This window comes from Borostomias antarcticus (genome assembly GCF_949987555.1).
Source record: "Borostomias antarcticus genome assembly, chromosome: 19".
NCBI lineage: Eukaryota > Metazoa > Chordata > Actinopteri > Stomiiformes > Stomiidae > Borostomias > Borostomias antarcticus.
This window is the reverse complement of record NC_140252.1, coordinates 4,412,207-4,484,295: the sequence shown is the minus strand read 5'-3', so window position 1 is coordinate 4,484,295 and position 72,089 is coordinate 4,412,207. Positions and strand designations below refer to the sequence as shown.

At 44.1% G+C, this 72,089-nt stretch overlaps 4 protein-coding genes across 4 annotated transcripts; 1 reads left to right on the top strand and 3 right to left on the bottom strand.

Annotated features, from left to right (window-relative positions):
• Positions 1-23,110: 23,110 nt before the first annotated feature.
• Positions 23,111-45,424, top strand: dzip1 (DAZ interacting zinc finger protein 1). Its single transcript, XM_084453584.1, has 18 exons — positions 23,111-23,169; positions 23,472-24,065; positions 27,828-27,912; positions 29,130-29,245; positions 29,557-29,718; positions 30,134-30,250; positions 30,355-30,417; positions 31,445-31,573; positions 32,445-32,490; positions 32,589-32,639; positions 32,921-32,977; positions 34,009-34,190; positions 37,051-37,255; positions 38,641-38,782; positions 41,211-41,611; positions 42,011-42,132; positions 42,445-42,616; positions 45,058-45,424. The coding sequence occupies exons 2-18, from the start codon at positions 23,598-23,600 to the stop codon at positions 45,123-45,125; spliced, it is 2,586 nt and encodes an 861-aa protein (XP_084309710.1). The 5' UTR covers positions 23,111-23,169; positions 23,472-23,597; the 3' UTR covers positions 45,126-45,424.
• Positions 45,425-46,200: 776 nt separating this feature from the next.
• On the bottom strand, positions 46,201-52,003 carry LOC311321394 (claudin-10-like; the record flags this gene model as incomplete). The annotated part of the gene is made up of 5 exons (XM_084453370.1): positions 46,201-46,375; positions 46,483-46,590; positions 46,700-46,781; positions 47,177-47,338; positions 51,772-52,003. The coding sequence occupies 5 exons, from the start codon at positions 52,001-52,003 to the stop codon at positions 46,201-46,203; spliced, it is 759 nt and encodes a 252-aa protein (XP_084309496.1).
• Positions 52,004-60,458: 8,455 nt separating this feature from the next.
• cldn10e (claudin 10e) lies at positions 60,459-62,761 on the bottom strand (the record flags this gene model as incomplete). The annotated part of the gene is made up of 5 exons (XM_084453583.1): positions 60,459-60,837; positions 60,970-61,080; positions 61,906-61,987; positions 62,086-62,247; positions 62,530-62,761. The coding sequence occupies 5 exons, from the start codon at positions 62,759-62,761 to the stop codon at positions 60,459-60,461; spliced, it is 966 nt and encodes a 321-aa protein (XP_084309709.1).
• A 4,342-nt stretch (positions 62,762-67,103) lies between these two features.
• cldn10a (claudin 10a) lies at positions 67,104-68,663 on the bottom strand (the record flags this gene model as incomplete). Its single annotated transcript, XM_084453479.1, has 3 exons — positions 67,104-67,189; positions 67,479-67,640; positions 68,444-68,663. The coding sequence occupies 3 exons, from the start codon at positions 68,661-68,663 to the stop codon at positions 67,104-67,106; spliced, it is 468 nt and encodes a 155-aa protein (XP_084309605.1).
• Between the last annotated feature and the right edge of the window lie 3,426 nt (positions 68,664-72,089).

Below are 72,089 nucleotides of genomic sequence, written 5' to 3'. Positions count from 1 at the left end.
GGGTGGTATCCTCCCCACTGGCAACATAAAGGACGCCTGTCTCACAATCTGCGGAAAAAAGACAAGAGAAGAGAAAGAAAAAAATAAGGAATTTTTGTGCAAGAGGGTATAGTAGCCTGTATTGTAAAAGAAAGATAAAGATAAAGATACCCAACAAATGTTCACGTGAAACACGTCACTTTATTTGCACTTACTGTATAAACTTGTTATTTAAAATAAAGATAATAGTGAAATATCATCAGTTCAGGGTAAATCTGACAGTAGTACTATCATCAGTTCAGATACATGATATGGACAGTATAATATACTGAATCAGGCTTCTGAATTGCATCTAGAACATTAAGTAATAATCATGGTAAAATTTCAGCAAATTCAACTCTTCACTTGACAACTTTCAATAAATAGAATTGAAAGGCCCGTAAAATATTTTGGGCTTTTGTACATTACCATGTGTATTATATGGTTTATCATTCATATTAATATAGTGTGATTAAATTATGATTTAACTGCAATTCAATATAAAATAAGATATATTTCAACTATTATTATTGTTAGAAGAACAATTAAAGAAAATATTAGTTGCGCAGAGAGGTGACAGCTGAAGATACAGATACATTACATTTACTGGTGAACATTTACTGGTCATGCAATGTCTTTTTAACATCTTTGCTTGTACTGTACCTAAAACCTTTAACTTTCAATTTCAATTCCTCACTTTCAACTCTTCATTTTCAATTCCCATCCATGATCCAAATCCATACCCATGATCGACCCATCCAATAAAGTTCCTATCTGTACCTGGATATTTACTGATAGAGTAAGATAGTTAGATCTGTGCTTTAGATTCAAGATCATTTTTATTGGCCATGTATATGGTTCACACATACTAGGAATTTGACTAGGGTTAAGGCATACGCTGTTGCCGACGAGAGAGGACAGAGTGCAGGACAGGACAGGGAAAAGACGTGACCGTGAAAATACGGTACAAAAAACTGTGAAAATACAAAAAACTGCAAATACTAAATACAGTGCAAACAAAATACAGTGCAATATACAAAATACGATATACTGTTAAAAAGGAGGCTTAAATGCAATATTTAACCCTTTTCTAAACCAACTGATACAATAACAAATATTTGTAAAATATAAAGATTTGACATAATGTGAGCAAAAGGGGAAACGCATTTTAAGTCACAGTGTGTGATGTATGAATTACCTGCTGAAACGGTGATGAATCCATGAAGGACCAGGACTACTAACGTAATATGCCAGAACATGTTCTCAGACCCACATCCTCAGTGAGAATGTCTTCTTTCTTAGTACTGAAATGGTACTCTGTTGTGTTTGTGCGTGCGTGTATACATGTGTGTGTGTGTGAGTGTGTACATGTGTGTGTGTGTGCGTGTGTGTGAGTGTGCATGTGTCAAGAGGAAATGATTCAACCAACCGCGTACCAACTTCTCCAGCAGAGGAGGACTACTAAGAAGCAGCATCAGCATAAGCGCTATGTTCAGAGCATGTGTTGAAAAAGCAGACATGTCACTACAGAGTTTCATGTAAGTGAACTCATAACCTTCATCTGGACATGCTCAATAAATCTAACCCTAACCCTAATGTGACTGAAATGATAACCTTCACCTGAACTCAGTAAAGTGAATGTTGGTGGTAGTGTTCCAGGTTGAGTTCAATTTGACACAACAAATGTTGGATATGCTGCTAGGAGGGTCCAAATACGTCAGCATGGAGCCCAGTTCCGTATTAGGCTGATGTGTGACACCCCACGGCACCCCTCTAACCCCTTACCCAACCTCCATACTCTACCTCTATAGCTGACCAAGCTCTATAGCAGCACTGAAAGAAAGACAGGGTAATGACATTTTGACTCTACTACTTTAACCCTATCAGCACTCCAGACCCATATTCCTGTAATGTACGAGTGCAGAACTGTAGGGCAATGGTGACATCTAGTGTATAATCCTGCACCTGATGTGTGATCAGTGCACAGCTATGGTGACTGAGTGTATAGTCCTGGACTAATGTGTGATCAGAAATATAGAGCTATGGTGACTGAGTGTATAGTCCTGGACTAATTTGTGATCAGTGCAATGTTATGGAGGGGCTGTTTTGATCCCCTATAAACACACTTTCCTGCAATCTGCCAGTCCATTTGACATACCTGTATCTTCACACACAGGTTTGAAGCTGTCGCTCGTCTCCCTGCTGACCTTGTTGACTGCCGAGCATGTCAAGGATTCCACCCCTTTCAGTTGGTTCAGAGAGATGGTTTGCTCTGTTTCTCCCCGTAGAATGTTGTTTAGCCTCCATTCGAAGGTCATTGTTTGTGTTGTGGCCACTGTGCAGTTGAATGTGAACGAGCTGGACTTTTGGGGACATGCCAACGTCACCTTAGGCTTGGAGACCTTATCTGTGGAGACACAGCAGCTTGTCAGTGGCAGCATATACTACTTCCCATTTTATCTGTTTCAACTGCATAGGTAACCGAACCAGACAAAGGGCGGCTGATGTGTGGTACACTTAGGGGTGCAACAATATATCGTGATACAGAAACGTCACAATACATATCGTCAAGGTGAAAACAATATTGTGATATGTTTATTGTATATCAGTGAACACTGGCTTCACAACGCTGGTAACAAACATGGCTTTTGTCTCTAGGCCTATCCATGATATTATAACAGTTAAGCTCTAAATTCACAAAGTGTATTGGAGCCAGGGGCGGCGCATGCACTTGGCATACAAGGCAATTGCCTAGGGCGCCGAGGCACTAGGGGCGCACAAATCTCCGCTAGCACCCCCCCCCCCCTCAACAAATCCACCGACATTCAGAATTGAATTGTCTGCTAGCATCCCCCCCCCCCCCCCCCCCAGCTCAACAACTTGTCGGGGGCGCACTGTCATTATTTTGCCTAGAGCGGCCAATCACCTTCCGCTGGGCCTGATTGGAGTAGAAATGTGGAGAAATGCACTATTGGTGTGAACTGCAGCGCTACTGCAACGCTTCACACCTGCCCTTAGTGTATCATATCGTATTGTTATTGTCAACACAATATCGTGTATCGTATCGTGAGATTAGTGTGTCGTTACACCCCTAGGTACACTGCACGTCCGTTCACTCTTTTTAGGCTGAATACAGAACAAAGGGTCTATATGCTTAGAAGCTACTTACCAATCACAGACAGACGGCAGGACCACTCTTTGATGGTTTGGCCATCTTTGTTGAACACCTCTGCTCTGTACTCCCCTGCCTGCGCTGATGTCAAAGCTCTGAGCTTTAGAGACCCCATAGTCGTGATGTCTTCACGCTGGCCTGGATTGACCCTGCCTGCCTTACTTTTCAGTATAACCTCTGAGTTGTGCTTCCACACTACTTCATGCGGATTGAAGACGTTTAGGGGAAGGGTGGTATCCTCCCCACTGGCAACATAAAGGACGCCTGTCTCACAATCTGCGGAAAAAAGACAAGAGAAGAGAAAGAAAAAAATAAGGAATTTTTGTGCAAGAGGGTATAGTAGCCTGTATTGTAAAAGAAAGATAAAGATAAAGATACCCAACAAATGTTCACGTGAAACACGTCACTTTATTTGCACTTACTGTATAAACTTGTTATTTAAAATAAAGATAATAGTGAAATATCATCAGTTCAGGGTAAATCTGACAGTAGTACTATCATCAGTTCAGATACATGATATGGACAGTATAATATACTGAATCAGGCTTCTGAATTGCATCTAGAACATTAAGTAATAATCATGGTAAAATTTCAGCAAATTCAACTCTTCACTTGACAACTTTCAATAAATAGAATTGAAAGGCCCGTAAAATATTTTGGGCTTTTGTACATTACCATGTGTATTATATGGTTTATCATTCATATTAATATAGTGTGATTAAATTATGATTTAACTGCAATTCAATATAAAATAAGATATATTTCAACTATTATTATTGTTAGAAGAACAATTAAAGAAAATATTAGTTGCGCAGAGAGGTGACAGCTGAAGATACAGATACATTACATTTACTGGTGAACATTTACTGGTCATGCAATGTCTTTTTAACATCTTTGCTTGTACTGTACCTAAAACCTTTAACTTTCAATTTCAATTCCTCACTTTCAACTCTTCATTTTCAATTCCCATCCATGATCCAAATCCATACCCATGATCGACCCATCCAATAAAGTTCCTATCTGTACCTGGATATTTACTGATAGAGTAAGATAGTTAGATCTGTGCTTTAGATTCAAGATCATTTTTATTGGCCATGTATATGGTTCACACATACTAGGAATTTGACTAGGGTTAAGGCATACGCTGTTGCCGACGAGAGAGGACAGAGTGCAGGACAGGACAGGGAAAAGACGTGACCGTGAAAATACGGTACAAAAAACTGTGAAAATACAAAAAACTGCAAATACTAAATACAGTGCAAACAAAATACAGTGCAATATACAAAATACGATATACTGTAAAAAAGGAGGCTTAAATGCAATATTTAACCCTTTTCTAAACCAACTGATACAATAACAAATATTTGTAAAATATAAAGATTTGACATAATGTGAGCAAAAGGGGAAACGCATTTTAAGTCACAGTGTGTGATGTATGAATTACCTGCTGAAACGGTGATGAATCCATGAAGGACCAGGACTACTAACGTAATATGCCAGAACATGTTCTCAGACCCACATCCTCAGTGAGAATGTCTTCTTTCTTAGTACTGAAATGGTACTCTGTTGTGTTTGTGCGTGCGTGTATACATGTGTGTGTGTGTGAGTGTGTACATGTGTGTGTGCGTGTGTGTGAGTGTGCATGTGTCAAGAGGAAATGATTCAACCAACCGCGTACCAACTTCTCCAGCAGAGGAGGACTACTAAGAAGCAGCATCAGCATAAGCGCTATGTTCAGAGCATGTGTTGAAAAAGCAGACATGTCACTACAGAGTTTCATGCAAGTGAACTCATAACCTTCATCTGGACATGCTCAATAAATCTAACCCTAACCCTAATGTGACTGAAATGATAACCTTCATCTGAACTCAGTAAAGTGAATGTTGGTGGTAGTGTTCCAGGTTGAGTTCAATTTGACACAACAAATGTTGGATATGCTGCTAGGAGGGTCCAAATACGTCAGCATGGAGCCCAGTTCCGTATTAGGCTGATGTGTGACACCCCACGGCACCCCTCTAACCCCTAACCCAACCTCCATACTGTACCTCTATAGCTGACCAAGCTCTATAGCAGAACTGAAAGAAAGACAGGGTAATGACATTTTGACTCTTCTACTTTAACCCTAAAGTGCCCAGCAGGGCGTTTATTGCTGAATATGGGTCAGCACTCCAGACCCATATTCCTGTAATGTACGAGTGCAGAACTGTAGGGCAATGGTGACATCTAGTGTATAATCCTGCACCTAATGTGTGATCAGTACACAGCTATGGTGACTGAGTGTATAGTCCTGGACTAATGTGTGATCAGAAATATAGAGCTATGGTGACTGCTAGTGTATAGTCCTGGACTAATGTGTGATCAGAAATATAGAGCTATGGTGACTGCTAGTGTATAGTCCTGGACTAATGTGTGATCAGAAATATAGAGCTATGGTGACTGCTAGTGTATAGTCCTGGACTAATTTGTGATCAGTGTAGGGCTATCATCTAGTGTATAGTCCTGAATTAATGTGTGATCAGTGCAATGTTATGGAGGGGCTGTTTTGATCCCCTATAACCACACTTTCCTGCAATCTAGAGAGATCTGAAAATACTGTAGATAAGGTAGCCTATATTGACCTATGGAAAACAATGCAGTCATCCAGTGGATATATGTCATATCACGGTTCCAGCGGGTAAAACGGTAATCATGGGTTTCAAATGTAGTCCTAGAGCTGCCATATTGGGGACCAACACAGGTGTTTCAATGTATCTGACTGGCTCTACTGCATGCATAGAATCCTATGCAGTAGAACTAATTCATTCATTTTAAACACCTGTGTTGGTCCCCAATATGGCAGGTCTAGGAATACATTTGAAATCCATGAATAGAGGATATGCATTGACGTCACTCTCCCACTGGAACACGCCCCCTCAGTCGCAGTGAGTGGCAAAACATCCCGCAGCATGGCTGCCTCTGGTAAGGGAAACGATGAAATCGTGACTATTCCACACGATTATCTGCTCAAATTAAAGGCAGTTGGACTTGACAGTGACCCATACAGCTTACCAAAGAACCAGTGGTCCATGGACATTAACATTTGGCCACAAATCGAGTTTCCTGATATTTATATGTACGCCTACTTGATTTCTATGCCAGGGAAATACACGAAGCAAAGCCTGAAGGTATACAAAAGTCTAGATGCTTGGTCGTACTTCAAGGTGGGATTTGTTGGCAAAATTAAAATGACTAGGACACCGATGGACATTCTGGTTGGATGTGGACAGTGAAAATACAAACGAACTATTTACAAACTTGTTTTTTTTGTTGCATAACATTTGCATTATAATTTTTTTTGTGCCCAAGTAGCCTACATCAGCCATGTGATGATGGGCATGGAAAAAAAATCTAATTATTTACTTATTTACAAACTTATTTTTTTGTTGCTGTATAACATTACTGTAGCTTTTTTCTTTTAAACAACGTAGGTCTGTAAACATAAAGAATAACGGAAAAATAATATAAGCCTAATTAAGCCTACAGGGCTTAATTAAAACTTAACCTAACTTCACCAGTATCTAGGTAAACTAGCCGTTTCGGACAATATGATTGGTTGTTGCGGGAGGGATCCCAGCGTGTGGTGTTAGCGCAGCAGATAATTGCATATTTCAAGAGAATCGTTCAAATGGTGATGCAAGCATGAAATTTGGCACAAATACTCTCTAAGGGCCACTCTTTTGGAAAAGGGCGTTAGCCACTCAAAAATTCAAGATGCCGACCATTTTTCAAGATGGCCGCCATTTCTGTTGAATGTTCATTATGTCAATCATTCAAAAGGGGTCTGTCCCAATTCAAGGGTTGCATCCTACCTAGGCCGGATTTGAAGGCTGCTACATCACAGCGGGGCGACAAGTGCTGTCCCAATTGATTCAGCCTACGAAGAGTCCTCTGAATGCAGCCCACAAATGCGGCCTACTTTTGACGAATTTGAAGGATACAACTGATGGATCCTTCGCGGCCTGCCTTTGCAGCCTCCCTCCCAGAATGCGTTTCGGTCCGGATGAATTCCTGTACCAGCCGCCATTGCTCGGATTTTAAAACGTTTTTAAACCACTTTGATGTTAATATTATTACGTTTTAATACAATTTCATGCCTGATAGTACCACCATAGAATCCCAATATGTGGAAACTTTATCCAAATTACGCCTGCATCTACGAGTTTAGATAGATGATTTAGATAGGCATTTGCTGTGGTGTTTCCATAACAACCTGCCGTCAGCATTAGGACAGGTCGCGCTACCGGCACGCGGCACGCTTGGCACGCGCTTGGGACCAGAAATTCAGACAGCGTTTCTCCTATACCCTACTCACTGAGTCCCTGGACTGCCGAGTGTTCTGTTTTATGGAGACCCAGCTCATCAGCCGAATGTCTCCAGCCGGTGCTGCTCCATGGAGAGGGCAAACGAGATGAGTGGCAGGGTTGCCATGGCGATGGTGAATGGCCTGTAGACTCCATTCACCACCTGGCCACGCTGTCCATGGTGCTGAACTGCCCAGCAGGGTTTCCGGGTCTCTGGGGCTGGTCGGAGTGCCGTTGCGGCAGCGGTTTGTGGCCCTGTGGCAGCCTCACGCCCACCCACGGCAGGGAGGGTGCCACAGCATGGTGTGGCAACCCAGCGTCATCCAGAAGCAGAGAGTCCTGCTGACTGGGGATGGAAAAAGCTTGGTGAACAATGGTGGGTCTTCTGGACAGCGAATACACCAGTTGCACAAAGTTGTCAACAACTAGCCAAGTGTGGCTGCAAAGAAGAGTGCTGTGGAAGGTGCAAATGTTTCAGATTGGGTTTCACCTGCACAGCACTGTGCAATTGCAAATGTGAATAGAAAAGTAAGCATGTAGCCTTTGAGAACCTTGTGGTCCATGAATCTCCTGATGCTGTACATTGAGGCAGCTTGATGTACAAGTACAGCTCCCTGGACATGACGCCCCCAATACAACCCTTGATGCTGAGTGCCAAGCAGGGAGGCACTGGGTACCATTTTTAACAGTCTTTGGTATGACTTGGCCGGGGATTGAACTCAGAACCTCTCAATCTCAGGGTGGACACTCTAACCACAAGGCTGTTGACCTGATACAAATGACAGAATACACTATTAAAGTAACATCCCTAATATATTCTTTGACCACAAAGATCTGGATTCTGACAAACATTGACTTATTTGAAATTTACACAGACAAAATGAACATTCGACAAAAATGACGGCCATCTTGGAAAGGGTCCGCCTCTTGAATTTTTACTGGCCATCCACTGTTTCCAATAGAGTGGCCCTTAAAGAGTATTTGTGGCAAATTTTATGCTTGAATCATCATTTGAACACAGTGACTAGAGCAGGGGTGGCCAACCCGCGGCTCGCGAGCCGCATGCGGCTCTTTGCCCGTCAATGTGCGGCTCCTCCATCCATTCCCAAAAAAGTTGGCTTGCGGCTCTTCCATCCTTTCATTAAAAAAATTAATTAATCAATTCCATAAGAACGTTTCTCTCTCTCTAGTTTCGCTGTGCATTTCTTCCAGCCCATTTTAGTTTATTGCAGATTTGTCATAAAATCATGATTCGTTTCGCTAGGTCGCGAGGAAGTCGCGTGAGAACCACTTCAGACCAATCATATAGGTAGCAAATCACCTTGGTAACAAAATTATTGTAAACAAAATAATTTGCTTTGCGTGGGTCATTCTCTTCTACGACAAAAGCTAACGTAGCCTAGGCTACTGTACACAACCAAAGAATGGCTGGAAACAAATGCGCAGCGAAAAGAAAATATGAAGACGAACACAGGACATTTTTTACCCGAGTGGGGAGAGTAATTTTTTCTTCATAGAACGTAATGGTAAACCATTCTGTCTGATATGCCAGACATCATTGGGACATTTCAAAGCCTCAAATCTCCAGCCCAGTCTAGTCCAGCCCAACCCAGCCCAGTCCAACCTAACCCAGCCCAGTCCAGTACAGTCCAGCCCAGCCTAACCCAGCCCAGTCCAGCCTAACCCATCCCAGTTCAGTCCAGCCTAACCCAGCCCAGCCCAGTCCAGCCTAACCCAGCCCAGTCCAGCCTAACCCATCCCAGTCCAGTCCAGCCTAACCCAGCCCAGTCCAGCCTAAAGGTTGAGAAACGCTGGTATATATGGTGTGGCTCTGGGTGGTACCACAGTAATTTTTGAGGCTCTTAGTCTCTGACTGGTTGGCCACCCCTGGACTAGAGCATACCACAGGAATGGCAGCCATCTTGGAAATGGTCGCCATCTTGAATTTTTTACTGGACATTGCCTATTTCCAAAAGAGTGGCCCTTAGAGAGTATTTTCGCCAAAAGTTATGCTTGCATCACCATTTCAACGATTGACATAAGCAACACTCGAACTTAATGGCAGCCATCTTGAAAAATTGTCACCATCTTGAATTTTTTTTTTTTTCCAAGAGTGGCCCTTAGAGAGTATTTGTGCCAAATTTCATGCTTGCATCACCATGTGAACGTTTTTTTTCAGTTATCCGCTGCAATATGTGTGTGTGGGCGAGCGAGGTAGAGAGGACGTAAAGGCATCAAAAAAGGTTTTCTCTCGTTGTGACTCGTGAGCTGAGCTCGCTTCCTTGTCAACACAATAATTCCCCAAATGACCCGAAAAAGTAGCTAGATTTGTCGCTAGTCGCTTTTCATGAAATAAGTCGCCAGGGGGGTCTGGAAAGTCGCTAAATCTAGCGACAAAGTCGCTAAGTTGGCATCACTGGCTCGGAGAGACATGTTCACATGCAGCAGCGTTGATGTTTGCAGTTGTTGCATATCATTGCCATGCCAGTGACTTAAGCCAGCACAGACAAAGAAAATCCGCTGCACTGAACTGTCAGCTATAGATATGACCTGCCCCAGAACGCAGTGTAGAAAGGTTTTGCATCCAGTGGACAAGAATGTGGTTAGGGAAGCTACACCAAAGAAGTCAGGGCCCTGTGATGCTACACCTAAACCTACAGAAAATGAAATAGCAGACTTTCTGGACAAACTCAAGCAAGCAAACCCAAGAGCAGCCGTGCTCTGTATAGCTCCAAAACACTCCCAAGACTTTGTCCCTACAGCTCTGAAAGATGGCTATCCTAAACCATTAGGACAACTTTATGAAACTGACAGTCTTGGTTTGACCTACACAGAGCTTCTTGTCAAATCTGAAAAGGTTTTTGAGGATTTGTTGATCACAGATGCTCAGTGTGAGCTTGTTGAACAGCAGACAAAGGGACAGGCTTCATCAAAGATGTGGTACACCTACAGATGTGGCAGAATAACTGCTTCCAAGTTTGGTGCAGTTATAAAGAGCAATGATAATCAGCCCCCCAAATCACTTGTGAACACCATATGCTACCCAGAGTCAACAAAGTTTACAACTGCAGCAACAAGGTATTACACATTCATTTTAATATTCAAGGCAAATTCTGAAATTTCAAAGTTGTTGTTCACTCAGAAGGATGGAGCTAAGTTAAGGAGTTAGTCCATGGGTCAAATAATATTATGGATATGTAGCCCATATTTATGCACCAAACTTAACTACATGTTTTAATAAATATTTTCAGGTGGGGCATTCAGCAGGAGACCATGGCAAAGGAGGCATACATCGAGACCATGTCATCAAAACACCTCAATTTTGATGTAGCCCCCACCGGACTCTACATATCATCACAGTACCCTCATCTCGGCGCATCACCAGATGGGAAGGTGTCTTGTGACTGTTGTGGCTCTGGGTGCTTGGAAATCAAATGCCCCTACTTCGCAAAAAAATAAGACACTGTTAGAACTGTCAAAAGAAAAATACTTTTACTTGGTTGCATCCTCAACATCAGATGTGACTCTGGAACTTAACAGACAACACTATTACTTTCAAGTACAGTGCCAGATTCATGTTACAAAATCACCATTCTGTGACTTTTGTGTGTGGACACCTTCAGAATTATATATTGACAGAATAACCCCAGATTCAAATTTTGATGGTTTACACGAAATGCAGTGCTGAATGTAACATCTGATCTGTAGGCCATGTTATTTGAATAACATTTTACATTAACTATTATTCCTTCCATCAATCTGAAGGCACTATGGTTTCACATAGAGCACAACATTTTAACACAATCGTGTCAATAAGGCTGTCCTCCACTTTGCCATTTTGTTCCACTCTAATGAGGCATACAGGCAGAGTTGAACACTGTATATTTCTGCCTAAACATTCCAATCACTCTTTCAACATGGATTCTCACATGAGAAATTTCTCGAGCAGATTCAATCTCTTTGCGGGTAAGCTGTTTATTCCCACATGTGAATGGAGGTATTACTAATTCTGCACAAAATAAGCCAACACTATCCTCTACCGTGAAACCCCTGTCAGCCAGTACCAAGTCCCCTGGCAGCAGCTTGTCAAGGAACCCACTATGTTCGGTCAGGTGTTTGTCTGCCACACGTCCACCCCAGGCCTTTGATACATACGAGATGCTACATTGAGGGGTGATTGAAATAAGAAACTTTATAGTGTTGTGTTGCTTGTAGTTGCTCCATGTTTGAGCTCGAGCTTGTAAATCTGAAGGACACTCTATGAACACCTCAAAGCAGTCAATTATGCTTACACATTTCTTTAAAAAGTGTGTGCAAAAACACATTGGTAAGCTGCGTCTTAGGTCTTCTTTTTCCGGCCATAATATTAGGGGATGATACGGTGGCCCTGAAGTGTCACAACACAGCGCATCAAAAAAGTGACAAAGCATCAAAAAAGTGGCAACAATTTGTACAGATAGTATCTACTTAAGCATAGTATACCATTGATTAATATTTGAGTTTAAACTGATGGATATTCTATTTTGAATTTAGTACTGATATTGCCAATCGCTGGTTACCCTGTTGAAACTGTGTAAATGATTGATCGACATGTAGGGCGCGCCTGTTGTAGGTTCCCCATTTCACAGCAGAAAGTTACCAAGTTCCTATTTCACTGGAAACCACCTGACAGCCCGGACGGGGAGGTGAAGGGGGGTCATGACATGAAGTAATCTTAACTGGAAATCATGTGATATGTTGTTGACTTGTACCTTATAAGCTTGTGATGTATGGTTTAAGGCCCCATGGGGCCGTCTCAGTCAGGAAGAGAGGCCAGCCTCTCTGACCCTGACCCCGAGACGGCCACAATCCCACATGACAGATGGTCGCCCCAAATGATGAGAAAACCGCAGGTAGTTAAAAGTCTATTTAAAATGTACACAATACAGTTCAGACAAATGAAAACTGTACAAAGCTTTTATTACAATATTTCCAAGTGGTCAAGTCAAAAATATTCTTCAATTCATTAAAATATCACAAAAGTAAAAAAATGTTAAAATGTGAAACGCACGGTAGGTTACAAGCTTCGTCAGGAACATTCAAATATCACAAATGTTAAAGGAGTAGTAAAGGGAAAATTAATGTTTAGCCCTGCTTTATTGTTACTTTTGATCATATACAATGGTTCAGATCAAAACGTTGACAAAACTAGCACTTTTGAGAAAGTCTGATAATTGCTTTACCACCGTTTTAGTCATACAATGGATGTGGGTGGGCACCGTGAAAAATCATCCAAAAAACATGTTAAACTCTCAATTTCAAAGACAAGAAACTCACCAACGTGTTAGTTGGCGTTCTGACATATAATTCGCCATAAAGTAAGATTCTAGTTCATCTGGAAAGGCTTTTTAAAATATTTAGCATAGAACTATTTAGTCGCAGCACATACATGTGTAAACGTCCGCAAACTAGGCAGCCTAGCAACATAAACAATAACAATAGCTACCGTAAGTAGTTCCGCTTCCTGAATCCCCTCTGCGGATTGATCTACACATCTAGAACGGTCGCTTCAATACAAGTCAATGGATTTCATAAAATGATCAATAAAACCCTACAGGATTCATACTTTGCGGCGAATTTGATGTCAGAACACCAACGGACACCAATTACCCCCTCGGTGAGCTTCTTGTCTTTGAAATCGAGAGTTTAACATGTTTTTGAAAGATTTTTCAAGGTGCCCACCCACATCCATTGTATGACCAAAACGGTGGTAGAGCAATTATCAGACTTTATCAAAAGTGCTAGTTTTGTCAACGTTTTGATCTGAACCATTGTATATGATCATAAGTACCCTTAAAACAGGGCTAAACATGCATTTTCTCTTTACTACTCCTTTAAAAACATTAAACATTTCAAAAGTTAAAGTGTAATGCACATTACATGCTTCAAGAACAAACATGTCACAAAGGTCCATTTTCGTGTCCTTATCATATCATCATTGGTTTTGTCAATGTATGAGAAAGAGAAGGAGGGTTAAGCACAGCGGTCCATGAAGCCTACTCTGACCATACAGTACATTTCCATCTCCGTTTGCATTACATGGCTGGTGCGCATTCCCCTTGTTATGCTTAAATTATGCTAGCCAGCAAGTTCACAAGCAGGACTGGCTTTATCCAAAGTGACTGTAATACCACTCTACTCACTACTACTAATAGCACGAGTGCACCTCCTTTCTAAACAAATTCCCTACATTCTTTCGATTGGGAATTAGGGAAATTATCAGATTAGAAATTCATTAGAAATTAGAAAATCATTATTTTTGATCATTGACTTAACAAATCAATTCGTTGTTCAATTATCATACAGATCTGATAATAGGCCTAAATCATGTTTGCCCATATCTGCGGTTAGGTTTAAAATAGTAAGCCTATTTATCTCTTGAAGGTGACAGAGTGACAACATATGGGACGGGGACAGCCTATTTATTCACAAGTAGGCCTACAAACCTCTGCGTCATTACTGAAACCTGTTCAATACGTCTCGTCATATTCAAGTCTCGTTATAATATGGGAGCTATAGCCTAACGTAAGGGAATGGATGAAGGACTTAAAACGAACTGATTATAAGGACTATATATTGGAACATTTGGCCTGAATTAGATTATTGAATTAATAATATTATTAAAAAAGAAAAGGGCAGATGCCCGGAAATTCAGGAATGTGACATGGACCCCTACTCAACAGTAGCAGGCTATTTGGTAGTAGTACTAGTGCACTACTGATACACGTTTGGCTTTGTTTTGTGTATCTATTTTGATGGGTGTATAGAGTCTTTTTTTGCAAATACAAAAACAAAAACACAACATTGACCAACGGCATCTTATTTCAAAATATTGTGCCTGTATCATTGTATTGCCTCTGTGTCTGAAATGAATGAATGAATAAAGCTGGTCAATTCACCCTGACAAGAATAGCCAGGCGAAGGACAGAAATTAAACCACTAAGGTTACTGCTGGACTTAAAACAATTGTGCTTGCCTCGTTCCATATGAGAACACTCCTGTGTCTAATTTGTACAGTAGATCAGCCTGTGTCCACATAGTTGTTAGCTAACTGGTACAGTAGTTAGCTAGCTAGCTGACCCCTGACGTCTGACCCCTGTGTCACGTGGATGGTGTTTGTGTACGTTGCATGTCTAGCCTACAATAGAGTGCCTAAGCGGAAGCAGGAAAAGACGTCCCATGGATGGGACCTTAATTCGGAAAAAATATGTACGGTAGTCAATGGCGATAAACAAATAATTTCTTGATTTCTTGATGTATAATGTGATACTGATTCTGGTGGCCTAACTTACATACAAACTTAAGTTCAATATATTACAGAAAAGGTCATTCGTAATCCTACCAACATGACAGTTTGAAATACAACTGAGAAAGATGTACTGCATGTTACCTATAGTTTTTTAACTTTCTTTTTTCCTGGCAAGATAGTCGGCTCTTGCTGCAGGGTCTGCATTGACCCGCTGCCTGTAGCGAGCAGTCTTCTGTTTGCTTGTTTGTGGTGCCATCTAGAAAATAGGTTAAACTAGTTAAACATGACTAATACATGTACAATTACCTAAATGGAATGTCATGCTATACAGTTTTAAAATTTCTCTCATGAGATTGTACAATAATCAAAAAGAAACGTTCATTCCTAAATAGGAATGGAAAATGACTGAAATTTAGAAAAATATATCTTAAAGTATACAAAGAGTAATGCTAAAACAAAGAACCTTATGTATAAATCATGAATACAATATAAATATATAGAAACTACAAATACAGGACATATATCTATCATGTAAAACACTCAGCAGTGGTCGCCCCACATGATACTCGGTCACCCCAGATGATATTTTCAAGTTCAGTCAAATATTACAGGCTAACAGTTAGCTACAGAAACCAAACTCGCTACTTCTTACCACATGTCACTATCAAATTTATCATCAAAATATAGATTTGCAGATAAAAGTTATTATTCACAGTTTTGGGGCGGTCGTCCCACATGATATCCAAAAGTGGCAAGTACATTACAGCAGTTATAAAAGAGATGTATTTGCAAATGTGAGAGAGACTTACTAACCTGCCAGTTGTTTGTCTGGGTCTCTCACATGTGGCTGGCTGATGCACTATCTGTCCTTGAGGTGGTTTCAAAATAAAAGTCCCACAATTGTGTTTTCTTGATGGTCACCCCCGATGATATTTCATAAAGTGAACATATTCGGACAACATTCGTTTGTATATTATGATTGAAATATATGTTCAAATTCTTCATAATTTTGTCAATGAATGCAAAACATGTTTGAAATTATGCCAAATAGGGCAAGGGATATATTTAAATCAATTTAAAGTGATTTTAAACCGGTTGTCCAAATAGAAGTCAAGGCTGGACGGTCGCCCCACATGATGTTTTGACTCTTCAGATAGCAGAAAAATGACCAATAACTAAAATGTTTGGAGAGGTTAGAGTGGGTATGTATATGGGGAAGGTATTAGAAATACATGTTATCTTTTTAAGTATTTTGATGTTTTTTTAAGGTAAAAAATTCAGTTGGACAGAAAAAGTAGGCGTCACGTCATTGACCCCAAGTATTCAGTTGGCATAATTTTAACGGTAGCCATGGCGCTTCGTCGAGAGATAATTTTAGGAGGATCATGAAGAAAATGCTATTTTGCCACGGCAGCGCGTTTTGCTCGATAGGCTACACCCCTTAGACAATTTTGGCCATGTCGACTAAATCCCTGAAACAGTAACGTTATACAGTTAAGAATTATATGACCTATAGACCTACATTTTGCGGCTATAAAAGGTGACTACAGTTGATTGGACATTATAGTTAACGTTAGGCCTCTCTGATTTTATTAGCCTTATAGCCTACCTTTCGTTTCGGTAATGTTAGTTTTTGAAGCAGTTGCTACGTTGTTGTAGTAAGCTTTTATGTTGACCGTTAATTAGTGTTCAAAGACATGGGGCATGAGACATGTTATCGATAACCGTTTATAGTGTTCAAATAGCTATACTGTCACGAGACATATTTGTACACAATCATGACAGTTACACGTACAGCCCGAACTTGTAGCCTATAGCTAACGTTAACATGTTACTGTACATTAAAATGACTATAACGTTAGCCTACACAGCGATTGATTAGGCTAGCCTACTTGAATTTCCGAAAGGATCACATCGTTATTGTGGTTAATTATAATGCAAACCGGACGAGTATGCTATCGTCCACTCGATACAAGTAGGTTAATCAATAGGCTATAATAAACCATAGCCTTTTAAGACCATTTGGTAAATAGGGGAAAAGAATTATCAAACGTATCGTCTTTTTGTTGCTTCACACAAACGGAGCAACTGCAATGTTGACAGCGCAGCCTGCCTGAGCCGGGTGGCGATGATTGGCTAAGACAGCGAAAACGTAATATTCTGCGACAATATTTTGGTTAGTGTGGACTTTATGCCAGTGTAACTAACATGAAACTTACGTCTCTGTGGTGCAACCAAAGATAAGCACAACTTTAAGATCAAACTAACTTGTTTGAACATAGGGTTTAGTATGGACTTTAGGACGGAACTTATGCCGCGTTCCAGATAGGATTTTGAGCCTGTAAGTTCCGACTTCAAGTCACGACTCACAACTTCATAGCGTTCCAGGCAAACTGTCTGAGTGCGTGGAATTCTGGATAAATGTAAACAAGCCAATATGGCAAAAGCTTGAGATTTGGTGACAGAGCTGACAAGCTAAACATTGTATGCCTAATTTCACTATGCTAGGAAATTGTACGTTACGTAATTGTATTTATTGACATCATCGACTTTTTGGTGTTTGCATGGTCAAGTTCAGGTTTACCTTAACGTTAGCTAGATAGCGCTAGCTAGCACTAGCTATATCTTGTCCTCAACATATTTGGGCATCAATACATATACATAGCACATTGTAGTGCATAATTGTTTGTATTATTTTGACTACAACGTACAAATTTACTTTACGTTGCCCTAAAGTTATCCTTGTCGCTGGGCCATGGATGTATTAATAGAACTGGATACAGCCACTCCATTCACCGACCGCTATCACAAGTGAAGCCCTATTGAACCGCGCCATCTTGGCAAATTTGTAGTCATTTGACTGTTTCCGGTGCCTTTTGTACTTGCGCAGTTGTGCTTTTCTGGCCTTCCGTTGCCTTTTGTACTTGCGCAGTTGTGCATTTCTGGCCTACGCGCGTCCACGAACAGGTTCACGTTTATGTGAAATGTAGATGCACGTTCCCGGCTCTCCCCGCTTTGGGTTAGCAAAGAAAACTGGCTTGCATATTAACCTGTTTCAAATATATCCATTGGAGACATTACTTTTTTACCCAGGCATCTTAGTTTTAACAGGTTAATTATAGCTGAAGATGTTTTGTTTGCTAGAAGATGGTACTCATTCCGTTCGCGATAACGTTATTGCAGCCAGGCTAAATTCCTCCACGGAGCCAGTGACAAGCGAGTTGAAGAGCCAGGCGAGTTAACCCGCTGAGTTCGTGGCTATTTCACATTCGCCCTTGATCAATCCCAATACCGTTCCATGGTAATAATGAATCAATCGTTCAGATCGGCAGTGCTGCATGCATTTTACAACATCATTGTTATGCTTTATCATCAGTTGATAAAGCATAAAACAGCAGTGTTTCCCACAGGATTTTGGGCCGCTATGGGGGTGGACCTCCAAGCCTCTAGGGGTGTCCGGGGGCATGCCCCCCCCCCCGGGAGAACATTTTTAACATTGTTAATTTAAATGCATCAATTTGGCGCACTTTGAGAGCAAAATCAAGAAGCCATAGCAATTTAATCATCGGACCACATTTGGTTATGAAAGGGGATGGCAAAGAAGTAGTCACAAAATCATGGTAAACGAGACGGGACTTTAATAAATACAAATCAATATTAAATAACATCCAGTGTCGTGCCCAGTCTTTTTAAAAATGAAAATACAGGTAACACCATGACAAACAGCACAATGTGCAAAGACCACATTTCCATCTACTGTGCAAAAGACTTTAATGCAACATACTGCGGGACATGAGCCTTTAAAAAATGTCAGTTCTGAAAAAGATAAATCTGGGGGGGAAATGTGCCAGTGGAAGCTGAAATGACTGCAGTTGCTCAAAAGAGCCAGCTGACCATCATCTAATAGAGATCCCTCAGAGATGGCAATCATGCAGTCTGAACGAGGCTTCCCCTCTGACACCAACAGCTGCCACACACCAGGGCAGAGGGCCTGGACATCTCACCCTCTCTCCCTCCCTCCTACTATGTAATGAGCCTCTGGCACTAACAGTGTGTGTGTGTGTGTGTGAGAGAGAGAGAGAGAGAGAGACTGCTGGCTGGAGAGGAAGCTCTCCTGCTTGAGAGTCAGTCAGCCCCTCCTTCTCTCTCTGTCCCTCTCCTGCCACTGGCTCTGCTGGCTGCTGGCTGCGGCTGCTGGCTGGAGAGGAGGCTCTCCTGCCTGGAGAAGCCGTCTCTCCTGTTGTAAATAAACATTTCACTGTTAGTCAATCCACTTTGTTTTTTGACAAAAGCTTATGAATAATAATTATTCATTGGCAATATGTTTGGCTATTGACTTGGCATCTATTGCTACGTTATCCTAGCTAGCAAGCCAACGTTACTGCAGGGTTGTTTTTTTTTTGCGTTACGTTTACCTCAGGCTCCGCAGCAGTTTCTTCATCTGCTTCTACTCTCACTTTCTTCTTGAAGAATGTATATATTGGTCTGGTACTCATGACCTGAACGTCAAGAGTACAAACATATTAGCTAAGCTTAAGACAGTCCCGTTTTTCAATGACACTGGCCTGACTAACGTTACATGCAAACCGATCTAGCTAACGTTAGCTAGTGCTAGCCTAACTTTAGCTAGGTAACGTTGCTGGTAGCTAATTAACAGTCTAGCCCTTTTCAGTCCTGTTGTCGCATGCTCGCTCATGCCAGACAACAGTCCTTTCCCGCGAAGCTTCAAAGAGACCGCCACCACCACAGAATGGTAAATGGTAAATGGACTGCACTTATATAGCGCTTTTCCACCTTAGCGGCACTCAAAGCGCTTTACAATGGCCTCTCATTCACCCATTCACACACACACTCACACACCAAGGGCGGTAGCTGCCATGCAAGGTGCTAACCTGCTCATTGGGAGCAATTTTGGGGTTAGGTGTCTTGCTCAAGGACACTTCGACATGTGGACAGTCGGAGCTGGGATTCGAACCACTGACCCTTCGATCATTGAACGACCCGCTCTACCAACTGAGCTACAGCCGCCCACAGAAGAAGACTACCTCGGAAAAATAAATTCACTCGGACAGAATGCGTCTAAATAAGTTATTTAATGGTAGCGCCGAGGCTTCAAAACCCAGCATTTGTTTAAATAGACCCTTTTGCTTAGGTAAGTGAAGTTTCATGTTTATCTGACACTTGTAAATATGAGCGCCTCTCCTAAATAGGCCGACACCTATTTATTTTGACGGCGAAGTGAATGGAGCAGGAAAGGACTGTTGTCTGGCATGAGCGAGCATGCGACAACAGGACTGAGAAGGGCTAATTAACAGTCTAGCTTCGCGTTAAATAGACTGGTAAATGAATGTTGCAGCATAGCCCAAATTATGTTTGGACAAGTAGACAACTACAGTGGATATTCAATATGGATTGTATTGTATATTGTATATTAACTTACCTCAAACAACTGTATCGCAACTCCGTGTGGAATTCCAGCGTGAATCAATGCAGCTGTGTGCAATTCACTTCCAACAAGTGTGATTGGCACGCAACCTACCTATTTCAATCCACGCGATTTGCGGGGGAGGGGGAGTAGCCCAGCAGAGTACCATTAGCACAGCGCAAACAGCGTTCAAGTTTTTATTTCTTTCTTTATGAGTAGTCAAAACTTTTGATAACCTAAATTTTGCAGCTATGGCGGGACAAATTCATCCATGGCGGGCCGCCATGGATGAATTAACGTATGGGAAACACTGAAGCAGTGTTAGCTTTTATTAACATGATGGCAAGCCAGCAACGCAGACACAAGTTCAAGTTCCACAAATAAAGGTAGCCTAATTCTAACAACGGGGTTCCGGCTAAAAGTCTTTTAATACAATTGACTGTTTAATCAAATGTGTTAATGAAAATGACCACAAAAAAGAAGAGTAGTCAACACATACCGCTCAAAAAAGGCTTAATACATACAACAAACTGATTAGGCTAATCAATTGTTAATGAAAATGACCACAACACAACATCCTGTGCATAGTTGAAATGGTAGTGGGATACGGTGATAAACTGGAGTGATCATTTGACAGCAATTATTAGCCTTTCCCAGAAATGGACAGAAACAGGATATTTTTAGAATAACAGGAATTTATTCACATACAATGGAAAGGAGTTGATATGTAGGCATAAAGATGAAACGATACACTGCCATTCAACAATCCACAATAATTAGCCTACATGGTTAAGTTTGGGTGTTTTCAGTCAAGGTTGACGTTGACCGCTTCTAGCTTCTATATCCCCTTACGAAATTGGACTATAGTATTACTATAGTATACTATAAGAATTGTATAGTGTTCTATAGTAAGTTTGTATTGTGCTATAGTATTTTTCACCAGCTATAGTATTACTATAGTTTTTTCTGTAGTGCTATTTTATCAGCTATATATAGCTATATAGTAGCCCTATAATATTTCAATAGTAATACTATATATTTAGATCTTTGTAGTGTTCCTATATTATTTTCAATAGTATAACTATAGTATACTATATAGTGTTTCTGTAGTTATTTTTTTAGAACAAACACATTCCTATAGTATCACTATAGCGATGTTATAGCCCTGTTTTAAGGTTACTTATGATCATATACAATGGTTCAGATCCACATCAAATAATTAGACTACAAAACATCAACTGTGAAAAAGGTTACCTTATTTTACACGAATTTCACGCTAAATGTGGGAAAAAGTGACATACGGAAATTGTTCAATTTGTGTTAGTGCTAAATCTGGTAAAACTGATCTTTTATTTTAGAGATGCAAGGGTTTACATTCGGCGCCTCATAGAGAAGGGCTATGGAATGACTGCGTGATATCAGGTTGCAGATAGATCGTTAGATATAAAGAATGCGCAGAACAAACCATAGCGGACCAACGGGCACTGTGTGCACTAACAGCTACAAATAATTCAGGCTAAAGCACCTGTTGTAAAACACTTTATAATGACTTTCAGTATGCGATTTAAAGGTCGACCGCCAATTGCGAAACAAGAAACAACTTCAGCCTCGTCGAAAACGTGAACTCCGAGTCACACAAGCATAATTCTCTCTCACTATAATAGGCTAATCAAAACAGGGGATGCCTCACGCCTCGGGTTCCGCTCTGGCTAGTAAATCAATCACACCGATATCCCCATAGATATGGATATCCCCCCCTCGGGTCTCCCTGCCGCCCCCCCAGCCTCCCCGAGCCCCCCCGGCCCCCCAGCCTCCCCGGCCCCCCCGGCCTCCCCGGCCCCCCCAGCCCCCCCAGCCTCCCCCGGCCCCCCAGCCCCCCCCCGGCACCCCCAGCCCCCCCCGGCCCCCGGTTGGAGGGCCTCGGATGAGTGGAGCTGGAATGTGCTCCAGCTACGTCACCACTGGTCTGCGTTCGACTCCAAACCCAGCAGCCCTCAGATCAGCTCAGCTCCGCTCCCGAAAGTAAACTTACCGTACTTTTAAACGTGGTAAGTTCTCAAATTAATCATGATATACTTTGCTGTGGGTCTTAACGTTACCCCAAAGAATCGACATTTTGCGATAACGTTAGTTAGCCAGGCTAAAGCCCAAGTTACTCGACCCTCAAAGGGTTGCAGCCCTAAGGTAAACTTGCAACCATGTTGCCCGTTATCCCGGGATAACACTGTTGAACTAGTCTAGCTTTCCCTAAACACGATGTGAGCTTCAAGTTAACTAGTTAGCAAGTTTTGATAGATACGAACAAACTTGGTTATAACGCGAATTTACGTCGGATTGCTAGCTAACAGTTTTCCAGCCCAAATCCCACTTCATTCCTGGCTTTCTTTGTTCGGCGTGTCGTGCAGAACTGAACCCGTCTCAACCTGAACCCGTCTCAACTAGCCTAACTCCGCTCTGGCGCTGAGCAGGGAGGAACACGCTAGATAACGTTACCTTACCTTGTTCATCTATTTCTGCAGTACTTCTTTGCCCCCCACAGACCCCAGTCTATCTGAAGGAAAGATAGCTATAGGCTAACGTTAGTGCTGCAGCCTGAGTTATATCTCCGTTGCAGGTCTAGTAGATGGTAGGTGTATAATAGGTATATTTGACACTTATTCAGCTACAATAACCATATTTATAACGTGCTGCACCTACAGTCACAGTGTTTTATAACGTGCTGCACCTCCAATAACAGTTTTTTTCTAATAGTAACAGTGTTTTCTCTCCAGGGAGGCCAGGTCTGTGTCTCCATGGTGACGGGAGGACGCAGCTGGAAGGGGCGGTGCTAGTCCAGCGGTAGAGAGACTCGTCCTTGACTCCGTACAGGCTGCTCACATCCGAGATGGTAAGACGAACAAGGCTTCAACGACGGCAACATTAAACGGTAGATAACCGTTGCGTGTGGTGGTTGTTGATTACGGTTGCAGGTGAATGTGTAGAGGAATCCTTGCTGTTATTACCCTAGTGTAGTGCTGTTATTACCCTAGTGTAGTGCTGTTATTACCCTAGTGTAGTGCTGTTATTACCCTAGTGTAGTGCTGTTACCTCCCTGTTCCTCCGCTTCGTGTTCTGTGATGTGTTTTGTGCGCTGCAGGCATGCAGCAGCACGCTCTGTGTTTTATCGGAGATGATTTTGTGTCGTTATTTTGATAGAATAACTCAGTATTCATGTCTGGTCTTTTTCAGCCATTCTACAACAATGTGTATTATCCTTGGCCGGAGCCCCGAGGGAGCCAGTCGTCAGCTTGCGCCCCCTCCTTACTGAGCTCCCCCCTCAGCCAGCGAGCCACCAGCGGACAGGGGGGAGCGGCCATGTCTACTTCCTCCTCCTCCGCCGCCGCCGTCCCTCCCTTCGCGTTCCGTGCACGGCGTGAGAGCGTGGACTGGCGGCGCGTGGCGGCGGTGGATGTGGAGCTGGTGGCCAGCGAGCTGGACTTCCACACGCTGCAGGAGCACGTCCAGGCCGTGGCCTTCTGCAGCGTGGAGGGCGAGCGCTGCGGCCGCTGCCAGGGGCCCGTGGACCCGGCGCTGCTCAAGCTCTTCCGGCTGGCCCAGCTCACCGTGGAGTACCTGCTGCACACCCAGGACTACCTGGCCGCCGGCCTGGGGGCGTCGGAGGAGCGGCTGTCGGCCGCGGCCCGCGACAGGGACCAGCTGCTGGCCCGGGAGCAGAGGCAGGCGGAGGAGGTCAAGGCTCTGAGCGCGGAGCTGAAACAGAGGAAGAGGATGATGAAGAGCCAGCAGAACATGCTGGCCGCGCGCCTCAGCGGCTGCCATAAGGTACTGAACGCTCGCCTGCTCCAGGGGGTCTGTAGCCATTTGCTTTGTGTTCCAGGCTGTCAGCCCCCCCACCACCCCCCCTTCCTCTTGCTATCACACCTCCTGATCCCCCCTTTGTTTTATTGTCTGTGTCCCAAGCTGTGTGTGGAGCAGCAGCTCTGCTCAGTTGTCATTAGGTGTTAAGGACGTAACGGGAAGAGGTCATTCACTTTCCTACATTCATGTTGTCCCAGTAGACATAGAATATGGCCAATTTACTGGGATGGCGAATTCAATCATTATCAGCCTTGCTTGCTTGTGGACCCCAGCAGATGGTGTCAGCTGGTGATAGCCTAATTGTTTTTTTTTAATCCACTTACAAAAGAGTGGCAAGCGTGGCCCTCAAGATGACTGATCCCCACCTCCCCCATCCTCATAAATATTCCCCCTTCTAGACAAGTGCCATTTTCTTTGCTGCACGGCAGTATGTAAGGTTTTCGTAAGTGTAAACATTTTGCTGTATTGCTCTGATAAATCGAGAGGGATGTGTGTTTGTCTTTGTATAATGCTGTTTGGCTACAGCAGTTACATTAATGATAAAAACCCCAAAACCATGAGGCTGAAGCAGGCTGAATTGGCCCTGGTTTCTAGGTCCTACCGTACCTAGCTAGTAGCAGGCTAATAGTGCAGAATGTTACTGCAGGTTTAACCTTAGTTTTCTATCATCTGGACACATATGGTAAATGGACTGCACTTACATAGTGCTTTTCTCCAATGGCCTCTCATTCACCCATTCACCAACACATTCACACACCAATGCCGGCAGCTACCATGCAAGATGCCAGCCTGCTCATTGGGAGCAATTTGGGGTTCAGTGTCTTGCCCAAGGAATGAATGAATGAATGAATGAATGAATGAAAGTTTATTTTCGTGTCATGTCCGAGGACCTATCCCTTACAGGATTATAAGACACCTTAAACAATAAACAAAAGTTACTATCACATACACTTCTCACGGGTTGCAAGCTACGCGTACATTACACCAGACAATAACAGAAAATAAATAAATAAAAAATAAGTCTTTCGTCAGAATCCAAAATAAGTGCATCACATATAAGTTCTCTTTGTTTATCCCAAGCTTTCTCTAAATATTCTGCAAGTGCAAATACCCTATGATCAAAAATCTATTTTAGTCTCTGCATCACTCAACCACATCAAATCAATATTTTTACATCTCTCAAATAATTTTTGACGCAACTTATGATATAAGGGGCAATAAAACACAAAATGGAACTCATTCTCAAAGTCAATATTACAGTAAACACAAATCCGCTCTTCCTCGGTAACCCCCGGTAACGTCCAGTTTCAAGGTGCAGAGGCAAGATCCCAGAGCGGAGTTGGGCACATAATGATCTTTGTCTTTTGGATAATGGAGCACAAACATTCTGGAGGATGAGGATGTACTGGCTGACCAGGCCTATGCTGTTCACCTGACTGAGAACCCTTGTTGCTAGGTGAGAGATCTGTGCTGGCGGAGGCGTCGATGCCCTCTGAAGCTCAGTTGTTGACAGAACAACATGTGACCAGGAATGGGTAACGTCATGTTGGTTGTTTCGTAGGTAAACATGTTTAAGAGAAAAATACTTTTATATTAGTTTTATAAAACTAGATATTAGTTATCCCCAGTCTACCTCTCAGAATTGTTCACACTAGCTGACCTGTATAGGCTCTTTACTGCAGAGCATAAATATATACCCAAATAAGCCAAATAATGATCCGTTTGAGATAACCCTAACCATACAGACTTTCTCTCTTTTTTCTCACTAGGGTTGCAAATTTCAAGGAATTTCATTAATCCATAACTGTTAACCTTAACAAACGATAGTCGATTAACTGATAAGAACGTCCCACGCTGGACTGCGCTTTGCTCGCTTAATTTTTTTGTCTTCTTCCGCTGTGTCGTTTAAATTTCCCGGCATCCCAATTAGTCTTCACTACATGGCGTGGCGCCCTCATGTGCAGTCAAACCCTAAATCATGATTACATTTCACGCCCCCGTTGATAACGTTCAGTTATCAACGTTAAGTTCTGTTCCATTAACAAGCAATTAATCGAGTAACCAAATCTTACTCGAGTAAATTCTTATTGGCAATTAATTGATAGTCGATTAACTATTAACATCCCTATTTCTGACACTTCAGGACAAGTGAAAAGATGCCAAAACGATCCCACACAGCACACTTCTGTCTTACAGTGACCGACATAATTAAATTTCACTGATGATTTCCAAAGTTATTCCAGACCAGCAATGCAATTATGTCAAACAAGGAGTTCCTTATTGTATGTTTGAGGCAGAGAGAGAAGAACATGACAGGCTGAAAGCAGTGAGCACTGAAAAACAAGCAGCCGCAGCTCCAGAGTGGGGTTCTCTGTTCTCTCTCTCTCTGTCTGTCACTCTGTCTCTCTTTCTGGCACTCTGTTTGTCACTCTGTCTGTCTCTCTGTCTGTCACTCTGTCTGTCTGTCTCTGTCTGTCACTCTGTCTGTCTGTCTCTGTCTGTCACTCTGTCTCTCTTTCTGGCACTCTGTCTGTCTGTCTCTGTCTGTCACTCTGTCTGTCTGTCTCTGTCACTCTGTCTCTCTGTCTGTCACTCTGTCTGTCTGTCTCTGTCTGTCACTCTGTCTGTCTGTCTGTCTCTGTCACTCTGTCTGTCTGTCTCTGTCTGTCACTCTGTCTGTCTCTGTCTCTCTGTCTGTCTCTCCGTCTGTCACTCTGTCTGTCTCTCTGTCTGTCACTCTGTCTGTCTGTCTCTGTCTGTCACTCTGTCTCTGTCTGTCACTCTGTCTGTCTGTCTGTCTGTCTGTCTGTCTCTGTCTGTCACTCTGTCTCTGTCTGTCACTCTGTCTGTCTCTCTGTCTGTCACTCTGTCTGTCTGTCTCTGTCTGTCTGTCTGTCTGTCTGTCTGTCTGTCTGTCTCTGTCTGTCACTCTGTCTGTCTCTGTCTCTCTGTCTGTCTCTCTGTCTGTCACTCTGTCTGTCTGTCTCTGTCTGTCACTCTGTCTGTCTGTCTGTCTGTCTCTGTCTGTCACTCTGTCTCTGTCTGTCACTCTGTCTGTCTCTCTGTCTGTCTCTGTCTGTCTCTCTGTCTGTCTGTCTGTCTGTCTCTCTGTCTCTGTCTGTCTCTCTGTCTGTCTCTGTCTCTCTGTCTGTCTCTCTGGGAGTGAGCTGGGCTGAGGAGGTCATTTAAGGTCATTCATGCTGTACTAGGAAAGGAAACCCACATCACAGTTCACTGGTGTTTTGTTTGCCTAAACCGTTTTCCAGTGCTTTGAGTTTGTCTCTCAATGAAAAGTGCTTTATAAATATAACAAATTATTATTATTATTATCATCATCATTATTGTATTTTTATTTTTTTTTAAGAAAGGAGGAGCTCAACTGCCGGCTTCCATTCGGCGCCATGGCAACCATAGACCATAGTGTTGGTGTTGAAGGATGAGAGCCAGAGGTCTTTCTCTGCTGTCCTTCTCTGCTCTCATGAATGATATGACAAATGCACTTTGAAGCACAAGCATATTTGTTACAGTCTTATTGATTTAATATGTCTGGTGTCAGTAATTGTAATGATGTCGGGGGGTAACAGTAAAAATGCCTTTGCTTATTTTTCAAATCTTTGAATCAGTAGGCTAATACACATTATTCAGTCCACACAAACTGTGCCTCAAAGCCTTTGCAAAATATTATGGGAACAAAGATGTAATGACGTGCTTTTGTTTCTCCCTCAGTGTCAACATTGTGATAAAGCCTTCATGAATTCCTCCTTTCTCCAGAACCACATGCAACGTCGTCACCCAGAGGAGTATGACATGCGTAAGTCCACAGCCTTAGAGGGAGGGAGAAAGAGAGACTGGGAGAAAGAGACTGGGAGAAAGAGAGACTGGGAGAAAGAGAAACTGGGAGAAAGAGACTGGGAGAAAGAGAGACTGGGAGAAAGAGACTGGGAGAAAGAGAGACTGGGAGAAAGAGACTGGGAGAAAGAGAGACTGGGAGAAAGAGACTGGGAGAAAGAGAGACTGGGAGAAAAAGAGACTGGGAGAAAGAGAGACTGGGAGGAAGAGAGACTGGGAGAAAGAGAGACTGGGAGAAAGAGACTGGGAGAAAGAGAGACTGGGAGAAAGAGACTGGGAGAAAGAGAGACTGGGAGAAAAAGAGACTGGGAGAAAGAGAGACTGGGAGAAAGAGAGACTGGGAGAAAGAGACTGGGACAAAGAGAGACTGGGAGAAAGAGAGACTGGGAGAAAGAGAGACTGGGAGAAAGAGAGACGGGGACAAAGAGAGACTGGGAGAAAGAGACTGGGAGAAAGAGAGACTGGGACAAAGAGAGACTGGGAGAAAGAGACTGGGACAAAGAGAGACTGGGAGAAAGAGACTGGGAGAAAGAGAGACTGGGACAAAGAGAGACTGGGAGAAAGAGAGACTGGGAGAAAGAGAGACTGGGAGAAAGAGACTGGGAGAAAGAGAGACTGGGAGAAAGAGAGACTGGGAGAAAGAGACTGGGACAAAGAGACTGGGAGAAAGAGAGACTGGGAGAAAGAAAGACTGGGAGAAAGAGAGACTGGGAGAAAGAGACTGGGAGAAAGAGAGACTGGGAGAAAGAGACTGGGAGAAAGAGAGACTGGGAGAAAGAGAGACTGGGAGAAAGAGAGACTGGGAGAAAGAGACTGGGAGAAAGAGAGACTGGGAGAAAGAGAGACTGGGAGAAAGAGAGACTGGGAGAAAGAGAGACTGGGAGAAAGAGAGACTGGGAATAAGAAAGATTGGGAGAAAGAGAGACTGGGAGAAAGAGAGAGACAGAAGGGTTTGAGAGTAAGGCTGTTGAGTCCGGTAAGTTGGTACGATGCAGCCACACCAGGTATTATATCTATCAACAGAGGCCCAGGTATCCTTAGTGTAATATCAGTGAGAGACTTGCCTTTCACCTGGTTTAAATCTGACTCATCTTGTCTTTTCCCTCCATTTTAACTGTGATGTCATGCTGGATGTGTTAATCATGCCTCTCTTTGATCATTCTCTTGTGCTCGTCTCAGAGCTTGGCTCAGAGCAGGCGAGGAAGGCGGAGCTTGATTCTCTGAGAGAGGAGGTGCGCGCTCTGATGGAGCAGCTGAGCCAGCGGCAGCAGGAGCTCCAGATCAAAGCCACTCAGGTGAATATGACTCGACGACATAGAGTAAGAACTGACAGCTGGCTTACATTATCCAGTGTGCCTCAGAGATGTTACACAGGGCATTAACAAGCTACATCTACTCTACATGCTCTAACCTCACACAGAATTAGAGGTTAGAATAATAGCATATAAATAAAAAAAAATCAATTCTATGTAGCAGCTTTAATCTATGTGTTAAATATCTGAATTGATGTATTTGAGTCAGTATCCAGCTATCTGTTAAGTCTAGTGCAGGCCAGCCAGGGTGCGTGCTGCCTTTCGACTGTTTCGAGTGTGTTTTTCTACTGTAGGAGAAAGAGCAGAAGTCCCTGTATGAGGAGCAGCTGAGGAAGGAGGTGCAGCGATGGAAAGAGGTTGAGCTGGAGCAGATGAACAGGAAACTGGAAGACACCACGGGAGGCCTCAGACGAGAGATGGACCTGATCCTCAGGAACAACGTGCAACTTTCTCAGGTGAACACACCCCTCACTGTAAAAGCATAGCTCTATAGCTCTGCTGTCATCGGCTCATCTCTGTCCTGGCCCCGCAGTGGTGGAACGAACTGCCCACTGACGTCAGGACAGCAGAGTCACTAGCCATCTTTCGCCGCAGGCTCAAAACTTACCTCTTCAAGAAGTACTACAACGATCCTCCTTCTCAAGCACCTATTGTATTTTTAGTTTGCTACTCTTGCACTTTGCCTTCAGCACTAGAATGTGCTCTTAGCTACTTGTTTGATGTTTAGAAAGGAGATACACTTGCAAGTTCTGGTGAGTAGTACCGTAGTACACTGACCTACATCATATGCAATTATTCTAAGTCTCTTTGGATGAAAGCATCTGCTAAATGACTTCTGTAATGGAAATGATGTGATGTGCTTGCGTCCAGCAGAGTCAGGTGGCTCGTCAGGAGCCGGCCCCCAGCCCCGCCCCTCGCCAGGCGGAGAGAGACGCGGATCAGGACAGGGAGGCCGTACACCGGCTGGAACACAAGCTACACAAACAGGTGGGCCAATCCACGCTCAAGGAATATAGACCACTAAACTACCTTTTAAGAACAATACCCCAAACTCTGAATACGTACCTTTAAATGTGTACACCTTTTTCCAGGATGAGAAGTGGGAATCTAGATTGCAGAAAATTAAGGCTGAACACGAGAGCGAAAAGAATCAGGTAATTCCTCTGATATTCTGACATTGAAACGTTGCAAGGAACATCAAGACTTCAGTTTAGGGGCGATAGGACAGTGGTATCGTCCATCGACCATGATTGACAGCCATGGTGGATGCATCATTATGTGACAGACAATATTTGGCCTATATGAATTTGAGTAGCGCCGCATAGCAGAGTCGCAGGACAGCATAAAAGCAGACATGCCAAATTCCTGTTCCTAAGGCGTCAGATATGGGGGAACTGATGTCTGATTAACATGCCTTTTGTGACAGATTCTCTGTATCTATCAAGTTGTTATAAAATTGTTATTTCCCTTTTATTCCTCATTTCGCCATTAGGCTATGGTTTGCTGGCCCAGCTTGTAGGCGAGTCAGACAGCTCAGGGCAGGACAGCAGGGCGACAGGCCAACGGGCTGATTGTTCTGTAGCGTAAACCCTGGTGTGTGGTTGAATGCAGGAGAGCAAGGTCCAGACAGCCGACTAGACACCCAGGAGAGAGCACTGAAGTTGCAGAAAATATATGTTTCTGGCCACACTGGCCTTCTGTAACAGACCCTTCAGCCGTTTTAAAAGCCCCCAGATACGATGCTATGCTATATCAGGATGTTTGGACATGACGATGGGACTAGTTGGGTTATTTGTTGAGTTGTGATTAGGGGTGTAACAATATATCGCGATACAGAAACGTCACAATACGTATCGTCAAGGTGAAAACAATATTGTGATATGTTTATTGTATATCAGTGAACACTGGCTACACAACGCTGGTAACAAACATGTCTTTTGTCTCTAGGCCTATCCATGATATTACAATAGTTAAGCTCTAAATTCACAAAGTGTATTGGAGTAGAAATGTGGAGAAATGCACTATTGGTGTGAACAGCAGCGCTACTGCAACGCTTCACACCTGCCCTTAGTGTATCGTATCGTATTGTTATGGTCAACCCAGTATGGTGTATCGTGAGGTTAGTGTATCGTTACACCCCTAGTTGTGATGATTCTGGTGCTGACTGGAGCCTCTCCCCAGCTGCACAGAGAGCTGGCCCGGCTGCAGGCCTCCATGTCGGAGCAGCAGGAGAGGAGCCGGGGGCTGAGGCACGAGATGGACCAGCGCCTGCAGGAGAAGGAGCTCACCATCCTGGCTCAGAGACAGCAGGTCAGTCCGCACCCTGCCTCAGAGACAACAGGTCACTGCACACTGCCCAGTGAAGCCAGGAGAAGAGCAGGTCAGCACAGCACACTGCCCAGTGAAGCCAGGAGAAGAGCAGGTCAGCACAGCACACTGCCCAGTGAAGCCAGGAGAAGAGCAGGTCAGCACAGCACACTGCCCAGTGAAGCCATGTGGGGGCGCCACTCATTCAGAAAAGTCTGTATCGTTGCTGGTGGTTGGATGTGTTATGTAGTCTAATAGTATGTTAGTTGTGGCCCTAGTGACACCAGACTGATGGCCACTCATTGTATAGCGGTAGTCAGAATGTGCTGGAGTCGTGCTCACCTTGGACGAGGGTATCACCTGCAGCAGGGGCTACATTTCTACACGCTAGAGGCCCCTGGTATATGAGCTGTTACTGTAGGCCTACAGTAGATATGATATTTTTGACTCTAAACACCAAACCTACTTATAAAGTACTGTTTCCTACCACAGGAAATAATACTGGTCACTTTTGTCAAGTCGGGGCAGCATGAAAAACGGGAGATTTCTTTAAACGATTTTTCTGCCCCGAATTGAATATCCTGACAGTTGAGAATATAAGATATAGGAATAGTAAGTGATGGTAACTTCTGCTGTGAGGGTGAATCCAGTCTGATGCCTGGAGTCTGCTGGGAGCAGCTTGTGAGGCCCACACTCCCAGATCAGGCCTATGAGATTGAATCATGGTTCCTAAACCTGCGCTGTCATCAGCAGCTGTAGCAGAGCCAGACCCCAGATCCCTCTCCACCTATCACAGCAACATAGACATATTTAAACGCTTGAGATTTACTATGTGGTTTCACGAGCTTGTCATTAACTGACTCTGATTTCACAGATAAAGCACATTGCCAGTACACCAATCAAAACAGTTGAAGTTCCAGGTATGCACTTTACTTACTGTAATATGGATTTTTATTTGTATTCTCTTGTGGGGAGGTTGTGTTGAGGGATTGACCGAGTCTTCTGCTCTGTGTTTCAGTGATAGTCACTGCTCCAGTCCCAGAGCCTCAACCAAAGAGAGTGGTGTGTGGTAAGTTACTAGAATAACATCGCCGCCCGACAGTTGCACACTCAAAAGACAGATCAAGATGTCGCCCTTATTTGATCCTCACGGTGAAATGACATGTCTTCCCATCGTTGCACGCCCCTCACTCGCATGGCAGCTAAGTTACACAGATCCACACCTCAAGGCAAGAACCACACCGAACACTCAAGTCAGCAATGTCACAACAACCAAGACACTAGTGTTCCATCACCATCCCCCAAGCTCTCACTCCTGTAACCTCTGACCTCCCTGTGCTGTCCAATCAGAACAGCCGCTCCCTGCTCCTAAACTGGATCCCATAGAGGAGCTCTCAGAGGAGAAAGGTAACGCTGTGTGTTACTATGGCAGCAGCACCTTGTTACGTGCATGCTGCTATGCATGGATGTGTTGGTCTGGTCTGGTCTGGTCTGGTCTGGTCTGGTCTGGTCTGGTCTGCTCTGGTCTGGTCTGGTCTGGTCTGGCCTGGTCTGGTCTGGTCTGGTCTGGCCTGGCCTGGTCTGGTCTTGGTCTGGTCTGGTCTGCTCTGGTCTGGTCTAGCCTAGCCTAGCCTAGAGTAGCCTGGTCTGGTCTGGTCTGGAATGGCCTGGCCTGGTCTGGTCTGGTCTGGTCTGGTCTGGTCTGGTCTGGTCTGGGTCTGGTCTGGTCTGGTCTGGTCTGCTCTGCTCTGCTCTGGTCTGGTCTGGTCTGGTCTGGTCTGGTCTTGGTCTGGTCTTGGTCTGGTCTGGTCTGGTCTGGTCTGGTCTGGTCTGGTCTGGTCTGGTCTGGTGTAGCCTGGTCGGGTCTGGTCTGGTCTGGTCTGGTCTGGTCTGGTCTGGTCTAGCCTGGTCGGGTCTGGTCTGGTCTGGTCTGGTCTGGTCTGGTCTAGCCTGGTCGGGTCTGGTCTGGTCTGGTCTGGTCTGGTTTGGTCTACTGTAGTATGGTCGGGCCTGGTCTGACCTGGTCTGATCTGGCCTGGTCTGGAATGCCTGCCATGTCAACTGAAGTTGGCTGTTTTATGACAAAAGTGAAGGGACATTGACCTCCTGTGTCTGTCTCTCTGTGGATCCTGTGGCTGCTGTTCATCTCAGGCCCGGGACTCATACGCGTGGAGAACCAAGGAGCACACGTGCTCAGCTCTCTCTAGTATTCATGCTTTTCACGCTTGCCTGCCTCATCTGAAAACCAAAGCCCCGTCATTTGTCGTGATCTTATTTTAAAATTCCGCATGCAACTCGCATGGACATCAGTGATGATTCAAAGTCCAAGTTTGTGTGCATATACGTGTATCTTAAGGAAGGGTTTCTCTGTCCGTGGATTTTTATCCTTTAATGAGTAGTATTTGTGAGTTGTGTCCCGTCTGTGGCTCCTCCTCCAGACTCCAGCAGTGTCTCGGAAGAGCAGCCCGAGGTGACGAGGCCTGAGCAGAAACAGGAAGTGAGAAAGCAGCCGGTGGCGGCGGCCAGCGTTCTGAGGAAGAACCCCAACATCAGGAGGGAGCTGCGTCCGGCTCTGGAGCAGGCGCTCGCCGAGAAGCTGGAGGCCCTGGGCGTCAGACCGGTACCCGCTATGCCCCTCTGCTCATTCTCAACCCCCAGGCTGGAGTCACACCAAGCAGCTTTTAGCTTTAGTTGCGTCTTGGTTTCTTCATGCACCATCCCCGGCGAACTTAATTTGCAACTTGGTTGCATCCAGTTGATTGAACATTTTAAATTTTGTGCAACTAGTTGCGAGAAAAAGCCAATCAAATCTGACATTTGACATTCCATCTGAAGCAAATGATCAGCTGGTTACCATTAGGGATGCCGCAAGGTGGATTTTTCCCCACCGACTAATAAACCCATGACAACACCGGTATTACCGTTAACACCGTCTGCATTAAGAGAGCGCTTAGTTTAATCTTTGACGTTAGATCTTTGCCTTAATTTGAACAGCACTGTTGTGTATTATTAAAGCGCTTCTAAAGAAGCACAATGTAACGTAACGTTTCTATCTTACTTTACTATGATTGTGCATTTGCAGGCAAGCGTGGAGGCATACAACGGCAAACTCAGGATACTCATGACTGCACCTGAGCAAATCTGCGTGGTTATGAATGGAACACTGCTAGGCTGCTAGAATAGGCTGCAAGAATAAGCCAGCTAGTTTATGGCAACAGCCAGTCCTCGGTGGCGAGGTTAGGGATAAGATGGATGACGGCTTGCGTGTACCCGAGCTGACTTCATCTAGCCAACTAGTTGACATAATAGGCTTACGTCAGGGGTGTCAAACTCAAACTGGCTTGGGGCCACTACTGGTATTGTAATATCATAGGAGGGCCACTTCAACATTTAAGTACAACAAGAATGCTCAATATTTCTGGTGTTTTTTATTTTTAACCAAGACTATAGAATTGGGTTTTATTTCAATTTTATATGAATGGGTAGCTTGAATAGGTATGAAACAACTACAAAACATAACTACATTTAAAAAAAGAATTTAGTGGGCCGGACTACATTATATTTTTGACATGGGCCTGAGGGAGGGGGGAGGAGGGCCGGAAATGTCCCCCGGTCCTTGAGTTGACACTGCTGGCTTACGTGAATAGTAGTATGTCATTTGGAGGTAGGATAAAACATCTCTTTAAAAGTGACATCATACATACATTCTTTAAAAGAACAATCAATAAAGCCCTTCTAGTTCAACAAACAGCCTCCCTCTCCCATTGTAAACAGCGCAGGCTGACAGCTCTCTCCCCTCCCCTCCCCCCTGACAGCTCTCTCCCCTCCCCTCCCCCCTGACAGCTCTCTCCCCTCCCCTCCTCCCTGACAGCTCTCTCCCCTCCCCCCTGACAGCTCTCTCCCCTCCCCTCCCCCCTGACAGCTCTCTCCCCTCCCCCCTGACAGCTCTCTCCCCTCCCCTCCCCCCTGACAGCTCTCTCCCCTCCCCTCCCCTCCCCCCTGACAGCTCTCTCTCCTCCCCTCCCCCCTGACAGCTCTCTCCCCTCCCCCCTGACAGCTCTCTCCCCTCCCCTCCCCCCTGACAGCTCTCTCCCCTCCCCTCCCCCCTGACAGCTCTCTCCCCTCCCCTCCCCCCTGACAGCTCTCTCCCCTCCCCTTGTAAACAGAGTAGGCTGACAGCTCTCTCCCCTCCCCTTGTAAACAGAGCAGGCTGACAGCTCTCTCCCCTCCCCTTGTAAACAGAGCAGGCTGACAGCTCTCTCCTCCCCTTGTAAACAGAGCAGGCTGACAGCTCTCTCCCCTCCCCTTGTAAACAGAGCAGGCTGACAGCTCTCTCCCCTCCCCTTGTAAACAGAGCAGGCTGACAGCTCTCTCCCCTCCCCTTGTAAACAGAGCAGGCTGACAGCTCTCTCTCCTCCCCTTGTAAACAGAGCAGGCTGACGGCTTCCTCTCCACTCGGCAGCTGCTCTGTGCTGCGTGCGCACGCGAAGGGGCAGACACACACACACTTGTTTCATAGTAGCGGTAATTACTCTGACTATTGCATTGATAACTCGCTTAGTTTATTTTACAAATATGAGTTTTTTTAATTTGATAAGTGGGCGCTGATTATTAAATTAACTAAATGGGTAAAACGACGGTGGGGGGAAATAACGGTATGGTGGTAAAGTAATGACTGATACACCGCAGATGCCGTAACACCGGTAACACCGACAACCGTGGCATGCCTAGTTACCATGGAGATGGCCGCTAACGCAACACCCAAGTCTGTCAACGCTGTAGGAGACTAAATTGGTTTGGGTGTCATTGGGTACATCCATCCATTCATGGAGTAAAATTACTTTTGTTATGACTATAACTTTTATTCAGATAAGTTATGAAATTATTACCTAAACTGGAGAAAATGATTGCTTGTCGAAACTTAATTTGAGTTGCTTTGTAACGGTCAAATACACAAAAGCTACGCCCTGAAAATCTACAACAGGGGGGCTGTACAAGCAACAACAAAATGGTGACTGTTTGCAGCATCTGATGGTGACTGTGTCCATGTGTGTTTGCAGGGTCTGATGGTGACTGTGTCCACGTGTGTTTGCAGGGTCTGATGGTGACTGTGTCCACGTGTGTTTGCAGGGTCTGATGGTGACTGTGTCCATGTGTGTTTGCAGGGTCTGATGGTGACTGTGTCCACATGTGTTTGCAGGGTCTGATGGTGACTGTGTCCACGTGTGTTTGCAGGGTCTGATGGTGACTGTGTCCACGTGTGTTTGCAGGGTCTGATGGTGACTGTGTCCACGTGTGTTTGCAGGGTCTGATGGTGACTGTGTCCATGTGTGTTTGCAGGGTCTGATGGTGACTGTGTCCACGTGTGTTTGCAGGGTCTGATGGTGACTGTGTCCACGTGTGTTTGCAGGGTCTGATGGTGACTGTGTCCATGTGTGTTTGCAGGGTCTGATGGTGACTGTGTCCATGTGTGTTTGCAGGGTCTGAGTGGCCTGAGAACCAGGGAGTACAGTGAGCTGGTGGCTAAGCTGCACTCGGAGAGAGAGCGCGTGGCGAGGGAGGTCCCCGACTACTGGCGCCACCGCCAGAACCTCAGCCACAGGCTGGAGCTGGCGCTGCAGGGCATGAGGACGGGGAAGGACTCCGCCCAGGGGCACCGGGCCAAACCTGGGAAACCCAGCCAAGGTACCAGTGACAGAACCATGAGTACCGTTCTGGTGTTTAAGATACCAGTGAGAGAACCATGAGTACCGTTCTGGTGTGTAAGGTACCAGTGAGAGAACCATGAGTACCGTTCTGGTGTGTAAGGTACCAGTGACAGAACCATGAGTACCGTTCTGGTGTGTAAGGTACCAGTGAGAGAACCATGAGTACCGTTCTGGTGTGTAAGGTACCAGTGAGAGAACCATGAGTACCGTTCTGGTGTGTAAGGTACCAGTGAGAGAACCATGAGTACCGTTCTGGTGTGTAAGGTACCAGTGAGAGAACCATGAGTACCGTTCTGGTGTGTAAGGTACCAGTGAGAGAACCATGAGTACCGTTCTGGTGTGGAAGACCATGAGCTTTGTTTGAGTGCTGTTCAGTTGACAAGTTTCACTATTCTTATTTGTTTGATAATTAGTTAGTCTCAGTATTGTGCTTTGTGGTTACATCACACAGGCCTGACCCCTTTAATGGTTCAAGCGACAAGCTGCTTGTACCATGAATTGTTTGCATTTTCATCACCTCTTTTAAGTGTCCATAAACACAGGTGTCGCTCATGGAATTCTTTGCACCAGCAGTGGTGGCAGGGAAGCTTAAAAAAAGAAAAAAGATAATTAGGCATTAGTTGCACACAAACCAGCAGGAGGCATCACGCCTGGCAAACTGCCTTAACAGTGTGTATCTACCTGTCTGCCCACCTATTCCATAATAACAGAGAGAGACATGTAAAATGGCTAAAATGTAAAGAGATGATTTTCCTGGCCAGGCTTGCTTGTTTACAAGAAAACGGATGTGACATGTATGACCGGAAATCCCGTCCTCGTACACTGAAGTTCAATCAAACCTCCGCGGGTAGTAGCTTGTCGCATTGTGACATTTTTTTGGATGTGCGTGACATATCTCTGCGGCTTCTCTGCGAACGCCACAGACTCTTCATGAAATCTTGGCAATTCATTGGTTTCGCAGTGATTCAACGTAATGTTTGCATCTGGAGAGAGACTAGGCAAAGCGTAGCAGCAGTCTTGCGTTCACCAGAATGAACAGCGGGGTGAAATGTAACAGTGCTCTGCTGCCTCTTGTGGCAAGTGGTTGGTGCAGCTGAAGATGTACAGGAGCTTATGAACATAATTATCAGGAACATCTGCTGTCGTTGTTGTCTGCGTGTGTGGGTGTGCGTGGGTGTGTATGTCTGTGTATGTGTATGTGCTTGTATGTGTGTGTGTGTGTATGTGTGTGTGTGTACATGTGTGTTTGTGCGTGTGTGTGTATGTGTGTGTGTGTACATGTGTGTTTGTGCGTGTGTGTGTGTGTACGTGCGTGTGTGTGGGTGTATGTGTGCGTGTGTGTGCGTGTGTGTGTGTGTGTAGTGTCTCAGAACAGGCCGCGGTCCAGCAGCCTACCTTCCAGGGTCACACAAGTGATGTCAGGACCACCGGCCAATCAAGCTAACACCCCCCAGCCAGCCCCCCGGACCAGGACCAACACCCAGCCCAAGACCTCCACCCCCAGGTACGCTCCCTCTCATGACTACAGGGCTGAACGTTTCTCCTGGTTCAGTCACACCTTGAGGTTCATCCAATCAGGTGTCAGTTCTTCATGCTTTGGGGTTCGTCTTCTTATCATCTAGAATAGTAAATCTGTGTCAGTCTTTTGCATATGATTGTTGGTTGTGATATTATTTCAAAATTAGTTTAAGTAAGTATGTACAGTACTGTACAAAAACAAGAAAATATTTGCTTGTAAAACACGATATAAAACATTGGAATAAACACAAATAAACATGAATACAAAACTAGAAAGTACATGTGAGGTGGGCTAGCTGCTGCAGCTGTATGTAACAGCTACTGCTAGTACCACCATAGGAATCCTGAGAACTTGCAGAACATTTCCATGTATAATATGTCCGTATAGCTTAAACACTGTAGGCATGGCGACAAGTTAGAAAAAGGGTAAAAATGCAAAACTAGCAGCTCAAAAGTTAGAGAGCGTTGCCATACGTTTCAATGGGGAGCGCAGTTATCGAACAAATCGTCACACAGCGAAAACTACTGTATAAGTCACACAGCTTAGATACTTACATTGTACGAATCAGCACAGTTGTGTGAACATTTCAATATATAATATGTGTATGAGCTGTTAAAACGGTAGGCATAGCGACAAGTTAGAAAAAGGGTAAAAATACAAAATTAACAGCTCAAAAGTTAGAGTGCCTTGCCATACGTTTCAATGAGGAGTGCAGTTGCCGAACAAATCATCATACAGTGAAAACTGTAAGTCACACAGCTTAGATACTTGCATTGTATGAATCAGCACAGTTGTGTGAACATTTTGATATAGAATGTGTGTGAGTGTTCAAAACTGCAGGAGTGCCAGCAGTTTACAAAATGTGTGAATATTTTCAAAACAACTGCTGCCACCACTCTAAAAACAAAGTTTCTGAACATTTCAAAAGCAGTTTCAAGCAGTTTCAATGGGACAAAAAATAGTTTTAAAAGTTACATTTCTAAAAAACTATTAAAAATATCAAAAATCTGAATACATCCGTTAAAGAGCTAAACATCGTGAACATTTTAAAGTTTGAATGAAGTTTCTAGCACAAAGTATGAAGAAAGAAAGAAAGAAAGAAAGAAAGAAAGAAAGAAAGAAAGAAAGAAAGAAAGAAAGAAAGAAAGAAAGAAAGAAAGAAAGAAAGAAAGAAAGAAAGAAAGAAATTGTGGGAATATCACAAGTTGGGCAAGCTAGCCCACCTAAAAAGTTATACAAATATCTTAAGAATAAAAAACTAACTGTACATGGTGTAGGTTGGCAGTTTGAAGAGAATCTGAGGCACTCTGTGAATAAAAAAAAAACCTCTATTGAATCATTGACCAAAATATGAATTTCTTGTTTTTAAAAGAAGTTGGTATTTTATGTGGCCTCCCTTAGAACACAAAATTCACTTTGGTACACTGCTGTGTCATTTTAGTAGTCCTGTGGTAAAGGCTTCCCAAGCTTATTGCAGGATTAAACATTTTATTATTATTAATGTTTCTATGTATTGACTGTAATGTTATATAGTGTTTTTACTAGGGAGGCACGATAAATATCGGACAGATAATTATCGGGCCGATATCAGGAATTATGACGTTAAGAATAGCTCCGATAAAAAAATGTAAAAAAAAGCTCTGATAATAAAGCGGGATTGCGTAGCTTGCCATTACTGTATTGTATGATTAAGAATAGGTCTGTTTGATTTCTTTCTTGGCTCCGCCCGGTTTGTCTGTACTATGATGTGGATGGATTGGGAAGTGGGAAGTTTTTTTCTTTTGAGACAAATCAAGCGTTCCTTTTCTCCTGCCTGTCGTAAACTTCCCCTGCAGAGAAGCTTGGTGTAAATAAACACTCTACTAAGGCTAATGTTTACATTTGTTATTCATTTGAAAGAGAGAGAGACTTTTGTTTCCATTACTTTATGGAGTATAGCATTTTAGCAGTACAACAACCTAGCATCTGCACTGAATTGTTTATCTGCTAAGAAGAGTGATTCAGTAGTTCATTCACTGTTCAGGGAAATACAGAGGACTCGGACCAGTTTATTTGAAGAAAAAAACAAATGTGCAGAGACAGAACTGTTCTTGGTTTTTGTTTTGTTAATGGAAGTGATGTTTTTTAAATCCACCTTTGTCTACCAGTCTTTCTTACCTCCAGGTGTGCAAAAACTACAGGTGAATCTACATTTTAAAACGAATAAATATAAATATATTATCGGTTATCGGTATTGGTCTTGAGAAGCAGGAAGTTATCGGTATCGGCTTGAAAAAAATAATATTGTGCATCTCTAGTTTGTACGAGCAAATAAACACTCCAGATAAATTGCTTTAAACAATTTTCTTAGGGGACCTAAGACTTTTGCATAGTACTGTATATTACGTTTCTAAAATACTGTCTGTTTCCCAAGGACGCCACCTTTCAGTTCAGACGAGGAGTCTGAGGAGGACGAGACGGAGGAGGAGGAAATGAAGGAACAACCTCACAAACACAGACATCAACACCAAGCCCCTCAACCGAGGACCACACAGTCTGAACCCGCACCGGCCCGGGCAAGGCCCACCCCTGCTAAACCAGTCCATGCTCACACCAACCTGGCCCAACACATTCAGCCTCTCTCACCCGAACCCCGGCGGCCCCCGGGCCCAGCGGTCAACACCAGCAGTCCTGCAGTCCGCACGGCCAAGAGGGCGGCCACGGCGGTGGAGAACGACGGTGAGTGGACGGAGGGCAGCGAGATGGAGGAGATCCACCTGGACCAGCTCCACCACTCCAAAGACCACAACGGCAACGTGGAGAAAACCACCAACAGTAAGAATTTGTTTTTCAATAATGACGACGAGTCTTGATCTTGCCACCTTTGATTCCTTCTGCTTTAGAAGAAATGTACTCTGTATGAAACATTGATGTTCTCTGGTATTTATATTAAACATTGATGTCCTCTGGTATTTATATTAAACATTTATGTTCTCTGGTATTTATATTAAACATTGATGTTCTCTGGTATTTATATTAAACATTGATGTTCTCTGTTATTTATATTAAACATTGATGTCCTCTGGTATTTATATTAAACATTGATGTCCTCTGGTATTTATATTAAACACTGATGTCCTCTGGTATTTATATTAAACACTGATGTCCTCTGGTATATATATTAAACACTGATGTCGTCCGGTATATATTAATTAATAATCTGCCTGTCTACAGATAACCAGATCAAGGACCTGACCAAGAGCCTGGTGAAGCAGCTGGCCGACAGAGCACCAAAGATACCAGTAGGGGGCGTGAGCACCTCACCAGAGAGCAAGGACCTGGTACGGGAACTGAAGGTGAGGAACCCAACTCTGCGCCTTCATCATTAGGGACTGGTCTGTGATTCTGAAAAGGGCTTGTGTTTACAATGTAAGAACAACAGACCCTTTGAGTTGATAGCTGGTGAAAGTTAAAAACACAACATCTTTCCAGAGTGGGCAGTCCCACCACACACACACACACACACACACACACACACACACACACACTCACAGCAGTAGTCAGACTCAGAGGACGTTGCAGCGCAGAAGCGCGCTCCTGTGCTCTGCTCCTCTGCGTTCTGAGCTGCGGTTCTAACCTCCCGTGTCTCGGCCATGCTCGTGTCCCAGTACCCGGAGATGGATGAGATCAGCGAGGACTGGGACGTGTCGTCCCTGGAGGAGCTGGCTGTCACGGGGCCATCAGAGCCCATCGCCCCCAGCTCCGCCCCCGTCAGGAAGAGCCTGGACTCCTCTGGGACCAGCGTCTGGAGCACGGCCCCCGGGAAGGCACAGAGATCAGGTCAGCTCTGGACCCTAGTCTCAAATCACTGTACTACTGTGTAGAGCACTTTAAATAAGCAGTATCACAGAAGAGGGAGCGCTGTTAAATTGAATATCAGCACGGTTTTGGGTAAGAGGCAGCAGGCTTCATTAAAGTGTTCTACACCTGTGTTTTTGGAGAATGAATCGTGCTGTGTTTGTGGGTGTGTTCTGTAAAATAGGTAAATGTGTATAGTAATGGCCGAAAGTGATTCTTTATTTTTTTTTATTTTTTTTTTTTACATTTTTTATTACGCTCTTTATTTAGATGTCCTTCAACAACATCATAACACACATCAAAACAGAGATAGATAGTAAATAAATAAAATAAAAAAATCCATCTAGAGCATCTGACTTTAGAACAGACCGGCTAAGAATCCTGCCCATTTTTTCCCTATATGCAGTCCATTTATCCCATCGTTGGTCAAGAGTTCCTGCTTTAATCCGTATGTAATAAGTCAGCTTCTCCATGTGGTATATTTCTTCAACAACGTCCAGCCATTGTCTCAGTCCAGGTGGCTCACTTTTCAACCAACTCCTTGTGATGGCCTTTTTAGCTGAGAGTGTTAAGATTTTAAAGAGATAAATGTCCTCCTTCTGAATTATGTCATCTGCTATCAGACCCAAATACACAATCCGTGGGTCACTGGGAATCCGTAACCAAAAACCTCTGCCAGCATTCCAACTACTCTCTCCCAGAATGTTTTTATCTTAATACTGGACCAAAAAATGTGTGAGTGATCAGCATTCATCTGTCCACACTGTCTCCAACATTGCTGCTGCTCACCTAGGTATTTATTTTTAACATTTGGAGTAATAAAGAAGCGGATTATATTTTTCCATCCGAATTCACTCCATCTTTTAGAACTAGTAGAAGTATGTTGCGTTCTACAGATGGAATCACTCTCTGACAGATCAGTGGTCAATTCCCTTACCCATTTCAATTTCACGTACATTGTGTTCTTCCCATTTCGTTTTTGTATACATCTGTATAATCTAGATACTATCTTTGTAGGTGTTTGTTCGTATGCCCCTGTAAATACTTCAATCACTTCATTACACTCTTCTGAAAGTCCTTCTTTAATATCTGTGTCATAAAAATGCCTTAGCTGGAAATAAACCTATCCCTATTTTCTAAATTGAATTCTTCTTAAAGATTTCGAAAAGATTTAAAGGTCTGACCCTTTTTGAGTGTACAGCCAGACCAAAAGTTTCCTATCTCCAGCAGACTTATATTTTTTCACCACTTCATTCCAAATTTTTTGTGTTTCTTCCACAATGTAATCATCACCCTTTTGATCTGCAAATTCTGCCCCCCCCAGCCTGACCCGAGGAGGAGATATTATTATTTATTTTTACCTACTATTAATGACTGTGTATGTCAGCTTCTCTCATACTCTAGTGAAATCCGACTCTGCTGCGCGTGGGGGAGGGGGGCAGACACTCAGGAACAGTGATTACTAAGCATTGATAACAGGCTTAGTGGGGGGGGGGGTCTGACTGACTGACTGGCTGACTGACTGACTGGCTGGCTGACTGACTGACTGACTGACTGACTGACTGACTGACTGACTGACTGGCTGACTGGCTGACTGGCTGGCTGGCTGACTGACTGGCTGGCTGACTGACTGGCTGACTGACTGACTGACTGACTGGCTGACTGGCTGGCTGACTGACTGACTGACTGACTGACTGGCTGGCTGACTGGCTGGCTGACTGACTGGCTGGCTGACTGGCTGGCTGGCTGGCTGACTGACTGGCTGGCTGACTGACTGACTGACTGACTGACTGACTGACTGGCTGACTGACTGACTGACTGGTTGGGAGCGAAAGCTGCTTTGCTGAAGCCACAGTGGGCACAAAACACGATTTGAGATCTTTTATGTTGTTATGAGAAGTGTACAAATATTTTAGGTTCTTTATGAGACTGTGGCAGGTAATTAATGGGAAACACTGAAGTTGAATTTGAATTTCTCACACGTGATGAAGTTATGTCTTTGGTTGGCCGGAACGAGCCTACTACTAGTGTAACCTGATATGACCAACATGGCAGCACGTACACGACACTCAGCATCTCTCCAGATTCTGCAGATTAGCAGTTAACTACCTACCTGTTTTAAGTCTGCTCACACAGAGCAGCTTTGCATACTTATCACACACCCCGCAATAAATTGTGGATATTGGTTTACACAACTCAGACAAATGTATCGGTGATCTCTGGCTCAACACTGAGATCATGGAGACACCGGGTGCTATCACCTGGCTCTGTAGGCGGCGTGGAGAATGTTACCAGTCCAGCCGTATACTAACTAGGCTTTAACCTGCTCTGGTTTGTATGTACAGTACGTTAGTGTCTACAGTATTTACGTTAGTAAGCAGGTAAATAACAGTTGTTTTCTGTGTTTGTTTTGATCATCTCAGGAAACAGCAGCACCCTGAAGAGCAGTCTGGTCTCCATCAGTGATTTCAGCGACTCGGATGATATATAACTATATACTAATGATATATAACTGTATACTGTTTGTATACTGTACTCTTGATATGGGACTGGTCTACAATAATATCCATAGAATTGCTTTGGAAGACACGTATACTGTAGTATTGTTTCCATTGACAAACTTGACTGACTTAATAGTCATCCTCTGCCTTGTGGCAGTTTTCAGTATTTGATTTTTATAGATAGTATTTATAGAAGTACTTAAGACAATTCTTATTTTTTTTACACTCCAATTGAGGTACCTTTTCATCAAGGTACTTTACAGTATGTGGTAATGTGTTGTCAAAAGTTCCAGGGTTTGTACATGAAATTGGTAAGACATTTGTATGTGTTGTGACAGAAAGTAAGTATATGTGTCTTTGTATCCAAAATATTTATACAAGGAATTGAACAATGTTTTTGAAATCATATTGGTACATATTATTTGACTTTTGGTCACTTAAGCAAAAATAAAACAATCATACTGTATTGTTTAAACACCTGAGTCACATTAATGTCCATTTTATACAACGGTTAGTTCTGGTTCTGCATTCTGATTGTCTGGAAGCCGTGTTAAAATACTTTGTAACACACACCTGGGACCGCATATCATTCCATTTTCAGTATTAATGCGCCTCCCATTTGATCCAAATGCATTGTAGTTGTTGTTTTTTTCCTTTTGTTAGGAGAACTATTTTGCTCGGCGGAATTGAGGGAATGATGCTTCGTTGTGAATAAATCTTAATATTTTACATTGCTGTGTGTTTATTTTACACTAATAGATGTAGTAACCGTTGTATAAAAGCAATAAACCACTCGAGGCCATGTGTTATAGTGATTTTATAACAGCGCCCCCTAGCTGTTATAAAATCACTATAACACACGGCCTCGAGTGGTTTATTGCTTAATTATACAACCATTTAGAATTTGAGTCCAACCTAGCTCATTTGTAACCGAGTTAAATTGTTACCCAATTGCAGCTATGGATATATAGTTTTACTACGATGCAAATTAGTTTGTGCCCCGTCCCTGTGTAGACAGTCTCTGCATCATTCTGTCAGATGCTGCGTCTCTCAGGTCGTTGTTGGTCACACAAAGTCATCTCTGCTGAAGGTCCTGGTGGTCCTGCCCACCCTGGTTTCTCTGCTCTGGTGGTACAGGGGGGGCATGATGGTCACCCTGGAGGAGGAGGCTGGCAGCATGTAGGTGCGTCTGGTCCGGGCCGTAGCGTAGGTTGCCGGTCTGCGGGGCTTCCTCTTGGAGCTGGAATCATGAAGATCATGTGAGATGGTTGGGAAAGAGTTCAACTTTATAGAAAGAAACGTCTGGATGACAGCTAAGTTCTACACAGATGAAGCGGTAGGTCTTACGTGGTGTGGAGACCCTCCCGTCCAGAGAAGTAGCTCAGCACAGACGCCCCACCAATCAGCAGCAGTGATCCGCCCCAGCCAATGAAGACGGCTGCTCCGATCTCAAACCTAGAGAACAGAAAATATCCAATCAGAGCAAAATTACAATATGACGAGTCCTCCAAATGAATCAGTATTGTTTAAGTGGTTCAATCTCACTGTCTAAACATCAACTTACTTTTGTGCTTTGAAATTCGGATCCACAAACTCTGCTCTGACTTTGTTGCCCCACCATGAGTAGGTGATGAGGCCACAGAACCCTAGGAGAAGGACACCGCTGCCGTCATCCGAGCCCACACAGACAAGTAGGCTACACACACTTGGATCAGCCAAGTCCTTAAAGGAGTAGTTCGGTATTTAGCATCATAAGCCCTGTTATAACATTATTTACGATCATATACTGTACAACCGCACATATAACAATTTTGACAAACTACTCATTGCTCATGTCACAGTAACCATGTAATGGATCCATATACTGTATATGCCTATAGATATCCGTTGTGTACTTAGCTGTGACATGAGCACTAATATCTCGAGTGCACAATTCGTCAATATTTTGACGGACTGTTGTATATGATCGTAAATAACTTTATAACAGGGATTACAATGTAAATACAAAATACCACATTACTCTTTTAAGAAAACGTCTTACCAGACACAAGGTAGGTCATGCCCCCTGCGAAGGTGACCCTGGCGTTGGCGAGGTCCGATCCCCCGATCTTGGTGCACCTCATGCCCACCAGGGTGAGCACGGCACCGAAGAACCCGGTGATCACGGAGCAGACGGCCAGAGCCCTGACAGCATGGAGGAACACTGAAACAGAGAGGACAGACCTGGTTTAGAGACAGGACAGACCTGGCTTAGAGACAGAGGACAGACCTGGTTTAGAGACAGAACAGACCTGGCTTAGAGACAGAGGACAGACCTGGTTTAGAGACAGGACAGACCTGGCTTAGAGACAGAGGACAGACCTGGTTTAGAGACAGAACAGACCTGGTTTAGAGACAGGACAGACCTGGTTTAGAGACAGAGGACAGACCTGGCTTAGAGACAGAGGACAGACCTGGTTTAGAGACAGGACAGACCTGGCTTAGAGACAGAGGACAGACCTGGTTTAGAGACAGGACAGACCTGGTTTAGAGACAGAGGACAGACCTGGCTTAGAGACAGAGGACAGACCTGGTTTAGAGACAGAGACAGACCTGGTTTAGAGACAGGACAGACCTGGTTTAGAGACGGAGGACAGACCTGGCTTAGAGACAGAGGACAGACCTGGTTTAGAGACAGAGGACAGACCTGGCTTAGAGACAGAGGACAGACCTGGCTTAGAGACAGAGAGGCCAGACCTGGTTTAGAGACAGAGAGGACAGACCTGGCTTAGAGACAGAGAGGACAGACCTGGCTTAGAGACAGAGAGGACAGACCTATTTAGAGACAGAGGACAGACCTGGCTTAGAGACAGAGAGGACAGACCTGGTTTAGCTTAGAGACACTGAGACAGAGAGGACAGGCTTGGTTTACAATCAGGTACAAAATCCTGCCTGACTCATTTGATTAAAAAAAAAAAAAGAAGAGAAACAAACAATGCGAACAGTAATAACGTTTACCCAGGCAAGACCAAATGTTCTGCTTGCTGACCCTCCTCCACAGAGCAGTGGGAGGAGCTTGTTTGCACCGGTTAACACAGATATGCTGAGCAAAGTGGTGTCACAATTTAAGTAATCTACATGCCCTCTTGATCCTATGCCGACCAAGTATTTTAAGACAATTTTTAACTCTGTGAGGACACCTTAGCCATCGTTAACTGCTCCCTCAGTACAGCCTTTTTCCCATCAACTCTTAAAACTGCCCTGGTCAAACCCCTTCTGAAGAAAAATAACCTAGACTCATCAGTCTTCAGTAATTTTAGACCAATCTCCAACATCCCATTCTTATGTAAAATCCTAGATTTTTTTTATTCAAACAGTTACATGACTTCGTAGATGCAAATTGCATCACTGATACTTCAATACTTCAGTCTGGTTTTCGCCCTCATCATAGTACGAAGACAGCACTGGTCAAGGCTGTAAATGACCTCGGATTCAATGCTGATGCCAAAAAGCTCTCTGTCCTTGTCCTCCTGGACCTATTGTGCAGCTTTTGATACTGTTGATCATGATATCCTTATTGAAAGACTTGAGAACTAGGCCGGCCTCTCCGGTCCACTCCTGACCTAATTGGGACAGAGGTTTTCGTCGTGCTTGGTGACCACAGCTCAAAAAACACTTCAATGACCTGTGGGGTCCCACAAGGATCCATTCTAGGGCCCTTACTCTTCAGTCTGTATATGCTACCCCTGCATGATGTAATTAGGAGGCACAATATTAGCTACCATAGCTATGCAGATAACACCCAGCTCTATATTTCTGCGACACCCGATTCTACAGCTTAGTTGACCACCTGGTAGAATGCATTGCTGATATAAATGCATGGATGTCACAGAATTGCCTTCAGTTAAACCAGAACAAAACAGATGTGCTGATCATGGGTGATAAAGTTGAAAGGGACAGACTATCTTGGTACTTAAAAACACTGACACGGTACACCAAATGCCAAGTCAGAAACCTACAGTAGGTGTCATGTTCAACTCGGATCTTAATTTTGAGGCCCATATTAAGAATGTGAGAAGGACATCTTTTTATCACCTGAGAAACATTGCTATCCTTTTCTCTCCCAGGTGGACACTGAAAGACTATTGCATGCTTTTATCAGTAGCAGGTTGGATTACTGTAACGCTCTCCTATCGGGTCTATCAAAGAAAGCTATTAGTCAACTTTAGATGATACAAAATGCTGCAGCATGTGTTCTCAGACCAGAAGGAGGGCAAACATCACGCCAGTCTTACAATCACTACACTGGTTACCGGTCAGTTTAAGAATAGATTTTAAGATTCCTTTATTAGTTTATAAAGCACTCTATAGCCATGCACCTGAATACATATCAGGCATGCTTTTATGTTATACACCAAGTAGGTCCCTGAGATCCTCTGGCACTGAACTTTTAACGGTTCCTGGAGCCAGGACCAAGAGACATGGGGAGCTTTCAGTTTATACGCCCCCAGTCTCTAGAATACCCTGCCAGAATACCTAAGGATGGCTGAAACTGTGGGAACTTTTAAGCAAGATCTTAAGACTTACCTTTTTAATCTCTCTTTCAGCATGTAGTTTTACCTTTTTTTTTTACATACTCACTTTACATTTTTTACTTACTTTCTTTTCTCTTACCTTCTATTCTCTTTTACCATATATGATCTGTCATGTTTCATTCTCTATATTAGCTGTTTTTACATTTTCTGTAAAGCACTCTGTGCTACATTTGTTTGTATGAACAGAGCTATATAAATAAAGTTGACTTTGACTACTTCATGGTTGAGTTTGTGTTATTCCTTGAATTCCTTGTGGAATAATCTTGTAGTGTAGGGAAACGGCCACAGTGATGGTGATTTAAACCAGGCCTGGTCTAGGCTGGCTTATGTGCGTGGCTGGCTTGTTTCTGTTCAGGACTGGTAGGAAGGAAGCTAGTCATGCCACTGAAATAGCTGTGAATTGAAATGACATGAAATAATGTCTGATAAATTAAGATAGGTCTTGTCACCTGTACACATCAATTTCAATGCTTCCAATGCTAAACCAGCACAATAAGAGCGAGATAGCCAGTTAGCTCATGAGCTCACAACAACTGGCAGCAGCTTCCATAACATTAATGGTAGCGGTCAGTGGCTGAAGTAGTTAGACTGATGATTCATGTAACATTAGCTATTTTGCTTCAATTGGTTCAACTTCTGTTTCTGGACAAAGGTAAGGGATAAACCCAGATAACACAAGGCTAGCGGACCTACAGCGGGTCCCCGATGGATGCTCCACCACCATTCCACCGGTAGTTAATTGTCTATATCCTAGGCCCATTGGCCGTGGAGTCTGTGGCATGGTGGCGAGACTCCGCCCCCTCATGTCATATTGGGTCGGGGGCTGTGGACCCCTTTCTGGGCTACCCACCTGCCCCCACTGGTGAAGACAAGTGTGTCTCCAGCCCACTCAGGGGGCTGAGTTGTGGGGTGCATGGCGTGGTGGCGAGACTCCGCCCCCTCGGGTCAGAGCAGTTCGGGTGTAGTGCAGTTACTTCCGGGCAATTTCCATACACCCACTAGTGAAAACCGTGTGTCTCTAGCCAGCTCAGGGGAGTTGTGGGATCTGTGGAGTGGATACTGGCGTGATGGTGAGACTCCATCCCTTCGGCTCAGAGCTGGTCATGGACAGTGTACCTCTCTCTGGGCCACCCACCTGCCCCCACCAGTGAAGACCCTGTGTCTCTAGCCAACTCAAGGGTTGAGTTGTGGGGTGCATGGCATGGGGGCGAGACTCCGCCCCCTCGCGTCATATTGGGTCGGGGGCAGTGGAGCCCTCTCCGGGCTACCTACCTGCCCCCACCCGTGAAGACGGTTTCTCTAGCCCTCTCAGGGGCTGAGTTGTGGGGTCCATGGCGTGGACTATACTCTATACTATAATAAACTAAATAGCCTAACTCAAATACTCATTGAATTGCTGAAACTGAACAAGGAACACAGTCTATCTAAGCCTGTTGCTGCCCTCCCGTGGCCGAAAACGGTAAATGCAGTCTATCTGCCTCTTGTGGTAGCAACATAGAACTGCAGGTTTTGGGACCACTGCCTCTTGTGGTAGCAACATAGAACTGCAGGTCAACAACGGGACGGAGGAAGCCAGGGAGGAAGCCAGGGAAGGAGCCAGGGAGGGAGTGACAACTGGATATTTGCTATCATTGGTGCGCTGGCTTACAGCCACGCACAAAAAGGCCTACACAGAGAATTCAATAAGCGATTTCCTACCGCTAGATGGCAGTAAGAGATTTGTTTACAAACTAAAGGCACAAAACATGTAATATGTACATTTAAAGCACAGGGGCGGAGCAAAGTTATCGGCCATAATTTCACAACACATAAATGCTGGAATAACAAGACATGGCGACCGGTAGAGATAAGTCATTGAAGTAGGATGCTATTAGGACGCTTTGGCTCAAACAATGGAAACGATACAAAATGTGAAAAAAAATCAGTGATTGCAGCTTTAAACAAGCATGACTGTACCCATTAAATGGAAATGAAACGCGCTGAACTCTTTTATCCTCCCTAGGCACGCCACCATCTCACCTAATCTCATTATGCCTTTAAATTGTAAAAACAGACAACCTACCGGGCAGCGCCAGCAAGGAAGGGTAGTCTTTGCAGTCGGAGACACCAGTGGTGTCGGAGATGCAGTCCTTCCACAGGTTGGAGTAGTAGTTGGAGGTGGTGAGGACGATGCTTCCCACTTCCGAGAAGGTCCAGTACTCAGTGGGCAGGGTGGAGCACACTAGGATCCAACCGGAGAGACAGGAGACAAAGCTGCCGATCTCCAGGTACATCACCACTGTGCGATACTTCATGACGCCCCTTTGGAGCTGGCCAGATGCTCAGGCACCAGGAAGACTGGAGAAGATGGAAAGCTAAGGAAACGTTTGACCGGGAACAATGAAGACGATGAAATGTCAGGAGAGTAAGCCTGAACAGGTGTCAGGACTCCAGCATGAGCTATGGGAACTGTGCTCTGCAGAAGACAAAACTGATACCTGTTTGTCAAGCCAGCTTTGTCCGACTCTTGCGGACATCATTACGGGGTTTTACTCAGTCAGCATCTTCTCTGTTCCCAGGATTGAAGAGGAGATAGTGTCAGGGGAGACGTGTTGTTCCAGGGAGCCCCCATCCTCCTATCCACACACATATACTGTAGATAGGGGTTTGGCTTTTAACCTACCATGACAGTACTCTGTCTCACTGTGTCACAATATAAGGATGCTGTTCAATTTGAACATATGAAACCTAACAGCGTGTTTACTGGCCCATGTTGATGATTTGATTCCCAGCAAGTGCATCATTACATACAGGTATTTCTCCTAAATGTCACATGCCACAGCGCAAAATTCAGGGGCCGGGCAGCTCAGCTACTGGGACCTCTTGTTTTTGCCAATATTCCCCCTCTGAAACTTCTTCCTAAGAAATCTGATTTCCCATGCACAAAAATCACCAACCTTTGCACATAGGTTCAGTCCTATGCCAAAAGTCCTCAACTGGCATTGTGGGCCAACAGTCCTGATGGACTGCGTTCTAACTAACACTCTAATATGGGCTTTTATCCACCGGCTTGCAGATATGATTGAAGGTGGATTGTGACTCACCTCGCTCTGGGTGGACGCCGCCTCCCCGTCTCTGGTCCCCGAGGGCTTGCCCGCTCCACGCCGCCAGACCAGGCCAGGCCTTCACCGCCAGCCGTTCAGTTGTTGTACTTTTCTAAAAGGTCTGTAGTATTCACAGGCAAATGTGCAACCTATTGTGGCGAACACGACAAAGGGAGGACCCATGCTACAGTATACCCCCCATGCTATACCCCTCCACTGAGTTGAATGGAAACTGGTCTGGTAGTTTTGGTGTAATCCTTGTCCAAAACATGAATGGAGGTGAATGGTCGGCCGTGTAGGTTCCGTGATTCGGTTCCGCACCAAAATTGAATGGGTTCTCAGTTGGCCCATGCTACACCCCTCCACTGTGTTTCATGAAAATCGGTCTGGTAGTTTTTGCGTAATCCTGCTAACAAACAAACCAATGAAAGAACAAACAAACACTCCCCACCAAAAACATGACGTCTCGTCCTACTCTGTCGCTGGGGCGGAGGTCACAAACCCAATACCTTTCCAAGGTGTGTGGCTCAAACCACCATCATGGTACCAGGGTCAGTTATACTCTATTTTTTTTATTATTAATTTAAAAAAAAAATTGTATTATACTTTTATTTAACCAGGTGAAAAACAATTGAGAGACGTGGTCAAGAGGGCAGCATATAGAACATTTAGATACATTTAGGTTTCAAACATACACAACAAAAAACATATAACAAGGCTTTATCAGGAATGCATTAATGGCTACGCTAGGTACAGAGACACACTCTACTACTTTACTACTAAAAGCGCATTGTGTTGCCTCTGGGTATGAAATGCGCTATACAAATAAAGCTTTGATTGATTGATTGACTACTTTCATGTTTCAAGTCCTTCAAGATTTCCCTGCATCATATGAGATCAGTTTCATTGCCTGAGTAAAAGACAACCTTGCCTGAGAGTAAAAGTATAAAGAATAAATAAACACTGATTGGTCATCATTACTCTTAATAAGATCAATGAGAGTATTCTCAGGAAGTGTTACAGTTTTTCAAAACATAGAGACATATAAGACTAAGCAACTTCATATGATTGAAGGAGTCTGTATACTGTAGAGTCCCAACACCTGCACAGCCAGTTCACAGTGGGGCATGGTGCTGGTAGTCACACTGGGTAGAACCGCCTGAGAGTACACATTCCCCAGTGCACAGTCCCAACACAAGTCAGCTCCATAGCAAAAACACAACGACACAAGTAAGATTTCATTGTTAATTTTTCAGCTTAATTTATGTGAACAAATCAGCTTGTTCAGAGAGAGAGAGATACCTGGAACAAGAGACGCACCAGCTACGGGGCTCACAGTCTGCCGTTTGGCAGCAACAGCAATGCAGCGGGCAGGAAGCACAGCAAAGCAGTGATCATGAAGCACAGCAGACCCAGCAGCAGACAGGAGGAGACGGCAGGAAGGTAGCCGGAGCAGCCTGGAGACTCAAACTGAGCCGGTGGAAATCTCAGTCCACAGAGCAGGTGGAGTAGGCCTCAGTCCACAGAGCAGGTGGAGTAGGCCTCAGTCCACAGAGCAGGTGGAGTAGGCCACAGCCCGCAGAGCAGATGGAGTAGGCCTCAGCCCACAGAGCAGGTGGAGTAGGCCTCAGTCCACAGAGCAGGTGGAGTAGGCCTCAGCCCGCAGAGCAGGTGGAGTAGGCCTCAGCCCGCAGAGCAGGTGGAGTAGGCCTCAGCCCGCAGAGCAGGTGGAGTAGGCCACAGCCCGCAGAGCAGGTGGAGTAGGCCTCAGCCCGCAGAGCAGGTGGAGTAGGCCTCAGCCCACAGAGCAGGTGGAGTAGGCCTCAGCCCACAGAGCAGGTGGAGTAGGCCTCAGCCCACAGAGCAGGTGGAGTAGGCCTCAGCCCACAGAGCAGGTGGAGTAGGCCTCAGCCCACAGAGCAGGTGGAGTAGGCTTCAGCCCGCAGAGCAGGTGGAGTAGGCCACAGTTTGCAAATGGAGCCCACAACAGCATAACAGATGGAAATATAGCTGCAAGCAGCAATGTGGGGGCCAAGCTGGACGCGCAACCAACGCATCAAAGACAACAAGTGAAACATGCCATTAAGTTATTAATGTTTCGAAAGGTGTGACCCATGACACACTCAAAGATGCAATGCCTCCCCTACATGGCAAACATTTGTAATACACACATATTACTTAGGCTACTTTTACAGTCCCTGGTCTGTGAGCCAAATTTCTTCAAACTTTTAACTGACAGCAGCGACCGACAACCAGCAACGATTCTGTTGTCTGCCATTGACCGTATATATATATATATATTTTACATATTGTTACATAATGTCATGTATCCCCTATCCAAAAACTGGTGTTATTATTTAATCTGCAATAAAATGAAAAGATCTCATAACAGAATGATTTTATAATAAGCCACATGCAGTTGAATGCAATCCACCTCTGGCCCTTCCCCCTCCCTCCTTCCCCAACTTCACTCTTCAAATCTCCCGTTGAATCTGGCTTATAGGTACTTTAGCTGTACCTCCCCTCGTGGAGAACGATGGTGTGGTCCACAGAGAACTCATCATCACTTTAAAACGAGACTTGGCACAAAAGCGCAAAGTCACAGGTGCATAGGGGACGTCTCGAATTACACAGAGGGACGATTGGCAGCTTTTACCATGTCAGAGGACCGACTTGAAGACCTTTGCTACCTAGAAGTTGTGTTCAGTTAAAATGATCTCACTCGTCTCACGGCGAGATGCATGGGACTTGTAAAGTGATGAGTTTCCACAGCGACACCCAATAGTCTGTGTGGTATTGTATCTAAAACGAGCGTTGTAGGCTGATTGTGGTTTGATTTCACAGTCACATGACGCAAAGTGTAACTTCGAGACAGGATATTTTTGGCAAGTGTGTGCCTAGTGGAACCTTGTGCACCGACACCAGATCGCTGACAACCCCGAAGAGATGAACAGTTCCTTCTTCGACCCAGCCATCCTGGCCCAGGGCGCACTGTATTTTACAGTAGAATATAGCTATTGTTTTGTGCAATATTGTAGTGTTAATTTAGAATATTTTACACTAATTGTGATTTAAATATGTTGATTATTTATCTGTTTGAATATTTCAATTGTTAATTGTTTAAGTAACCTTTTAATATCCTGTCCAAATAAAGCTTTGTTGTTAATTCACTTGTCCATCTCTATGTGTGTACGTGCATGCGTTTAGTTTGGTGGTTGCGCTGGGAGTGTTTTGGGGGGCCACCCAAAAAAATCTTGCTTATGGCCACCAGAATCCTAGGGCCGGCCCTGGGGTGAGTGAATACGTTTGGCAATATAGTGTATATTGTTAGATTACTCAATAACCTATCACTCTTCCTCCATAGAGACACTTCATTTTCATGCTAATTTATTTTGTCTCAATCTGGAATAGTCTTGATGGAATTTGTTAACCGGGAGCCAATGCATATTTTTTTCTCCTCAGATCATGTTTGTCGTCTGTAAAAGTGAAACAGGCGAGACTGAACCCACTACAGTCCTCCCAGACATTGCCTGCGGAGGAGGGCGAATCAAGGAGGAGGTGGTGAAAAATTAGGAGGAAGAGAAAATGGGTTTCAAAGAAGAGGTAGAAGAAGCCATAGATTCGTCCTTCACAGTTAGTGTGATTATATTATTATGTATGCTTCAGCTTATAACAGATAAGCATTAACACACAATATAAGGTCAGAACAGCTACAGTTAAACCCTTTGAAAGAGTACGGTCCGACCAATGCCCCTGTCGGGGGTTGAACACATGTTTACGTTAAATGGTCGGCCTTCTTCCGCCGTGGCACTAGCGAGTGCACACCACCAATAACAAACGCGTGGGATCATTCTAAAATGCATTCTAACATTGTAATTGATTCTAACTGATGACATCATAATGAACTATAGGCTAAAAGAAAATGGACAAATTCCAGAGTAGAACCCTATCAATTGGAATAGAAGTACAACTCTCCAAAAACTTTTTCTGGCAGTGACAAAGTTGCTTTAATTTTAAACCTTCGGGCTCCTGTGCTGTTTTCTCTCCTCTTGCAGGTTCTTTCAATGATTCATATGTTGGCATACTGCGTATAGCATTCTCTATGGTAGCCCAGATTAGCAGGCACATCTGGAATGAGGCTGTCTAGCCTGCTAGGTTATACTTTTTGACAGAACATTCTTCAATTTGGTTTTCTATAGTCTGGAGATCCAGCCACTGTAGAGAACTGTAGCCTACAAATTTGGTCCAACTTGCATCTGGAAATGCTATAATATTATTTGTATTAGTTATTTGTAGCTAGTTAAATGTATGCAATTTTCCATAATTTTCCCCACATTTGCATCCCCAGGCTCATGTCCAATGTTTACATTTCGAGGTCCTAATTAAGCCATACTCTAATTCTGATTGGTTTATCAACTAGAGTGATCCAGTGATCTGTGCAACAAGTCCAGTCGTGACATTTCCTCACTCCTAAATATTCTACAGTCAACTGTCAGTGGTATTATAACAACGTGGAAGTGATTGGGAACGACAGCAACTCAGCCACGAAGTTGTAGGCCGCGTAAAATGACAGAGCGGGGTCAGCGGATGCTGAGGCGCATAGTGCGCAGAGGTCGCCAACTTTCTGCAGAATCAATCGCTACAGACGTCCAAACTTCATATGGCCTTCAGATTAGCTCAAGAACAGTGTGTAGAGAGCTTCATGGAATGGGTTTCCATGGCGAGCAGCTGCATCCAAGCCATACATCACCAAGTGCAATGCAAAGCGTCGGATGCAGTGGTGTTAAGCACGCCGCCACTGGACTCTAGAGCAGTGGAGACGCGTTCTCTGGAGTGACGAATCACGCTTCTTCATCTGGCAATCAGATGGACGAGTCTGGGTTTGGCGGTTGCCAGGAGAACGGTACTTGTCTGACTGCATTGTGCCGAGTGTGAAGTTTGGTGGAGGGGGGATTATGGTGTGCTTTTTTTTCAGGAGCTGGGCTTTGCCCCTTATTTCCAGTGAAAGGAACTCTGAATGCTTCAGCATACCAAGTGATTCTGGACAATTCCATGCTCCCAACTTTCTGGGAACAGTTTGGGGATGGCCCCTTCCTGTTCCAACATGACTGCGCACCAGTGCACAAAGCAAGGTCCATAAAGACATGGATGAGCGAGTTTGGTGTGGAAGAACTTGACTGGCCTGAGTCCTGACCTCAACCCGATAGAACACCTTTGGGATGAATTAGAGCGGAGACTGCGAGCCAGGACTTCTCGTCCAACATCAGTGTCTGACCTCACAAATGCGCTTCTGGAAGAATGGTCAAAGATTCCCATAAACACACTCCTAAACCTTGTGGAAAGCCTTCCCAGAAGAGTTGAAGCTGTTATAGCTGCAAAGGGTGGGCCGACGTCATATTAAACCCTATGGATTAAGAATGGGATGTCACTTAAGTTCATATGCGTGTAAAGGCAGATAAGCGAATACTTTTGGCAATATAGTGTATTTACACAACAGGAGGTACAGACCGAACTACGAACCGGAAGTGGATTCTCCATGAATTATTTTCAAAAGAAAAGTCAAGGAAGACACATGGCTTCAAGGTTTAATGATATTTGGTGGATATTTGGTCTTACGCTATTAACAATGACTTCTCCTGTGCATCAGAAACACTCCACATCACATTTTAAATCATTCATTGTAAATTGTTGTCTAGAAACAATTCTTTAGCCTAATAATTATTGCATTTCACTGTGGTTATGAAAAGTATTAATTTGCACTCCCGGGCTCATACCAGAAACCTCTAACCACTGGTCTTCCTCTGTCTCTCTGTCCACCTCAGCCCTGTCTACCCTCTGTCTCTGTCCAACTATAACCACTGGCCTATCTTAAGATTCAAGATCTGTTTATTAGCCATGTACTGTACAGTATATGGTTCACAGTATATGGTTCACACATACCATACATAACCCTGTTGCAGACAACATAGGAAAGGGTGCAGGACAGGACAGTGCAAAGACATGGCAGTGCAAATGCAGTACAAAAAACAATGCAAATACAGAATACAGTGCAAACAAATGATGATACTGTTAAAAAAAAGGGAGGCACAAATAAAATGTACGTAATATACAGTATACAGAATGGAGTGTGAGTGTATGTGTGTGCAGAGTGTAATGTGGTAGATGAGCGATGTTCTACGTATACAGTGTGTACAATGTGTGTGCCGTTGATGTATGTGGATCAATCAGAGGTTGTGAGCAGGTGGTGCAGGGGGTATAGAATCCGTCTAGAGGGGGGCGTCGCAGGGGTACACCAGCCTTGTTAAAGAATCTGATTGCCGTGGGAAAGAAGCTGTTTTTGTGGTGTTTGGACCCGGTCCCAATGGACCGCAGTCTCCTGCCTGAGTGGGTCAAAGAGACTGTGACCAGGATGGGAGGGTTGGACACGATCTTTCTGGCCCGTTTGAGGGTCCAGGAGGCGTGCAGGTCCTGTATGCACAGCCGTCTACAGCTGATCACCCTCTCAGCGGAGCAGATGATGCGCTGCAATCTGCACTTATATTTGTCTGTGGCGGCTACCCTCTGTGTCTGTCCACCTCTAACCACTGGCCTGTCTACCTCCTCTGTCTCTCTGTCCACTGCTCATCTACCTCCTCTGTCTCTCTGTCCACCCCTCACAAGTGGACACATCTCTCACATCTCATGTGAGTAGTAAAGAGAGGCACCCAATACGATGAGAAGCCCTCTAGCCAGCCTCAGACAAAGCTTCAATTCCAGACCTGATAGAGAGTTAGCTGTTCATCAGAGAGCAGCTGAAGTTTATTTTCGACATGGAATAATATAAGAGTAATGGAATTATTTAATATACAAGCTGTGTGCATTTCTTCTGGTGCTGAAATCAAGTGTATTCACCTCAGATTGAATGGGTCTGCTTACATGAAAATGCTGATGCAACTCTGTTTATGTATAAACAATACACTACATTGTCTAGGGTGCCAGAGCCAGAAAAAGTGAAAAACAAGTTTTAAACTGAGTGTAGAGATGATTATCTTGACAACCTGTAATGTATATTATACCAACTGGTCTTACCACCACAACAATGGAAAGCACTTGCTGTTATTAGTGTTATGTCATTGGTTCTTACTCCCATTACAAGAATAAGTAAATTGTGTTGGACAATGATATTTTGGATTTTTGAGAAAATAGAGGTATTCAAGAATACCCAACAGAACATAACATGCAAGTAGGATACATGTCACAATGTAAAAGCATCAGTAAAAATGAAATTGTTCTTGATACAAATGACGAACATAACAAAAGTAACTTGAAAGGTTTAAGATTATTTGAACTGCATCTCAACCTCAAATCCAACATATTGCTAAGTGCATAAATGTAAATCCGCACCAAAAACATAACTTTCAGACTATAAGCTCTGAACACACACAGAACACTCTTTCCCAAAATGCATCCAATATTGGGTGTACCTAAAAATGAGGTTTACTTAATCGAACCTGATGGCATAAAAGCATTTTTCTCCTATCATGCTACTGAAATGCTACTGAGTTCAGTTCCTCTGAGCCTCAGGCCCTCTGGCCCTCAGGCAAGAGGAATCCCTAGAACCCAGTGTACTGGATTATAAAATAATGATAAAAAAAAAGAAGTAAATAAATAACTCTGAGTCTACAGGTCATATGTAGGAGTTTCTAATGAACTGTTCTCTCCCGCTCCTCTTCGACCCGTTTGATAAAGAGGACACGGTTCCGCTGCTGCTTCTCGACCCGGAGCGTTCTGATCCGCTGGACCTCGACGTGCGACCCGACCTCGACGACCTTTCCGACCGCTCCGACACTGAGGAACGGCTGGACTTTGAGGAGCGCTCTGTCTCTGAAGAGCGCCCAGATTTTGACGACCGACCTGACCTCGAGGAGATGGCCGACACTTCTGAGGGCGCGGACTTCGAGGACAGCTCAGAGACTGAGGACACTCTGGTCTTGGAGGTGATCTCGGACACAGAGTCCTGCGCTACGCTGGGTTTGGCCTCCAGGAGAGCAGGGACGACTAGCGTCCTGGGACAGAGCAGAACCAAAGACAGAACACACATCACCACTGGTTTGCTGGTATTTAAATGTGTATAATTACAGTATTATGTCTGTGATAGATAGTAAATGTATAAATACTACAGTGTTTATAGTACTCACGGCTCATCGTTGAGCAGCAGTTGACACACCGATGCCAGGTAGAATGAACCGCCTGTCATCTGAAACGCTGATCCCACCCAGCCCAGAAACAGAGGAGTCCCCAGATCAAACCTGTGAGGGAGAGAGGGAGAGATAACCATCTATCCAGACCTTTATCTATCCCATCCCAGCTTCATTTTATACGTTTACAGTAGAAAAGGTACTTATTGTGTTTTCTGTTAAATTGTACAATTGTAATTTTTGCGAAATGTAAATTTGTAACTTGTAAATTTGTATTTGGAACTGAGTATTAGAGTTTATTTGTAGCATAATCCTGTAGCTGGCAGCAACATTTCACTGTGACTGTACACCGTACATAACATGTGACAAATAAAAGGAATCTTGATCTCTTGATCTTAACAGCGAGAGAGGGGGCGTGGCCTCTACCTGGCCACTAGAGGACAGCTTGGATGGGAGAAATGCAGGGAACAAATTCCAACTGGCGACCCCTGAAAATTGCATGTGTGTGTGTGTGTGTGTGTGCGCGCTGTGTGCCATGTCGCCGTTCACTGTGTGTGCGATGGTGTGTGTCATTGTGTGGCCGAATACCCCCCTCCCCCTCGGGTCCTGCGATTTAGATCTGAAGCACTACTTACACACAGCTCTTGATTGTATTGTACATAAGATCACACTGCACACATGCTTACATTACACAAGACACACATACTGTATGCACAGTAAACATACTGAACACTTATCTTGTAAATAAACACATTGCACATCATCAAACACATTGCCCTTTACTTCTTGAGCTATTATGTATTTTGCACTGTCCTGTCTAGTCCTTGCACCCTGTTGTCTACCCATCACAGTTATGCACCAACAGTCCAGAACAAATTCCTAGTATGTGTAAAAATCAGCCAAAAATAAATCTGATTCTGATTCTGATGCACTTACTTTAATCCGTCAAAGTGGGGATTGAAGTATTCCCCTGAGACATACTGTGCGTAGACAGCATATCCACACGTGGACAGAACACCTACAGTCAAGAGGAGAGCAGTCAGCTTCCGATCTGACACTCGGTCACAGCAACACTTGACGCCAATCGTCAAAGAGAGAGGAAGATGTGTACAGTACCACTGATAATGTGACAGCATCCTCCAGTGAAGATCTTCTTGTGCTTGGGCCGGTCTTTGCCCCCAATGAAGGTGCACTCCATCCCCATCAGGCTGAGCACGAAGCCCAGCATGCCTAGCGAGAGAGCTCCCATCAGCAGGCCTCGAACGATCTGGATGTGGTCTGGAGGTCACAGCGCAACGCCAGGCATGGCTTAAGGTTTCTGCACATGGCTCCAACCAAAATTAACCAACACCAATAGGATTGGTGTGCCATGTTTGTTGGTGAATGTTGCCGTTGGTTGAATGGATTTAACAGCTGAATTTTAAACTTCCAACATTCTAACAACAACTGCCAACTTTAGAATGTTGGGTTTTTTGAGAAGTTTCTTAAGAAATGGGGTTACTGTTCCAGACGTATACAGTGCAGTAGTCTACTATGTATGCAAGAGGATGTGATACTCACTCTCCACAGACCAGAGCATGGGGAAGTCGTAGCAGTTGGTGACGGCAGTGGAGTCGGTGAAGCAGGCCCTCCACAGGCTGGACCAGTACCAGGCCACCTTGATGATGGACGAGCCGCCCATGCCCCCGATGGACGTGATCTTCCAGCCCTCCATGGCCATGGAGCACGCCACAAAAATCCAGCCCAGCGCCGTCATCAGGAAGCCCCAGATCTGCACCACGCGGATCTTCATCCCAGATGCCGTCTATCCAGACTGTCTATAGATCTACCTTCCTAAATGGCTGCTTCTTTGTCAGCCTATTTTCTTTTTGACTTATTTCTTCAGATGTCCCTCACTCTGATCCGGTCCGGAGGGGAGGCTGTCATCCAGCCAGCGTCTGCTGGATCTTCAGCTCGACTGCTGGGTCTCTGACAGACCAGACCTGCTGGTGTCAGACTGTCTGTTCAGAGCAGGGCGTCTTCCCAGCCTCTCTGTTGGGATGTGGGTGAGAGTCAGCTGGTGCTCAGGTTCCCAGAACCACCGGCAAACAGTGTGTAGATTGCGTTGGTTCAGAATGCTCACCTCAGCACCTCAGCTCCGATTACGCCTACAGTTAGTTATGCCCTCCATGTCCCCAACTGAGTGTTTTGATTTTGAGGTTTTGTGGAGGATAACCTCAAAATCAAAACACTCAGTTGGGGACATGTGACTGTGCTCATTCCTCTAAATGAGCACAGTCATAATTAAGTGACAGGTAAGAGTCCCTTAGTAAAAGTTTAATAAACATGATTTGATGTTTTATCATATCAAACATATATTTTGCAAAAAACAAACTTGACTTGTTCAAGAGGGATTTATACAGGAATTACTGCTTCAGAGTTCCTTAAACAGACATTGTCCTTTGGCATTGCCTTAGGCTGTAGCAGGTTATTGGGGCTATACTTCTCATAATTAAACACACCGTCTTTGTGCTGTTGTAATGAGACTTAAATCCTGGGCTTTCATGTTATTAGTTCCATGGGGAGTGATGGATTTTCTTGTGGTGAGTGAAGATGAGAAGGGTCTTCTTTGTTTCAAGTTTTTCGGCTTACTGGCAAAGTTATTGGCAAAGTGAAGTGAATAAGTCGGGTGAATATTGAAATGGCTGCAGAGTTGTGATACGTGGGGCCTACAGGGAGAGTCCGGCTCGCCTCCCGTGTCATGCTTTTCATTACTGAGGGAACACGAGAGATGGAACAATAGGTGGGTTATGTGTTGTAGCTGGCAGGGCCCCACCTCATTACAGGCTGTAATACCTGCTGGTAAGCCAGAGATATGAAGTATTCCACCCAGGACGGTCTTGGATCTGCTCTTAAAGTGACATGAATATCTACTGGTTGTTTGTTTACACATAGGTTTTGTATGTGATGCCAGTCTATGAGAGAGGAGGTCTTGGAATGGAAGCTCTAGGAGGATGACTAGAGGATGTGGGTCTTTGGCTGAGGCAGACACACACTGCCCTCTGATGGCGCTTTGCTGAAACAACACCCAAACAGTGCTACACATTCTGTGTTGGCCTGTATACGGAGAAGCATATTACTGATATAGTACTGTTTTGTATACATAGCTTTTAATTATCTTTAATTTGTTTGCATGCTTTTATTCAATTCAAAACCTTTATTTATACTCAAAAACACATTGAGGTGAGATTGAGATCCTCATTTACAAGTGCGTTGAGTTATGTTCCCGTTTTTAGTGGCTTTTTAAACACCGGACCCACGGAGTGAAAATTTGCCTTGGCTAATAAGGACACATTTACAGCAAGGTTCATGGATGTGTACTGTCAGTGTAAAAATAAAATTGAAAATATAATAAAAGCACACAGTTTAGCTGATTTTATTGAAGTAAATTATATCTCAGCATTATATTATCATTGTTTAGATGTGTTTGCACAGAGATGTGGGATAGGTTCAAGGTGGTTTGTTTGTCATATTGTGACAGATGATACAGGTACCATGTACAGTGAAATGCTTCGGATCATTTGGGTTATCAAACAGAATATCATTTGCATAAAATATAATATATATAAACTATGGGAATTGGACAGACACTGCTATTATAGTTTATCTTAAAATCCAGAAACAGGGACTTTTCTAAAACATCGATGTTCCACCTAAATATCAAACCCCAGGGTTGGTGAGGGAGATGCTCTCCCATCCAGCAGATACCTGGCACATGTTTCGGGATGTCCGGAGTGGGGGCTGGGCTGGGTGGCCAGGTGGGTGGAGCTCCCCCTGGCTGTGAGGCCGGGAGGTTTACGTAACAGGGTTAGGGTTTCCAGTGATCAGAAGGTGGAGATGGACAGCACATTGTGGGTCACAAAACTTCCGATCCCACATCCTAGACAGAACAGGCAGGTCTGGGGGGTTCTTGCATCTCTGGTCAGTCTAGACAGGTCAGGGCCCCATCCTGTCAGAGGTGGTCGTCCATCTTTCAGTGAGGGCCATATTACCAGGGCAGGACAACTTCCCAATGGTGCACAATGACGTCTATTGACTCTCCCGCTCTCCTGCCGGGCCGGTCTGAAGACATCTGAGACACGCACTGCTCCAGGTTTACAACACAGACTGTTGAAGGAGCGCTCAGTCTCAGGTTGTGTGTATGGAGCGATACGTTTACCAAAACAAAAACAGAAACAAAACAAACAATATAATCATTATGCCAAATGTCCTTTTCACAATTTCTTCAAACTATGTCATAATACAAATATTGAATACGTATGCACTTATTACAACTAATTTTTCAGATGTCTATGTTCAAATGCTCACCAGTACTGTGTAAAGGGGGTTTATTGAACAGATATATCACAGATCGGTTTGGGCAGAATTCTCTATATTTACTTTCACAGTTACTTTAATGATGTCTGAGGATATGTGATTGACATCAAACTTGTTCTGAGTCATATGCAGTCAGCGATCTGAAGCTTGGACAAGCCGTGTTTTACAAGGTGACCTGGGAGATGGTGTCTCCTGCCAAACGTCCTGTTCTGTAAGGAAAACAATCTTATCTCTATCTCGTTTTGTTCATTGATAGGAAACTCGTTACGTAATCTGGATTTACACAATCTGCCCATTTCTCCTAATGATTTCACAGTATAATTGTGACAATTTTAGATTTGTTTGTGTGTGTGTGTGTGTGTGTGTGTGTGTGTGTCATGTGTGCTGTGTCTCCATTCATTCACACGTGTTTGTGTGTCTTGTGTGGCTAATAAAGACCCCTTGGATTGGGTAATTAAATTATTATTATTATTATTATTATTCGAATATTATTATTGTAGTTATTATATTATAATCAATAATGATAACAACAACAATAATAATAATAATAATGATTGTTGTTATTATTATTGATAATACTATTATAATAACTACAATAATAATAATAAGAATAATATTTATAATAACTTATTATTATTATTATTATTTGACAGTATTGACCATTTTTAATGAATATGTGTAGCTCAATCACAGGTCAGCCAGTATAATCATCTACAATGTCTTCCATCATTTTAGAGTGTTGTTGTAGTTGAAGTGGTGTACAGTAGCATGCATTCAATCTAAAAACCCTACATGCATGTTCGACATGTTCTCTCAACATCTTGAAACAGTTTATGGCCCTTCCCCCAATATCACATGGCATGACATATGACTACATGACAATATCACATAACAATAATAACAGTACGTTGTCAAACGTAAGCATTCTTTCCAAACTGTGTGGCAGATTCCGAGGGGTCTCTGGGCTCTTTGTGCGTGCTGTTTCCAGGCTTGCTGTGCTTGTGGCGTGTCGTTCCAAAGGATGCAGCACCCTGACTGTAGGAGAACCCAGCACCCTGCCTGTAAGAGTACTCTGCTCGGCTGAGGGGATGAGGAAGACACAAAGAGAGAAGTTGGCTTTGGTTCAGTCGTGAACATTCCTTTACATCAGCTTTCTTTTATCTGTACAAACTTTGATTATCCTCTGAATACAGTACTCCAATTTTTTTTGTAACTTCTGTAGAGTTTGGTGTTGCTGTCCAGATCATGGAAGGAGTGTGTTACCTCCTGTCCTCTCAGTCCCAAGGTGACTTACACATAAACCACATGCTTACAAAGGAAACATTCACTCATCATCATACATGTGTCCTTTGCTCTTTATCATTATGAGACGCGATGTTATCGTCTGATATTTCTTAATTTGAAATAACTTAATTACTCTTTGAATGAAATTGCCTCGTTCAGTCACTGAAGGTCAGGTTTCATAATGAACAGGCTGTTTTGTTTGATGTCTCTATAAAGTTCTGCATTGTTGCCTGTTACAAAATGCATGATGCATAGCCACAACATTTAAATTAAAGTATTATTCAAACACGCTTGCCTGATGCTGAAGCCTTCTGTCAGCGAGAGACAGAAAATGAGACCTCCCAGTATACATAACACTGACCCCGCCCATCCGATGAAGAGAGCGGCCCCGAGCTCAAACCTGGCCAAGAGACGACCACACACTCAGCATGCTGGGAATGTTGCTCATGAGATTATGTCTTCATCAACAGAGTTGCCATTTCCAGCTTGAACACTTACTTCTGGGCCACAAAGAGAGGGTCAAAAAACTCCGATGTGATTCTGTGTGCATACAGCGAGCACGCCGTCAGAGAGCACAGCCCTGCAGAAAACACAGTCACAAACAAACAAACAAACAAACAAACAAACAAACAAACCCACACGTGATCCTGTGTGCACGTTCTCTCCAAAAATGTATATACTCCCCTAAAGCATCTACACAGATTTTGGATCTAAATAATTCAAATTCACACAGGTAACATGATCATCTTGATATGATAAACTTCATACAGGTACTGTAACATAATCCGACACAGGAAACATAATAATCCAACACAGGTAACATGATCATCCTAATTCACAACATGCAGCGTTCATGGATCAGTACCCACCACTGAGGATGTAGTGGATGCCTGCAAGGCTGGCCAGCCGGGCTTTGGTGGTCTCCGAGCCCCCGATCCTGGTGCACTTCATCCCCAGCAGGGCCAGTACGGCCCCGAAGAAGCCCAGGCACACGGCCGCGATCATCAGCCCTCGACACACCTGGATGTACACTGACGAGGAGGACGGACAGAGAGACGCCTGTCAGCACGGAACGTTTGTGTCAGCCACCAGAGTTTGGATCCTCTTTTTTGACCCACTCAATATAACAAACAACAGTTTAGGATCACTAAACAGTCATATTTGGTCAACAAAGTAGGCAAAGTGTGTGAACAACAATATTGGAGGCACTTTTTCTCAGCTTAGTGATTTCAGGTGTACCAACATTCACAGAAGCATAATTTATCCTCTTCAAATATTTCCATTGCTTGGCACATGATTTGAAAGCTTACAATTTACCCTTCAATAATCTGTAAAAAAGAAAAGAAAAATGACCTTGCCCTACTTAAGGACTAAAATACTACTGTATGTCACATCTTAACTCTGACTTTCTCAAATACTCTCAAACAAACACTTTCTCTCCCTCAACTGGGTATGCGTTCACCATACTGCTAGCCTTTGTTTTGGTGCTGATGGACTGAGGCCAGAAAAGCATTGGGTCTATTAAGTTCCAGATGTTCTTTTTTCAAAGCAAGCCATTCATTCATTCATTCATTCATTCATTCATTCATTCATTCATTCATTCATTCATTCATTCATTCATTCATTCATTCATTCATTCATTCACTCATCCATTCAAGGAAAAAGGTGCTTAATGTGTACGATATCTGACAGAGATCACACGCATGCATATATACACGCACACGCGCACACACACACACACACACACACACACACACACACACACACACACACACACACACACACACACACACACCACATCTATATTTCTCTCTATACTGTATATTGAACTGACCGTCCAGTGCTAGCATGGAGGGAAAGTCTTTGCAGTTGGAGACCCCAGTAGAATCTGTGACGCAGGTCTTCCACAGGTTGGACCAGAAGGTGGCTGTCGTGATGACGGTTCCATCCACAGACGAGACCTTCCAGTAGTCAGTCGGCAAAGTGGACGACACTAGGATCCAGCCTGATATGGTCAGGACAAAGGCAGCGATCTCTGTTGTCATATGGGTCATTTTCCTCAGTGTTCCCCTGACAGCTCTGGTCAGAACTGCGCTGGCTACTGAAGGCTGGTCAGAAGCTGCAGAAGTAGTAGTGGCTGATGGAGCTGAGGGGGAAGTTGTCTGGTGTGTGGGTGGGCGGTCCAGGGTGGGGGGGAGGGGGCAGAGTGGGAAGTTGTCTGGTGTGTGGGTGGGCGGTCCAGGGTGGGGGGGAGGGGGCAGAGTGAATCCAGTAGCTTAGTTTGTGCTCAACAGGGAGGGCTCTGTGCACCTCCACCTGGAGACCAATCTAGTCACACATCATTCACTGAGACACACACACACACACACACACACACACACACACGAACACACACACGAACACACACACACACACACACACACGAACACACACACACACACACCTACACATGCATCCACATGCACACACACACACACACACACACACACACACACACACACACACACACACACACACGAACACACACACACACACACATACATTACATTTGTACACACTTTAATCCAACCACCACAGAACATGAAAAGGAAGTTTTGGCTGAATAACAGACATGAAGTCACTAAGCATTCTGTTCAACAAATACATAAGAGTTAAATCACTGAAAATCTGAGATGCTCATTAATTCATTAGCATGTGAGGTATCCATCGATGTGTTGGATTTTAGCCCCATCCATCAATGTGTTGGATTTTAGCCCCACCTAGTGGCAGAAAAGTATTTGCACAAATGTTAGATAGATATGAACTTTAATAATTTGGCGTTTCAGCAGAAGGAAAGTACAGCATAGGTTGGAATACAGAATATACATAGTACATAGAGTATACATAATAGAGAACAAGGAATATATACATATAGTATGCATAACATACATACATACATACATACATACATACATACATACATACATACATACATACATACATACATACATACATACATACATACATACCAGTCTGTATAAAAATGTATAATAATAATCATATATATACATACGTGCAACCTCCACAACACTCAGGAACACTCAGGCACTGTTATAGAGTTGTCCCAACCCCAACCCTTATTCTAACCCCAACCCACACTAGGGACTGGAAGGAGGACACCAAAACCAACCCACTGATCTCCACTGCACAAGTAGTGGAGTAGTGGTGAGAGCATTGGACTCCCACCTGGGAGATTGGGGTTCGAGGCCCCGGTGGGGATGACTTTATTGGACTATACCCCAAACCTTCACACGCACGCTTCACAGTATTCATCAGATCTAAGGAAATAATGACCAACGAACGGAGAAAGCAGTTTATGTCTGCTGACCGGGTATTGTGAGATTACGCACCGTTTCCGATGTGTGCACGTGACTAAAGCGTCCAGGAGTGGAGGTGGGGTCTGACAGTGGAGTTGGGGTCTGACAGTGGAGCTCCGCAGCCAGACCCTTCTCTCCTCACCAGCCACATCAGAGAAATACAACTTCTATCCTTTTTAATTTCTCGTCCTCTGATTTTATTTCTGCAACTCTGAACAGGCGTCTGTGTGGGAGCCCCTGCCCTGCTGCCTGACCTGAGGTCAGGTCCTACCTGAACACCATGAAACGCAAGAAACAGTACCGGCGATGACTGCGCAAGGAGTTTGCCTTGTATGTACACCAGGGAACGTTGGGAGTAGTGTCTTATTCTTTGACTGTGTGGTTGTAGTGTATGACACTCGTCTCTCTCCTCTTCTCTCTCCTCCCACTTTATCTGTCTCTCTTTTCTTTTCTTCTCTCTCTCTTCTGCTTAAAGATTATACATGATAACTTTTTTGTAGTTCAATATTCAACTTTTATTGCTATTAGTTTATGAATTGGCCCCCAACATAATGTTCGTGACATGAGACGGCATTAGACCCTGTGAATGTATTATTTTAGAATTGAGGTGTACTGGCTAGAACACTGGTGGGAAATCTTGTGGAGGAAGTGACCAAGAAATTGATGTCCAATTTCAATATGAAGGGGGGCGGGGCGAGAAGAAAAAGAGGGCCTTCACAGCAATGTTGCTGTACTCTGGGGTTAAAGGTCATATATATTCACCAATGTCAAAGCTTCTTACTTCATGGTATAATATACTTGATTAATTTTTCCCCCTAATATTATAGAGGCCTTCATGAAGTCCAATGCAACAGCGAAAGAGCCTGGACATATATAACACTGTAGCTGGGTGCTTGGCTGACATCTCGGAGTGGATGACGACACATTCGCCCTTTCCTCACTGATGAAACGGCACAGGTGGTCATCCAGGCCCTGGTCATCTCCCGCCTGGACAACTGCAACTCCCTCCTCGCTGGGGCCCCGGCGTCAGCCATTAAACCGCTGGAACTTGTCCAGAACGCTGCTGCTCGCCTGGTGTTCAACCACCCCAAGTTCTCCCACACAACTTCCCTAATCTGTTCCCTACACTGGCTCCCTGTAGCGGCTCGTATCCAGTTTAAAACTCTGGCGCTAACCTTCAGGGCAATGAGAGGAACAGCCACCTCCTACCTCCAGGCCATGATCAAACCCTACACCACCACCAGCAGGCTCCTGGAAGGTCTGGTGAGGGTGGCTTTGACCACAGCCCCAAGAAATAAATGCTTTTTTTATTGTATATATATATATTTTTTTTGTATTTGTATTTATTTAAGGGCAAATATTTTTTCATGTTACTCGTCCTTTCTCAAGGACTTTTTTGCCCTGGGGGGGGGGGGGGTCATTCTATAATCCTATAGCCAGAATTACTTTTACAGTTAAATGTTTCCGTGAGCATTCTTCAGTTGAAAAGTCATTTAAAATACGGCTTATGGTAACCAGTGAAATTACCTGCAAAACTGGTTCAAAAGTGCAAAGTGAAATACCGGCTATTTGAAGACATTGATTAAACGTTCACATTTGGACCATATTTCACCAGCGTAATATCTCAGTGAAATATGGTCTATATGTGAACGTTCAATCAATGTCTTCAAATAGCCGGTATCGACTATAGTCGTTTTTTAAACGTCTTTTCAATTAAAAAAATGTTCACTGGGATGGGATTGGTGGCATAGGATTGTTTGATAGATCGCACGTTGATGCAGTCCTACCATCATTTGTGCGATAGAATGTGTGCCAGTTAGATGAATGAGGGCCAATGTGCCTAAAAAAAAAGGCTCGGTGCTTCAGAATGCCTCGTTTCGTCATCACTACAGGAGATGTCGAGCCATCATTACAGGAGATGTCGAGCCATCACTACAGGAGATGTCGAGCCATCACTACAGGAGATGTCGAGCCAACTACTCGTGGAGAACCGATAGGAAAAGTTTGACACCGGACGATGTAGCAGCTAACTACTCCAGAAGGTGGCGGTAATGCAACAACAAGGATGCAAACTGCCGTAAAACGCCAAAGAAGACGAAGCGATTAAACTGACAGAAGAAGAAG

Excerpts from the sequence above, each read along its gene's own strand:
- dzip1 (XM_084453584.1), top strand. The coding sequence starts at position 23,598 with ATGTCTACTTCCTCCTCCTCCGCCGCCGCCGTCCCTCCCTTCGCGTTC. Across the intron at positions 32,491-32,588 it reads CAAAACAGTTGAAGTTCCAG|TGATAGTCACTGCTCCAGTC; the intron begins GTATGCACTTTA and ends TCTGTGTTTCAG. Across the intron at positions 42,617-45,057 it reads CGGGAAGGCACAGAGATCAG|GAAACAGCAGCACCCTGAAG; the intron begins GTCAGCTCTGGA and ends TGATCATCTCAG.